This window comes from Platichthys flesus, chromosome 4 (genome assembly GCF_949316205.1).
Source record: "Platichthys flesus chromosome 4, fPlaFle2.1, whole genome shotgun sequence".
Lineage (NCBI taxonomy): Eukaryota > Metazoa > Chordata > Actinopteri > Pleuronectiformes > Pleuronectidae > Platichthys > Platichthys flesus.
Genome location: NC_084948.1, coordinates 17,018,506 through 17,089,725, shown reverse-complemented (window position 1 = coordinate 17,089,725; position 71,220 = coordinate 17,018,506). Strand labels below are relative to the sequence as shown.

General features: G+C 42.9%; 4 protein-coding genes across 7 annotated transcripts; all 4 read left to right on the top strand.

Moving 5' to 3' along the window:
* Window positions 1–23,728: 23,728 nt before the first annotated feature.
* LOC133951972 (uncharacterized) lies at window positions 23,729–26,516 on the top strand. The gene is made up of 10 exons (XM_062386233.1): window positions 23,729–23,845; window positions 23,970–24,275; window positions 24,406–24,459; window positions 24,539–24,574; window positions 24,705–24,821; window positions 24,920–24,944; window positions 25,049–25,089; window positions 25,178–25,228; window positions 25,335–25,447; window positions 26,358–26,516. The coding sequence occupies exons 1-10, from the start codon at window positions 23,797–23,799 to the stop codon at window positions 26,487–26,489; spliced, it is 924 nt and encodes a 307-aa protein (XP_062242217.1). The 5' UTR covers window positions 23,729–23,796; the 3' UTR covers window positions 26,490–26,516.
* A 492-nt stretch (window positions 26,517–27,008) lies between these two features.
* Window positions 27,009–37,069, top strand: spa17 (sperm autoantigenic protein 17). The gene is made up of 6 exons (XM_062386290.1): window positions 27,009–27,287; window positions 27,684–27,763; window positions 27,891–27,951; window positions 29,119–30,938; window positions 34,097–34,298; window positions 35,766–37,069. The coding sequence occupies exons 1-6, from the start codon at window positions 27,134–27,136 to the stop codon at window positions 35,819–35,821; spliced, it is 2,373 nt and encodes a 790-aa protein (XP_062242274.1). The 5' UTR covers window positions 27,009–27,133; the 3' UTR covers window positions 35,822–37,069.
* Window positions 37,070–39,995: 2,926 nt separating this feature from the next.
* On the top strand, window positions 39,996–47,337 carry hepacama (hepatic and glial cell adhesion molecule a). The gene is made up of 7 exons (XM_062385291.1): window positions 39,996–40,227; window positions 42,434–42,781; window positions 43,377–43,658; window positions 45,076–45,166; window positions 45,429–45,496; window positions 45,637–45,707; window positions 46,503–47,337. Exons 1-7 carry the CDS (start codon window positions 40,134–40,136, stop codon window positions 46,863–46,865), a joined length of 1,317 nt encoding a protein of 438 aa, XP_062241275.1. The 5' UTR covers window positions 39,996–40,133; the 3' UTR covers window positions 46,866–47,337.
* A 3,607-nt stretch (window positions 47,338–50,944) lies between these two features.
* pde9ac (phosphodiesterase 9ac) lies at window positions 50,945–61,832 on the top strand. 4 transcript variants are annotated; one of them, XM_062385170.1, is made up of 20 exons: window positions 50,945–51,081; window positions 51,598–51,773; window positions 53,392–53,462; window positions 54,191–54,268; window positions 54,375–54,418; window positions 54,523–54,577; window positions 54,828–54,898; window positions 55,237–55,324; window positions 55,420–55,501; window positions 55,605–55,679; window positions 55,772–55,858; window positions 56,025–56,129; window positions 56,347–56,429; window positions 57,339–57,495; window positions 57,649–57,762; window positions 58,047–58,151; window positions 58,264–58,392; window positions 58,486–58,581; window positions 59,525–59,601; window positions 61,118–61,832. In XM_062385170.1, the coding sequence occupies exons 2-19, from the start codon at window positions 51,705–51,707 to the stop codon at window positions 59,567–59,569; spliced, it is 1,554 nt and encodes a 517-aa protein (XP_062241154.1). In that variant the 5' UTR covers window positions 50,945–51,081; window positions 51,598–51,704; the 3' UTR covers window positions 59,570–59,601; window positions 61,118–61,832. The 4 variants fall into 4 exon arrangements, with proteins under 4 accessions (XP_062241154.1, XP_062241152.1, XP_062241155.1 ...); XM_062385168.1 differs by having other exon boundaries at window positions 59,519–59,601; XM_062385171.1 differs by lacking the exon at window positions 59,525–59,601 and adding an exon at window positions 59,331–59,342.
* The last annotated feature ends 9,388 nt before the right edge of the window (window positions 61,833–71,220 follow it).

Here is a 71,220-nt window from a genome sequence, read left to right as displayed (position 1 = left end):
GAGAGTTGAAACTGACCAAAAGAGAGAACACGGTCCTATTTAAACCACATATCTCCTGTGTTTTATATTATTCTTAAATCTGAAAACAGGTGTTTTTAAAAATGCCACATTGAGTATGTTGGTATTGCTAATGGCATGCACTTATCATTAACTTTAATTAAATGTAAACTTCACAGTATATTCATTTCTTTACAGTATTTTGACTGAAATCTGCAATGTCATTCATATGTTAAGATGCACTACAGTACAACCTTCTATAAGTTGTACACAAGATCAGTTTGTCGGTATATTTTGACCAGATGTTTGAAAACCGGCAAGACTGTGTAGAAAGGTTAAAGAGAAGTGATGAAATGGAAACCCTAGAGTGAATAAACCTGAGCTGATCCCGGATCATGCGTACTGTACCTGGCTGACGTCCAGACATTGAGCCCAGTGGACAGAACCACCCTGGGGTGCACAGGAGGTCAGCAGAGATCTGAGCCCAGGAGGGGCAGAAGGAACCAGGGTAACAAGCTTCACAGTCAGCTTCTGACTCAGCTGCAGACTTCCCCAAGAAAGTGCCTGTGTGAAGAAGACAATTATCAAGGGAGTTAAAATAGCTTCCTCTCTATTACTTTATGTGCCCCCCCCCCCCCCCACCCACACACCCACACAGACTCACACCCACACACTGAGAGAGAAAAGGATATAACATGGCTTGACAGTTTCATGCGTGTCTCGCTTTAATTCACTTAGTTAAGCAGCTGCCTGACCATTATGACTATTATGTTTTATTGGACCTGCATTAGGTTTTACAACCTCCTCTAAAGTTTGGGGTTTTTATGGCACTGTACACAACCTTTGGCAGCTTAAGTAATAAAAAGGCAAGCGGTCAGACACAGATCTTCTGGAGAAATGAAAGTGGACTTTCACGTGCGCTTCTCTTTAGCAACAAATTCATGATTCATGCCAACAGGAATGATTAGCATCCCAGGGTTTTTCTTTTTACCTGGAGGACAGGGGCTTGGCTTTGAACTCCCTCGAGGACAATAGTGGCCCGCAGGACACACATCGCCATGGAACGGACCCAGGTTTGTATTGCCAGGATGTGGGGATGTGAAATCTCCTGCAACTGAGACAATGGACCTTTATTGAATGCCATTCCTAGTTTGGTTGGCAAGTGAAATAAAAGGCCCAGAGCCATTTCCTGCAGTGCAAGGATGAAAAATACTACTAAGGGCGACTGGTAAATGTTTTGCCAAGATGTCTGGAGCATTGTGGAGTCAAAGTCCATGAAAATGTTATATACAAACAGTAGTACAATCAGAAAAATGTGCACAGTGCTGTATTAGAAGCTCTTGTCATATTACATATTACAAATAAAATGTCAATAGGAAGCAGTTGTGTATGCTGCCACGCATGTATTAAAGGCATGGTTGATAAGTTAAATCGTATTGTTGAAATCATCTTCATATCTCGATTATCAGCAATCAATAAATAAAGTCGTATGGAAAACAAGGGAGAAAAAGTATGTTGCCTCTTTGCCCTCTAACTCTACATGATGGGCAAGAAGGGAAGGTTTGTTACCTGTGACATTACCCCAAGGTGTGGCTGTCGTGGATCCTCCTGTGCAGTAGAAGCCGGGGTCGCAGGGCCCAGACGGGGAGGAGAGGCCCACCTCTGCACAGTGATAACCATGTAAACAGGGCTGACACGCTTCTTTGGATACTGCCCCTGATAAATCAAGAACACAACTCAAATCTGATCGATAACATGGTTTAATTACGTGAAACATTTCCGCTTCACTTGGTTTAAGGAAAATCTTACAATCATCACAATCTATAACTTCTGCTAAATAAATATATTATGTTCAAATGACACGAACGGTGTATCTGTGTAATTGTTCAGTGTCACATATCACCGTCTATGGAGCTGAAGGTGCCTGCTGGGCAGGGAACCATATAGGTGGCACCCTGGGGGCAGTAGGACCCTGCAGAGCAGCGGCCTCCAGTTGGGCCCTCCTCTGGCTGAGCAGAAACAGAACCACTGACACAGAGGTACCTAGGAGCCGAGGGACGAGGAGGACAGGGGGGTGTGGGATGCAGCAGGTGATGAGAGACAGAGCATAAGAGGTGTAATTATAGAGACTGAATTAAAGACAAACAGGATGTCATACATTTCATGGTCCTGTCAATGAACATGATGAAGTATGTGTGTTCATTGTGTTTACCCAGGAGAGCAAACCCCGGTGGGATCAGCCAGTCCGGAGGAGCCGCAGTATCTGCCTGGTGGACAGAGCTCGCAGCCCGACTTATTGGGCAATCCCATCTGCCTGCTGAAGGCACCAGCTGGGCATGGAAATGCTAAACCAGACTGCGCTCCTGTGGATTAATAGCATCCAATTCTACAGATGGTTGTCGAATAATCATAACAGAACATCACAGAGCATATTAGCAGATAAGGATGCTGGTCTCCACCTTGATTTAAAAAAAAACAGAAAGCCATTACCTGTTGGAGCCGCTTGTTTCATGAGTTCACACGAAACCAGAGGGATATTATAGAACATTTTGCATGCAGGGCATCACAGCATTAGTTAATGGATCAATCTCACTGACCCTGCAGCATCACATTTGTCATGTTAGAATTGCCGCACTGTTGTATCCTACCTGCTGGGCAGTAGTGTCCTTCAGGACACAGCACGGGAGTCCGAGTCCCAGATACATGCCCAGTGCCAGCCTCCACTGAGCCAGGACAATAAAATCCTGCTGGACATTCAACACACTCTGCCTGTGGAGGAGTAAATCACACACATTGTTTTAATGAATACACTGCACGAACACAAAATGATGACTACAGATGCTGAAGGATATTAACAGACAAGGAAAGTTTAGATGCTTGTGTTTGAGATGATAAAAGCTCAGATATAAACCGTTTACAGCACACACAGATGTTGGAAGAGATTGGGCGGCTGGAACATTTTTGAAGTAGCCCCCAGAATGAAGATAACACAGCGTGACCGTAGATGAAGAACTTATCTTTTATGGGTCATATCCATTTGGTCAAAAGCACCATTTTAGATCTTGATACTTCTAAAAATTATGTTTCAGTCCAGTATATCAACCCATATACTGTTAGTTATTTTTAGTCAGCTACTAGTGTTATTATTTTTGTTTAATAGGTGCACCACATTTGAAACTGCAGGACATATTAGGACATCCCTTGTCTTCCTCACCTGTCCTGGTGAACCCTGGTAGGTCCCTGGTGAACAGGACACCTGCCTGTCAGTTCCAGGTGGGCACATGTTTCCAGGTGAACAGGGTATAGAGGCCGGCCGGCTGCTGTTGTCTCTACCCGGACAGTACGAGCCAGCAGGACAGATTTGAGAAGGGAAAGAGAGCCCTCTGGTGACACACAGGAGGCCTGTAAAACAAAGGCAGCCCTGTCAAGCAGTCACAGCCTTTGAACGAGGGGATTAACCCTCGATAAATAAAGTTATGTAATGGGATCTTAAACTCCTGAGTGATAAAAGGCCGATACTTAAACACGGTTGTATACAACATGTGGTGAATTAGTGTCAACCTGGAGGACAAGGCAGGCAGCTGGAGAGATGAATGTTCCTGCTCTCGTTGCTGTAATATCCTACAGGACAGGGCAGCGGAGCCGAGGAGCCCTGGGGACAGTAATGACCTTCAGGACATCTGTCACCCGTCGTCCCTCTATCCTCTGGTGTGGGTGACGAGGCCCCAGAGAAGCAGTAGTAACCAGCACCACACTGGCCGGATGCAACACCCTTCCCAGGGGACGCACAGAAGGAGCCTGGTTTGAGAGGATTGAGAAAATGTGAGAGAAATTGGGTGAAATGGAAAACTACTCCCCACTGTATGAATTCCTGTTGAGATATAGTTTACATCTATTTAAATTGCTGCTCTCTTAAGTGAACTTATTTTGGTAATGAAGTGATTCATTTACGGTCAAGGTCGCTCTACTGTCAACTGCTTAATCTTAAAAGAAGCTAAACACTTATTAGCAGGAAATCGGGTGTGACCTGGAGGGCAGGGCGAGCAGTCCTGGGGTGTAGCCATCCGAGTGTGAGGGTTGATGGATCCAGGTGGACACGGATACTGGTGCTTGGACCAGGTCCCAGACGGGCAGTAATGACCCACTGGACATTCATTACTCCCTGACGAGGAGCCATTACTGCCGACAGGACAATAAAAACTACCAAGACAAACACAAGAGAGGACTTATTTTGTTCTGGGCTACTAGTGGCAGCAATCTTTTTCTCTCTGTGTATATAAGTGTGCAAACTGCGAAGAAAAATATCACATACGCGTGTGTAAGCATGCAAAACATGTACTGTATCTATATTTACAGTTGCTGCATAATCCTTCATGTGTGCATGTGTACGGTGCAGGGTGACTGTGGGTGGCCAATAAGCGAGTTTACCCCTGGGGACAGACGCTGCAGCTGGCTCGGCCGTCCTCTGCACTGATGGTTCCCAGGGGGCATTGCTGAGGAGTCACCGAGCCCTCGGAGCAGTAATAACCTGGTTGTGTGAAGACAAGAGTCATGGAGGGGATGCACACTCGAGCGCTCACACACTCACAGAGAGATACACACACACACCACAGGGGACAGAGTTTGATTTCTAGTGTCAACACAACAGCTGCTTATGTTCGGCTCTATTAACTTGAAAGAGTGTTTCTTTTGTCTGTTCACCGAGTTGGCTCCTGGCTCATGTACATTTTTTGATTTAGCTGTGTGCTTCACAATTGGCATTTTAATTTGCATCTCCTCCAATGACTCACAGAGTGGACATTTTTATGCATTTCCTGTTTTAGCAATAGGTATCTGATTAAATCAGCCTTGTGTTTATTTTTTCTATTAACTATCTTGCAATGCATTTTAATTTGACCATCATCTTTGAGGTATTGGAAATATAAATTGAAGCTATCTAAATTCGGAGGGATGCGATAACCTTTTGGGCACGGTCCACCACGACTGTCGCTCAGAGGAGGGTCGGGCCGATCTGCACCCCCCCGACAAAAGAAACCTTCCCAGCATTCTCCTGAAGGCGCTGAGAGCCCCACGGTATCGCAGTAGTAACCAGGGAGACATGGCTGGCAATCCTCCTGAGGGGGGAAATGAGAGAGATAGCGAGAGACAAAGACAGAGAGGCTGTCGAACAAAGGAACAGGAAAGGAGTTGGCCTCATTGCAACATGGATTTTGGTTTAGCTATTGATTGGTTGAGGCAATAAAGAAAGATAAACAGTTGAGGCATTGGTAAGCTTAGCATGGCCACAGCTTATTTAAAAAACTCATAACCAGAGGATTTTTTCTAACTTATTTGAAGAGCATGTGATAAAAAATATTGTAAGGCCTAGAAATAACACAGAAAAGAATTGAAAACAGTGTCAACCGTTTTAAGATGCCGGAGGGATAGTGTTGCAAGGTTTCTCCACACAAACTAGTTTCCAAAGTAAAGGATGATTGATCAATAATCTATGTGATGCTAGATTTTTAATATTAAACAATAACAACATGATAAAATATAAATAAATAAACCGTGACGTGAATATCTTTACAAGAAACAGCACAATATTCGATATTTACTTCAAGTGCCTGTTTCTACTGTCAGAACAGCCAGGACAGAACCAGTTGTGTTTTTGACGGTTACTTCATATTTAAAAGGGACCCAAAAATAACTAATGACTCCATTCAACTTGCATGGTGGAGTAAATCTGAGCAGATAGATGTCTCGTTCGATCCTTTTCAAGGATATATGTGAGTAGAATAGTGAGTCAAAGCCACCTGGGAGATTAATTTGGTGAGGTTAGAGAATGATCCACGTGGACAGGGCAGAGGATGGATGGAGGCCCGGGGGCAGTAATGACCGGCAGGACATGGCCCTCCCTCTCCTGGTGAGAGACAAACAGAACAGAGCTGCCATTTGTCAACCATCCCCAAAACACGAGTACTAGGTCACCCCAAGACCTGATTGCATCGGCCCATTCTGTGCTGTATCTCCTGGAATTGTGAACATGCAGCAGCTGTCAGGTGAGTAATGTATGTGTTTACCTGCAGCCTGTGAGACAGGTCGTGGAGAGGAGTTTCCACGTGAGCAGTAATGTCCTTCCTGACACGGTCCAGTGACAGCCGTGCCATTTCTGGAGGAGCAGTAATGGCCGCCGTCACACTGCCTGCACTGAGAGATGGACCAATAGCCCGGGTCAGGACCGTAAGTTCCCTCTGGACAGCCTCTCAAGTCAAATCCAGTTCTCTCCGGGCAGTAAAAACCTACAAGTCACAAACCATTCACCAGGAAATGATTAAAAATGAAGGGTAACATTATTGTGCAGCCACTTTTAAACTGATCATTATTGTTTCGCTTGATAATTTAATAAAGACAGCATGAAAATAAAAATACTAAGTATATATCAAATATTTTAACAGAAAACTACAGAGCCCCTGAATTCCCAAAAGATGATATGTATATTTTGGTAAAGAGGAGGTTTGTCTTCATCATTCATAAGCTTACAGCCAACAGATGTGGACCATTGATGGAGATAACTGTGTCCCACATTGAAATTCTTTATGCTCTTCCCCAGAGACTCAGGATTGTCAGGAATCATTTCCTGAGCATACTAAAGGACAACTGGCTCAATTGACTGAAGAACTTTGTCTCAATCTTCCATTGAGAAATTAAGAAAACTATTAAAAGCTTTAAACACAAATTAGTGTTGTTTCCAATGCAGCGGCCATTCGGGTCGTTACTACGCAGATAGTAACTCTGTGTGCACAAATTATTTATCTATAATTTATATAGTTACTTGTTCCCACAAGGCAATAACTTGTGCACACAAGAAAAGAAAACAAAATATTCTGGGACTTCAGGGGCTACGTAGGAAAAACCACAAACCTGCAGGGCACAGGTGCAGAGTGCCGGACACACAGTACCAGCCTGGCTCACAGGGTTCACACTGGGTAGCATGTGTAACAGCCACATACGTCCCTGGATCACACGGCACAGGCTGAACAGTTCCCTCTGGGCAGAAGTAACCCTCAGGACAGGGTCCCCCTGTAATCCCATCTGTAGGTGTGGATGTGACAGCTCCCTCTGCACAGTAATAGCTGCAAGAGAGAAATTCGAAAATAAATATCATGATGGCTGGTTTTGAAACATTTTTAAAAGGTATTAGTCTTCAATAACAATAGAAGTCATGTTCAGTAAATTAAAGTTTAGTGTACCCCGCACTGCAGGGTCCAATGGGTTTAGTGAGGCCAGCAGAGTCACAGTAAAGCCCCCCCGTACACGGCCTGCAGTCCTCCTGGCTGCCCAGGCCGGAGCTGTTTGACCAGCTTCCTTCAGGGCAGGCCCAGGGAGCTGTGGTCCCTGGAGAGATGAAACAAAAACCCCAGTCAAAACAGAGCAGTGCAGAAAAGTGTCGGCACATGACAGGAGCGGTGCAGTAATTGGATGTAGTGATACGACACATAGTGACAATGTTTTACACACTGAGCAGAATCTAAATGCAGCATTAGAGCGAGACACTCTTATGAAGCGCTGCTCAACAAAAGGCAGAGTGTACTCGAGAGCATCCTCTTTAAAGCAGGGGTCAGTGCCCTGAGTGTGAGAGAACAAGCGTAGGAATTAATTTGAAGAAACCGGTATCAAAAGTTACAAGATAAATGCTGTCAGGACTTGTATGCCACCGGATGGTTATTACCATGAATAAAAGATTTAAGCCCTAGAATATAGTAGAGTAGAATGTTAATAACCGCGCACTGAATAAATTTGGGTATATCAACCTATAAAAAAAGGCTGCATCAGCATTGCATTGCAAAAAACATTATTTTGAAAATGTGGACCATCCCCTCTAACTTGATGAAATTCAGTCATCAACAGCATGTAGCAGGATTCAAGCAGCTGTATTTGGCGGCTGCTCGCTCATAAAAGGAGAACAAGCCGGTAACCTGAGGGGCAGTAGTGACCAGGTGGACACAGGGAGCCTGAGAGGTCGTCCAGCGGGTTGGGAAAGGAGGCTCCCTCTCTGCACCAATAACCAGCATGGCAAGGTCCTATGGGTAGACAGATTTTTCAAGACATCGTCAGTTAAACATCTACAGATCACCAATTCCTAGTTTCCCAGTATCAACAAGCTGATTTTATTTGCTTCAAGAGCAAATACTGCAGTTGTATGTCTTTTTTTGACCTAGATTTAGAGATATTCTCTCTGAGATAAATCTCACAACCTTTGCAAATACTAAAAATCCAAAGATATCAGCATTAGAGTTAGATTAGTAACAAAAATGGCGCTCAGTCTAGCACATACTTCCCCAAGGCCCAACAGTCTCCTTAAATTCAATCAAGCTGCACCTGATCTCACACACTCACAGATCTCAGTCCCCTTAATGTGTCGGGTTTTTTCATCTAGATCCTTGAATTATTCCCTGGGAAATAACATTAAATAAAAACGTAAAAACAGCATCACTTGCAATGTTAAAAATCCCCTGTGCCCAACTAAACTGGATAATTTCTTGGCTCATGTCCCACCCTTCTTCCATGTTTTGTAGAAATCTTTCCAGTTGGTTTTGGCTTTTCCTGTTGACAAACCATCCAACCAACAAACAAACAAATGGACAGGGATTAAAGTATAGCTTCCTTGGGGGAGTTAAACGGTTTATTTGAGATCTGGGTTAAATACTAAACGCAGACACGGGGGAACCTCATTCTGAAACATACACAAAAATCCCATTTTGTTTAAATAATAGTAACTGCTGAAAGTAATTGCGAAAAAGTACGAAAAAAGACATGATGGACGAATGAAGTGATGTCTCTTTCTCACCTGCAGGCTCTGGCAGTCCCACAGAAGGACAGTAGTGTCCAGCAGCACATGGCATGCAGCCGGCTGGGCTGTCTGTGCGCTGCCTCGGGTTGAAGGAGCCTACAGGGCAGGGGTGTTGGTTGGGCAGGGCTGTACCTGCAGGGCAGTAGTGTCCTTTAGGGCATGGCCTCGGCAAAGAGGCGTTAGCATCACCCAGTCTCCTCTCACAGTAGGAACCTTGAAAGAGGAGAAACGTGTACTTTGAAATAAGCGAGTGTGGGAATGTACAAAGAGGGTGATGTCAAATGAAACACTGAATACTTTAAACTAACCTGAAAGGTGCAGAATATGATAAACAAACACATGAATATGAAAAATCCATCAAGTTCAGTAGCTTAAGCATTTGCTTGGTAGATTGAGAGCTGTTTTCATTTCCCCCTGTTCAGCAAAACAGAAATATTAACTACATGCTTCTGCTGAGAGGGCAAAAAAGGGTGAGGACGACTCCTACCTGCCTCACAGACAGAGCAGACACTCTGTCTCTCTCTGTCCTGGTAGGTTCCTGGTGGGCAGGGCTCTGGGGCTGCACTATCCTGTGGGCAGAAGTGCCCGGGAGGACATGGCAGAGCTGTAGGCACAGTCTGACCAGGAGGGCACCAGTAGCCTATCGAGTGACAAGAGTGTGAACAGGATGAAACAGAACTTGAAGCTTCCAAGGGATGTAAATAAAGTTCTTAAAAAGATTCATGAAACAGTGTATGTCCCTACCTTGGCTGCAGGGTCCAGTCGGAGCCATGAGACCTGCTCCGCTGCAGTAAAGCCCTGCGATACAGGGCTGACAGCCAGACTCACTGGTTAAACCTGGCACCGGTGAAAAAGTACCAGCTGGACACAACTCGGGCATTCCTGAGCCCTCGACTGCAGAGAGGAAATAGTCGGAGAAGGTTTTCATTCAGTCATCTGTTGGTGGATCATCTTTGCATACCAATGCTTACAAGGCACTGCAGCCTATGCCAGGATGTTATGGTTTATACGAGGTGAGAGATAGGAGGACTGAAATGCAGTCGCAGACGAGAGAAGCCAGGACAGTGCAGTAAATTGATTAGAAGTCATTGTGATAAAGGCAGGCGGCAAATACTGGCAGAAAACAGACGGGCAGCTGTGGCTCAGGAGGTAGAACGGGTCATGCACTAACCAGAACGTTGGTTAGTATGAGACTGAACCCCCAAAGTGCCCCTAATTGCAGTGTGTGTGTGTCAAAGAGCTGCGTTTGACTGTTTTTGTGAATAGGTGACTAAAAGAAAAGCATGAATGGCAAATGACTGGGGGAAGGCTGGCACATACACTATGAATGGGAAACAGGTGAGGTGGGTGTGGCAGTCATGAATGGGTGAGTATAGATGTAAGTGCGAGGACATCTTGTGGGCAGATAGAGAGCGGCAAGAGACGGTGGCAGAAATAAACCAGGCTGAGGCAGGGATCGAACGCAGGCTACAGCGAGCAGAAAGTCAGGAGGGTTCCAGACACAGGTCAACAGTTTGTCAACGGGTCGACACAAATAGATACAGGATGACTCACACTCATACCTGTGGGGAAATTAATGAGTCAAAACCCACCTGAGTCATAGTTAAAGCTATTTGAAATTCTCACTCCAACTAATTTGCATTCCTTTGGTAGGTGGAGAGAAAATCTTCCATTTCTCTCAGCACCCTCCGCCTACTTCTGCTCAAGGTTACAATGTCCTCCACTTCCTATATAGGAACGTATATATATAGATTTTATAGACATGGGTTAACTCTTTGTTTGCTCTGAGGCAACAAAAGCAAGGGATAAATATATCTCTGTCCAATTAAACTCAGTTATAAATGTTAAAAATCACAATTTCTGTATTCTGTGGGGAAAATGTAATGACCACTTCACCGAGCATTTTATTGCACAGGCTCAAAACCGGCGTTGGCAAGTTATTGATCGAACCGTTCCAAGGCAGTAAAGCAGGACTTACCACAGTACGTCCCAGGTGGACAGATGCTGCCCGTTTCTCCATCTGCTGGTTTGGCCTGAGTGGCTCCTCCTGCACAGTAAAACCCAGGAGCGCAGGGACCTGCCGGCAGAGCCAAACCTTTCAAGAAGCACAAGTGCCTTTGTTATTTGTGTTTCATGTCCTCCAGTATGGCAGAGAGAGCAATCCCCTTCTGCAGCATAATGCGTCCCTCTGAGGCCTGAAATGCCATTTACACTTCAATATTTATATCCCACACTCCGTCAGCCTCTCAATAAAAAAGGGATTATACCATGTGTATTTGTCGCATCATATGATCATGTTATCAGAATACTGATAGTGGCCAGAACAAACAAGCAATAGCTGCACTGACCTGAAGGGAAACCAATACATTCACCTCAAAATAAAAAGGATACTTTCATCATCTTCGTCATACGACAGAGTATTGTGATAATATTTGAAATACTACAATATACTGTAAAAAATACTTTTGTCATTGTTCAAAACATTTTACAGTATTTTACACCCTTTACTCTACCAAAAATGTAAATGTGTTTTTATATTCATCTAAATACACTTTTATTACATTGCATGCTATTTTTCTTTGGGGGATTTATAGCGACAGATAAGCAAGTGTCATACACGATACACTGTAAATAAGTTTTGCAGTCAACCAGCAAAACTGTGGTTTAAAACTACTGTGCACGATAGTGTGCTGTTGTGTGTCCGAGCACCTGATATGTTACAGAAGGTTCCCGGTGGACAAGGGAGGGGCTCTGAGCTACCCAAGGGGCAGTAAAAGCCCAGCTGGCAGCGCCCTCCTGTGGACGTAGCTGGACATAGACAGTTGGCGTTTGTGTAATTGTCGAGGTCGAACGGCTGAGAGTTCCATGCTGCAGACACACAGAACCAACCTGAGAGGAAAAACACAAGAACACAGCGAGAGACAGAGTGGGAGACAAAGGCAGTGATGTATTATTGTGTGCTGTCTGTGTCTTCGGTTTATAAAACACTTGCTCCCCACATACTCTGTAGCATCACTGACACTTGACATCTTATGATAACTCCCTCAGCACGGGGGGGGGGAGTGGGAGGCTGAACAGCAGGAAGACAGTGATACAGAGCAAGGTGAGGGAGATGAGTCATCAATGAGAAAACATGTTTATTAATAAAAGGTGGCCACTGCTCTCCTGACTGACACTGAGACTGTGCTTTTTGCGGTTGACATATAAAGTCAGGCTGTTTCACATCTTTAAACTTTTACCAATAATTCAGAATAAGTTATTTAAAAGTTGCTGTCGCTTCTAAATTTGAGTTAAAGTGTATAGAGCTGAGAAGTGAAATAATGAATGATGTGTCTAGGGTGGAATGAGGACGTTTCGTGCTTAACATGCAATTGCTTCCCCCCCTTACCCCGATTCTCACAGCCTGTCTAAGACTTGCTTCCTGGCCCCGGGAGACAAATAGGCTAGCACAGAGGACAAAGTCCTGACACTGAGAAACTAGGCTGTACAGCTGTGGTTGCATCTTTGGTAGAAGTAAACAAAGATGCTATTACTGACCAGCCTTGCATTTTCCAGACACTTTGGTCAGCCTCTCCTTCTCACAGTAGTGTCCTGGAGGACAAGGCAGGCAGCTGTCCAGACTCTGAGTCATGGGCTCTGGGTTGTAGTATCCACGAGGGCAGGGAAACTGGGTGGCATGCCTGGTCCCTACGTATAACCAAAGAAGTAAATTATTACATAGTGGCGCAAGCCCTGTTGGTGATTTTCCACCTTCTTTAACATTGTGGGTATGGGTGTATTTCAACATTAGCATTGATTTATCTAAGAATAATGTGTGGATCTTGATGAAAAACGTGGGTCCAAAAGTATTTAGGGGGCTGGTAGCGATGAGTGTGTACATTTTGAAGCAGATCCAAATGAAATCCGGCTCTAGTGAATATAAATGTGCTTTCATTAGGGGACTGCTGAGCCTTGGCAGAGGTATGTGCTCCACTGAGATCCATTCTTGCAGTGTTTTCAGTTCATCTATGAACACATGCACAACCATGACTAATTGTGCCTTCAGGCAAATCTACCATCAGGGCAGTAGAATCCGGGGGGACAGGGGAACGTGGTGAAGTTGCCAGTCTTTTCTGGACAGTAGTATCCGGCGGGGCAGCGGGAACACAGGGACTGGCCTGTGAGGTGACTGTAGGTTCCAGCTGGACACGGCTCTGGGCTTGCGGTGCCCTCAGGGCAGTAATGAGCGGGTGGGCAAGGACCTCCTTCAGAGCCTGGAGAAGAAGAAAACCAATTAGATGAAGCTAATTAGCGAGATTATGACTGCTAAGCCCTAAATGTGATAGATTCTGATTAATTCAGCGTGCATTCACTCAACTGAACACCCTCACACGTTCCGATTTCATCAAAGCACCTGTTTCTCTCCTATCTGATGCCTATTCATAAGATTTCGAGTCACACTGTCAATATTCATTATCTCCACTATTTTATTTCACTTGAGAAACATATGAAGTACTTAAGAATGATAAATTGAATCATTGTGTTTCAGCAATTTTACCTGTGGCTGTCGTATCTCCCCCGAGACAGTAGAATCGAGCCTCACACAGGCCAGATGGACGAGTGAGACCTACACCACCGCAGAAGTGACCCGGGGGACATGGACTACAGCCAGAGATATCTGTCAGATGAAGACTGCAATCACACGCACACAAGCATATAGTTACACACTGTAACTTAGGGCTGTGTACATTTTGTGTGAGGTTTTGGCCCACCCAACCTGTTGGAGTAGGTCCCTGGTGGACAGGACAGCGGGACACTGGTGCCTTCAGGACAGTATCTCCCCTTTGGACATGCTCCTCCTATTCCTGTGCTGAAGTTGCCATCTGGGATCTGAAAGTTTACACCTTGAGAAGTTTCACATTTTTTAGTTAGAGTCAGTCATCTCATCACTTGAGGCAGCATCAGGTATATTAGTTTGATAACAGGCAATATTTAGCACGTGGTTGGTTTTGTCCACTAGTAAGTCAAAAACTGTGCAGTTATCATGCATGTGTACCTGCCAAGCAGTAATACCCAGCCTGACAGGGTCCAGTGGGTTCAAACAGACCCCAGTCCTCACAGTAGAACCCTGTTTTGAAAGCATGAAAATGGAGAATGTCAATGCAGTGAGAAAAGGGCATTAAAAAAGTGTTTATAACAAAAAAATTCTCCTTCCTGTAAATTAAGTGTGATAAAACATTCACTAAATGCTTTTATTAAAATAAATTGGTTTCAACACATACAGCCAATACATCATAATTTGCTGGATTAAAATCGGTCTCAGCTCACTAAACATATGGAAAACCTCCCAGCATCTTGTAGACAGAGCGATGACAACAAACATGTGGCAACACTTTCACCTGCTGGACAAATGAGGCACTGCTCCACATGTCTGAGACCAAACTGAGGGCTGTAGGTGCCAGGAGGACAAGGCAAGATGCCCTCGACACCACCACCGAGACAGTAGTGTCCTGCTGGACAGCGCTGGACACCTTCTCCTGATAGACAGTAGGTCCCTGAGGGGCATTCATCGCACACCTCTGCTCCTTCATCACAGAAAGAAATAAAAAATATGAATAGCTTCCTGCATTTAATATCTCACTTATTATGCAGGCACCGTCCAATTTGTTTCAGTACCTGTAGTGTTTGAGTGAGTCCCATCAGGGCAGGGTACAGGAAAAGCTGAGCCCATGGGACAGTAGTGTCCAACTGGACAGATATCCCCTGTCAGTCCACCTGAGGGCGTTGGAGACACAGCTCCTCCTGAACAGTAATACCCTATAAATCAGCAGATACAAAATGTACAGATATAAATGAATTGACTGTACGTGATCAGAATCTTTTCTGGTCTTTAATTTTTACTTAATCTTTTGTTCCAGTTTCATTATGGAAGGTAAGAAAGGACAGACATTTCTATCAATCCAAAAAAAGAAGTATTCAAATTAATGTTGATAATAATGTTCTCACTAATGTGATAAATTCTCACCTGCATCACAGATTCCTGTGGGCTGGCTCAGCCCAGTGCTGTTGCAGTAGAGTCTTGGCGGACAAGGCACACAGGAGGACAGGTTTTGGGATCCCAACAAGTTGCTCCAGGTTCCTGTGGGGCAGGGGTGCTGCTGGGGGTCCTTGGTCCCTCGTGGACAAACGTAGCCTGCAGGACACATACCTCCAGAGGCCACTGCCACCTGCGGGATTGAAAGAGTAATCGTCAGAGAGGTTTGATCACTTTGGCTTTCATTTTCTAGTTTGACATTTAGAAATTAAAGCTGTTGGCAGCTTGAGTTAATAGCTGTCATTCATCCCCCCCGCACGGAAGCTTATTCAAAAACAAAAAGCACTTTATTTATTTAACTAATGCAAACTCGGAAACAGGTCTCAAGATTAATATTCATATCAAGTGAGAGAAAACCCTTTGAGTGAGTGGAAAATATGTGGCTGCCTTCAAATTAAATAAACCGCTTTAATTTAGAAAGAAGAAACACTCAACCTCCACCTCTTTAAATGCTTTCCCTTCTCCTTCCCGCTGACTCGTGTGCGGTATGCGTGAAGTGCAGCATTATATTACATTAAATCCCCCAAAAGGGCACAGCAGACAAAATGTCAAAGATTTCCTCATCATCATATATCATTAAAAGATCAGCATGGTAAATATGAAAGCCCTGGTTTTGTGTTACATTGCTGCATTGAAGCATGAGTGAGCAAGATGATGGTGATATTGTAAATAAAGTTGTCATTGATCCCGTCTTACTGGAGAGGCAGTGGAGGCTCCAGAGGTGCAGTAGTGTCCCGGATCGCAGAGGCCCTGAGGTTCAGAGAGACCGGCCCTGCCACAGAACCAACCGGACTCACACGGCCGACAGAGCTGCACAGCATCGGCCCCAGTCTGGTCAGAGTAAGAACCCTGAGTAATCACAGAGTAAATTATTAACAGTGTCACTTTGATTGACGGGTGACAGCAAATATTACATACTAAGAATACACATCATAAGTGCACTAAGAGCAGCTGAATAGACACAATCAGATACTGACTGGAGGACAGGGGCGAGCGACAGAGGAGCCGGGAGGACAGTAGTGTCCTGTGGGACATAGCGGTGCCTGGGACAAGCCTGTCTGGTTGCACAGTTTGCCTCTCTGACACTCTACACAGGACCGGGCACCTCGATGCTGTGGACAAGGGAACAACCTTGACTATGGCATTATCTCATTCTCTAATTTTAACAGCACATTGTCAGAGGGGCGGGGATTCGGTGTGGATGATTTCATACCATCTGAAAAGTGCCTAGAGGACACGGCTGTGCCCTGAATGCCCCCTCCGAGGTAAAATAGCCCGTTTCTGCTTCTTTCTGCACGGGCGAAGCTGAGCCACCAGTACAGTAGAAGCCAGGAAAGCAAGGACCTGAAGGTGAGGTGTTGTTGAGGCCTAAACAATAGAAACTGACAAAGAGAAGAAACACATCAGTACACAAAGACCAGAGGTCTTGGTTTTACATGGTTATCTATACATCAACCGATATCAGTATAATCATATTGCAGAAATTAGCGAATGAGTGAAGGTACCCCGGTGGACAGCTGACACACTCCTCAGGTCCGCTGAGGCCGGTGCTATTGCTGAAGGTGCCGGAGGGACAGGGGAGGGGGCTGACAGAAGCTGGAGGACAGTAACTTCCTGCAGGACACAAACCTCCTGTTGGACCATCAACAGGAGTCTGGACAAATTCCCAGTACAAAATATAAGTAAAGAGGACAAAACATACATTACTGTAGTGAAAAGGCCCATTTGTAAGGTTTCTTAATGGGAGTTTCTTTGTGACACTGAAAAACAGAGATTTTAAACTGGCTTAACGTGATGTGACATGAGCCGGTTATTTAAAAGGTTCCTATAATCTGTATTTTCCTCTTCTTTCTTATCCCTCTTCTTAAATAAAAAAAGCAATCCTATAGAACTGAAGTTATCATTAATTTAACCACATTTACTCGTGATCTACAGGAAGATGAGCAACCACTTTATGTGAGTTAATGCAGATCAAAATGTATAAAGATAAGGATTAAACATTAATGACTCAAAGCTTTATTGAATAATTTATTAAAACTGCTTTGACGTACTGCAGACTTTGCTCCCTCACGACAGTAGAAGCGCTCCTGGCAGCTTCCAGAGGGCTCCTTGAGTCCCACGCCGGTGCAATACTGGCCTGGACCACATGGGGAGCACTCAGACCTGTCACTAAGAGCATACCTGGAGCTGTAGGTTCCTGCGGGACAAGGTTCTGGAGCGGAGGTGACCTCTGGACAGTAAAATCCCTGTGGATGGAGGAAGACAGACACAGAGAAAGAAACAGGCCATTACTTAAATAGATGTCATGGGTGAGAAATTGTGTTGTGGATGTTAAATTGTCTCATTCTTGCATGAAATCATTTATTTTTATATTCTTGATATTAAAAAAGTACCTGAGGACAGACTAAGGGTGTTTGGGTTCCCGATAGGCCACAGTAATACCTGGATGGACATGAAACACACGCCTCCCCACTGTGACCAAGTGTGTTATTCCTGTATCGACCTGCCTGGCAGGGGTAGGTATATGGGTAACCAGTCCCTAGGGGGCAGTAGTGCCCATCCGGACACACCCCTGTCTGAAACATTACAAAATACAGGATATTGTGTCAAATCTTGTAAATTTATGCTGACAAAAATCTACACAAATGACTAATGAAATGTTAAAAACATGCCCTCTACAGTTTGTGTTCTTTAAACATTGTATTTGCATATATTTATCTTACAGGTCTGGTAATCGGCTGCTCTTCGGGCTGCTCAGAGTAACAGTACTTCCCCTCGGGACACTGAACACACTCACTCATGTCACGGAGACCTGGAATCTCACTGTAGGTGCCACTGGGGCAAGGAATGGGATTGGGATCCTGTGAGGTGCATCACATGTTCAGGTGGTTTAAGGGACAGAAAGAGTCTTATCAACTTAACAGCTGTATGAGTTATTCTCTGACTCACAATGCCCCCTCCAGGGCAGAAGAAGCCTCGAGGACAGAGGGTGGCCGAGCGCTGGGGGTCCCTGGCCAAACCCTGAGAGCAGAGGAAGCCCGGGGGGCACACCATGACGCTTAACATGGCTTCCTCGCTAGTGGTCTCATTACTGCAGTAGTGGCCCTGCAGACATGGAGAACACTCCACAGAGCCCTCGTCCTACACACAAGAGAATATGAAGGAAGATGCAGAGGGTAGAAGTTAAGGATATCAAGTAATATGGGGGAGGGACACAGAAAATATGGATTGATAAAGCAAGGGCGAAGAGGAAAACACACAAATAAGCAACTCGCGTTGCAGCCATTTACCAGATGTATTTACATAGAAGGAGATATGCAAGACGATAACACTGTGGGTGGACAATCTAAAAATAGAACAATCAGAATGACTTATAGGAGGACAAGACTATGACAGCTCTGGTTTCCACTGCGTTATCGCTGGGGCCTTACAGAGTAGCTTCCAGTTCCACACACTCTGGGGTTGACAGTGGCTGAGTGGGGACAAAAATAACCAGCAGGGCAGGCAGAGCAGTCCTCCAGCCTCCGACCTCCTTTCAGACGGCGAAATGTGGAGCTGGGGAAAGACGGAACAGACTGGATGTTCCACGGCACTTCATTTTACCCCATTTACCAAATTCTTTCCATACAAACCTCATATTTACATTCACACATAACTGCTGGTAACAGCCCACAATTACTACTTACGTTGGACATGGTGAGGGTTTGGAGGTGCCCTGCTGACAGAATGAGCCTTCAGGACAAATCACACAGTCTTCTCTGTTTCTGTTACCCATCCGCAGGCTATAGGTTCCTGCAGGGCAAGGGAACTGGGTGCCATACGCAGTCCCTGGTGATGCAACATCCAGAGTTATATCAACATGACTCATGGCTATCTATAAACTATGAAATCATATAATGTAAAGCTGTGTTTAGTCTTAGGTTAAAAAAGTAAAACATTTCATTACTTGAAGGATTTTGTGAACAACAAAATTGAACTCATTTTATTAATTCATTCAGTATAAATACTTCCTATACCATGCGCTGCTCATGTGTACCTTCAGGACAGTAGTGTCCCGAACTGCATCGACCTGACGGAGCTCCAGACCCGGCCAAACAGTACCAGCCCTGTGAGCACGGCCGACACTCACTTTCAGCTTCCTGTCCACTGTGACTGTTCCACGTCCCCGCAGGACACTTGTACTGGGTGGGGAACATAGTTCCAGGGGGACAATAATGTCCAGCAAAGCAGGAGAGTGGTGGTCTCTGGATCCCACCAGTTCCTGATAGCAGGTAAAAAATATATCAAGATATCAAGGTTAGAGAGCTATAGATTGTATTGATATAAGGAAGTTGTATGTGCAGCTGGAACTATAAATATCACAACATCTGTTACTAAACACCTCAATGAGGAAATATGTTGACAATATTTGGGAAATTATAAAAATATGTAAACATATTTTTAGTGTTATATATAAAAATATGTTAACATATTTTAACATATTTTAACATATGTTAACATATGTTTAGGGAGTAAATGACTATTGATGCAGACATTTGTTGTTCATTTCAGCTAGAGCAATGAAGTAAGTTCTCATTATGTATAATATAACCCCAAAGCACTCTACAGTGAAGAAAATCACAGCTACATCAATATTTTGATTACAATTGCAAATTATTAGCCAGAGGCATCTGAATTAGTTTCCTGTGGTGCTATGAAATACCAAACAGTGCTCTCAAAGGCCAACTGAACATGTATTTGTGTGAAAGATAAACGGCACCTCGAAGACAGGCGTATCGTGCTGGACACGGCTGACACTGGGAGCGGTCAGTGAGGTCGGTGCGGTTGCTCAGTGTCCCCGGGGGACAAGCGTTGGTTGGGTCATTGGGTTTAGAGGATCCAGGAGGACACACAAACCTATAGGATTCAAGCAAAATCAAAGACTGACATGTCATGTATATTTTACAGATTTCTCAGTACCTATTAAAATGGACAGGATCGAAAACACAACTTTGTAGGATTACTGAAGCAAACTTGACAGAAAATCCTTTTCCTGAACCTGAATAGATTACGTACCCCTGCATGCAGTCTACATCCGGGGCTCTCAGAGCAACCTGTGTGCAGGCCTTCCCTGTGTAGCACTCCCTGCAGTCGGCCAGCTCGTCCTGACCCTCCAGGGGGTTGAAGGAGCCTGGTGGACATGGCATCGGGTCGCTTGCCCCCTCAGGACAGAAAAAGCCGGCAGGACATTTGAGACAATCCTTCACACCTGGAGGAAACAGTTCCACACATGTTGAGGATTTAGTAGACGTTTCTGTGTTGTTCTTCTATTCTAGACCCACTGATCATATACTGTAGCTCATCATCCGATTTCCCTAAGTCACCTTTTCTATATTGGACTAACAGCTTTGCCTTGCCATCAAAAGTGTTTTTACTAAATTACTCACTTCCTCTCTTTGCCCTCTTCACATCCATCTGTTGCAATTTCCCATCTGTACTTTCTGCTTCATCATGGCAGCTAAATAACACTTATATTTTCACATTATCACAGTTCTGCTCAACTGTTTAAGCACCATATTAATTACAGCAGAATCTTTGATGGAGCGGGTCCCAAATAGTAATTTCGACTTGATGATAAATGAACAATAAAGGGACAGTTGATGCCTGTGGTTATGAAATATTACTCGAAGATTGGTGCGAATTAAACAGAAATAATGCAGCATATAAACTGACTTAGTGCCCCTTGATGAGGGGTGAAGGTGCCTTGAGGACATATCACTTCTTCTAAGGTCCCAGCAGGGCAATATCTCCCCCGAGCACAGGGCAAGCCAGGACCTGATGAGCCTGTCACACACATACACACACACACACACACACACAAACAAAAAATGCATTACATCTTGCAATACTCTTCAAGTATGGCGATTGTTACGTTACATAATTGTTTTGTGTTGCTCCATTGAAGTCAGTGTATTCGTGCTAAGACTTACCTGCAGGACAGAAGCGTCCTTCTCTACATCTCTTACACGCTGCCCTACTTGTCTGACCCAGTTGTTCCCCCGCTGTTCCAGCAGGGCAAGGTGACCCATGAGGGGTGGCCGTGCCTTCTTCACAGTAATAACCCTGCGGGCATAGGAACTGGGAGATGGGTCTCCGGGAGCTGCCTTCCAGACAATAAAACCCTTGAGGAAAGTATTTATAGGTAAGGTCACAAGATTGTTTTTCGGGATAGCACGTCTGGTGAAGTCATTCAAAACAAGGGAGAGTTTATAGGTGTAGTGATAGGATACATCTTAGGATGTGAATCAAAGAAAGAAGGGTTGCCACTCTACCTGCAGGACAGATTGTGCAGTCTCTCAGCCTCTGCAGACCTTCTTTAGGCCCATACGTTCCTGCAGGACACGGTTGAGCTACACCTCCCACACAGTAATGACCTGGAGTGAAGAAAACAAGCTCAACTACATATAAGCCGTCTTCCAGCCAGTATGTCGTGAATCACAGCAGGCAGAGATAAAGCGCTAACCTATTGGACAGATCACACATGCCAACTCTTCCCTCGTGTCTTTGTAAGTTCCTGGGCGACAGGTGATGGGTTGACTGGATCTGTGCAGAGGCTGGTTCCCGCGGGGGGGCACAGCTCCCCCACACAGTAAAGACGTGTCATTACAGCTGCGGCAGTGAGTCTGTCCAGGAGCGGAGGACCAACCAGGAGGACAAGGAAGAGGCTGTGACGTCCCATTATCTGGACAGTAACCTCCTATGACAGACAGAGGACCCATGTTTAATGGCTTTAATAATCATTAATAAACAGAGTCATTGGTCTTTTAATACTGCATTACCTGCTGGACACTGCAGACACTGGACAGTGCACACAGTGGAATAGAAGCCAGGGGCACAGTCATTACACACAGCGTGATCCACACTGGGTTCTTTACCAGGCCCACACTGTAAGCCAAATATGAGAGATCAAGCATGGATTCTCAAATAAAAAACACACATGCACAAGTCTGCTACTATGTCACCTTATGAGGGAATCCAGAGGGGCAGACAGAGTCTACGGGGCAGGCCAGACATTGCAGGACCCCCTCAGGAGAATGTTGTCCTAGGGGGCATAGAAAGAGCGTCCCGTTGGCCGGGTCACATGAGAAGCCTGCAGGACACAGCCTGCAGTCCACTTTGTCCTCTGAGCTGATCAGACCTGGGAAACAAGGCTGCAGTACACAGAGTTCAGACGAGTAAAGAGAACAACAGCCCCCACCCCCCACCTGTCATACACCGTTAAACTCAGGATTTTAGATATTTCAGGTAAAAACACACATGTGATGAGAGTAGGTAGTAAAAGGTGAATATAACCTTTTTAACAGCAGACATTCAGACATGTCAAACACAGAAAGCTGGAGTTAATACTGCTGAGTTGGATCGCAGTAAATACAGGAGCCAAAATGTCTGCTTTGAAAAAGGTCGGGAATCTGAATCACCGCTATAAATGACAAGTGAAATATGTTCTTCCTTTGGGTTTCGAAGGGAGGGCACAGCACAACCGGTTTAAGAGGCGTTTATTACCTTGCAGTCACTGATATCGCTTTTTCCTGTGTAGAGGTTGAATGTTCCTGCTGGGCATCTGTGAGGTGCAGATACATTGCCTGGACAACTACACAACAGATGCTTCGTTATAACAACAGATGCTTCGTTATAACTACTTCATGCACACAGTCAATGAGTAAATGATTTTTTAAAGATTGTTGATGACTTACAAATGGCCGGAGGGACACTCTAAACAAAGATGGTGTGAGAAGTAATTTCCTCCTGGGCACATATCGAGGCCCGTCTCTTTGCTGGCGGGGGGGTCTGCACTCCCCTCAAATGATTCTTACACAAATAAATTCACGTAAGGAAGGGTGTAGGAGTCTGTCATTAGTCAACACTATCTTCAGGGTTGATTTACCTCTTTTTTAATTGGCTTTTGTTTATTAAATATATTGAAAACATAACCTTTAACAATCACTGTTCTTACCTGAGGCGAGTCCAGTTCGTGTCAGCAGCAGAAAAACCCATGCGGCTGAAAAACAGAGCAGATGCATCACTCTACATGAGCACATCATCGCTGGATCTTTGATAAAGTCCTCTCTGTTTCAGGTATTTGTGTATTTTCATTCCCATCTGTTTGGTCTGAGCCTACGTGACTGATGTTTAAAGCGATGAAAGTGAGAGGGCCTCGGTCACTGAAGCTGAAACAGGAGCACGCAACGTGATTCCCAGGTGAACGCTGGTGCACAAAGACGCTGTGTAACTGAACCCTCTACTTTCATAATGCATGAGCATGTGCCAAAGCTAACTGCGATATTGGTGCTGTTAGTGGATCTTCAATTATTTATAAAAACCTATGCAATTCATTTAGAGGTTTGAACCCGAGATACATTTCTATAAACATTTAAATTAGGCCATCGTTCAATGCACTTCCACAAAAGACCCAGATTTCCTTTAAAGGCTGAGGATTTAAAAAAATAAAAGTGAATGTCAGACATCCTCTGCAGTGATGAGCTGCGATGGTGCATCTGCAGATACATGTGCAAACCACATTATCAGGTACAGAATCTTTTCTCCAAGCCAGGTGCAAAATGTATTCTTTGCATTATTAATAAATACGCAGATGTTGGTAATTTAAATGTTAGTGTACCAACATTTAGAAGTAAAAGCTTTAGAGCTCAATGCTTTCAACTGAAATGTTATTTTGCAGGAAGTCAAGTGCAATGAGTGGAAACTTATCCTGTCAAATACCACTTCCTGTACCCTTCCCCAAAGTTGGTGCATATGTGTGGGTATTTACAAGCTATACAGGTGCAGGCATCAGCAAACTGAGGAGCACAAGATATTTGAGTGCAGGTTTTTGAAGACATCAGGAACCAGAAATACGATGGGGATCTCAGTCCATTTCACATTGCTGTTGTTCTGGTTGACACAAGGTAAAGTTTATTTGTCATTGCATTGTTTATCTATTGAATAAGGCTCTGAAAAAGCTCTTTGTTTGTTGTAAAATAATAGCTTGTGTAAAGTACATCAAATTATACTCTCTCTCTCTCTCTGCAGATTTTGTGAGCTGTGTTAATATGAAGACTCCCACTGAATTCTTGGCAGTCGTGCTGGGAGACACTCTCACATTAAACTGCACCTACAACTGCTCCACTGGATTTGTTCGAGGCTGCTGGAGCGTAGAATCTGATAATTCCCGCTGTCAGGGGACATTAAGCACGAGCAGGTTTTGCACACTATCACTGCTTCTGTCAAATGTGTCCGCTGAAGACCTCAATAAGAGTTACACTTGCTACACGCAAGACACGGAAGACCCTCAACTTCCACAAAAAACTGAGCGTGTTGTTTTACTGCAACTGGAAGGTAGACTAAATCATTATTTGAAAATATAATGATAAATAAGATAGATTTTCCATATAAAACAGAGGTGAGAAAACTAATCTTATAATAACAAGTAGATTCATTAACATGTCATTTTTTTCCTTTTTTTCAGTTCAAACCAAGGCCCCACACTGGACAGTTACCCCAAAGACAGACAGTAAAAACTGTGAGTTCTTCAGAAATTACAATATTTTTTACATATCAAATATTTACATTACTTTTATACTTTGTTCTATATTTCTCAGTGTCCCTTCCTGCTGAGCCAAACGATTCAAATGGAGGTGAGATAGCACGCGTTCCTTAACATAGATAATGTCTGTCTCTTGAATAATTATGTGCAGAAGTAAAAGCTGTCTTTAAACCAAATACAGCCCAGTTTAACACAGTTTTTCTTCTCTCCCATGTAAACAGGAGAGTTCACAGGGATTAAGGTTTTGGTAACAGTAACTGTGGCTGTTGCCATAATTTTGGCAGCATTGGCCGCCTACCTGTTTGTAAACCAGATCAGACAGAGCTGGAATGATAAAGGTGATTACCAAATTAGATAACACACGGAATGATAAATTCGATTTGAATATGTTATTTCTATCTCTGTGTCATTGTGTTAACAATCTCACACATTGCAGGGGAGCCTGTTGTTTCCAGGGCAGGGTGAGTGCAATTTACACATTTCTGTTTGGGTAAACCTGTATCTTATAACCCTAAAGAAGTCTATGATTCTTCGGTAGTTATTTCGTTATCTATTGCCGTTTCAGCTCAACACTACCACTTCACTCTGTTTCCTCACCAGTGACGGGTAAACAGTTTAAAATATACAATATAAAATGTAAGAATTCCTGCCATCCAATGCAGCCTTGTCATTCTTACCCATCATATTCCCATAGGGTCAATGTCCACACAAAATGAAAGAGTGACTTTGAGAATTCCAACACCAGGTAAATCCCCTCTGGAAGAGCAACAGCACACGTGTAACCTGAGAGACACATCCTCACTGTTTGCAAGTGAGAATCTGTGATTAACTGTATAATATATTTGGCACAGACGATGACAGCGACACTGAAGTTCCATATGCTGACATAATGATCACTGTCCGAGGCGTCAGTACGCCAGAGCTCACTCAGGTTGGCTACTTGACTCCTGGAGATCAGAAAGAGGTGAGGGACAGGACTTCCAGATACACTGGTTTATCACATTCACCTTGATGAATCATGAATTCAAAGGACAGCTTACTGTTCTCCATTCTGATCTGAGCATGTCGTTGAAACCTTACATCACAATTATGAATCTAAAGCTGGTGTGCGTACAGAGGCACGACTGTACTATAAAATGCTTTTAGTGATCATCAGGAATAGAAATGTGCTACATAATTTACCATTTACGTTTAGCCAGATTATATCATCCTAAATGAAAGAGCCATTACTTTACAGCCGAATCGCAGCATAGGTTAACATGGGAGCTATTACACATAGAGCATAAGTGCATTGGGGGTTGCAAAACAAAAGATTAAAAAAATATAAAGTTATCTGTTCATTTTCCCTTAATGTTAACATTTGTTTTGATTGATTTTAATCATAAATGTACATTTTTGTACGATCATATGCATTTCATAATTACAGTTTTGTATAAACAGTCACAAAGACATGTCAATTTATCCAAGTTAAATATATCACATATGTTAAAATAAACTCTCTTCTCAGGGGAACGATCCATTAATATGGCTCTTAAAATAATCCTGTAGTTGAATCACAATGTTTCACAAATGTTAAAATAAAACCTAAGCCTATACTTCATGAAAGCATGATTCCCTGCAGAGGTATCGAATTAGATTGTCCACATTTTAAACAAACAACACTCTACCTACTTGCAGACTGCAAGCTTCAACTGCAAACCAAACCTCAAACACGTTTTGAAAGGAGTGGAATCGTATCTTAACATAAATATGCTCGTGTCACTTGTTAAACACAGGCTACACCCACCACTTTTACTGTCTCTGGTGATGTCATGAGAGAGCACGATGGGAGGACATCTCAGGAGTTCACATTGTTTCTGCTTGTTTTGCACCAGTGGTGGAGAGGGGAACCGGCGCCTCACCTGCAGGCCTCGCGATCAGCTGACCGGCTGCACGTGCTCCTGCCCAGAGAGGTCAGCCGCCAGATGAGCTCCAGCTCCGAGTATGCAGTCATCACATATGCCTGAGCAGAAATACACCTCAATAAACTGATCTTGTTATTATAAAGCGATTTTCTTGTGTCCTTATTACTGTGTGCTGTGTTTAAATGTACCTGCAAAAATAATAATAATAATGATAATAATAATAACTTTATTTGTCTAGCACTTATGTAAACAATGTTTACCAACCGCTTCACAAAATCCATGGCAAGAAAAATTAAGAACTAAAATAAAAAGGTATATAAAAGACAGTTCCCACATTATATCAAATAAACAGTTTGAGTTTTACAATAACGTGTGCCTTGTCGGCCTCCGTAGTTTGAGTCGTTGCCTAGGAACCAGTGTCAACCGAGCGTCCACCGTTGTTATCTTCAGCAGTTCAATGTGAAGGTGGACACGAGTTACAGGTTGTTTCAGGTAACAGTTATAAGTAACTGGTTTTAATGGTTCTGATTTAACATATGTATCGAAGCAGTTTACGTGTTGTGTGGTGACTATAAACACTAGACGTTAAGTTACCGGTATATTCTTTAACCAGCTAACGCCAGCCGCTCCTTCTTCTTCTTCTTCTTCTTCTTCTTCTTCTTCTTCTTCTTCTTCTTCTTCTTCTTCTTCTACGCTGCAAATGGGGAAGAAAGTAAACAAACTTCTCCGGCCCGTTTATCGCTAACATGGCAGTTCCCTTCTCCAACACCCACCTGCGGGTCCCTCGGGGATTCGGTTCGATCCTGGAAGGACTAGTCCGGGAAATCTTACGAGACCAGCCTGAGGACATCTCTCAATATGCTGCTCACTACTTCAAGGCTCTGCTTGAGCAGAGAGAAGGTAACTCCACTTTTGTATGGTAGCCCACTTCTGCCAGGGAAAGACAAAAAAAAAAAAGGATTAATGCTATGTCTAAATTATGAGATTAAAAATAAAATCTAGATTATGAGATGTTAAAGCGTCATTATGAGATGGTAGGTCATAGTTATGAGATTAAAAAGTCAAGAGTCATATATATAAGATAGCAAGTCGCAATTATGAGATAATAAATCATAAATTATGACATACTAAGCCTTTATTTTGAGTTCCTAAGGAGTTATTTTGAGTGGGCAAGTCATTATTTCGAGAAAGTCTTTCACCATGATGATTTAAGGGATTTTATTTTCATAAAAGTGGCAGAATCGTGCTGCAATAAGATGCTGTCAAATATATATTTTCTTCTTTCTTTTCCTGAAGAGAGTGGGATGGACCCGGCTGAGTGGGCTGCTAAACTGGAGGACAGGTTTTACAACAACCACGCGTTCAAGGCTTCTGAGGTATAAGATCAACCTACAGTACATACACTGCATCTGCTTTGCTCACCATACCTCAATAAACTATCCTCTGTTTATTAGTGAGTCTCTCCTTACCAGCACACGTTTCTTGTTATTTTCACCCTGACAGGCAAATCCTGAGAAAGAGCCTCCACCAGAGATCACAAGTCCAAGTGAGTCTCACCTTATTTGCTACCAACAGCCAGGAGGATCAACAGGAGAGGGAGATCATTAGGGAAAGAATAGCGACACGTAGAGATGAATACAACATCTTTAAGTCTATTACTAAAATTATAACAACCGGAGTCATTTGGTATGAGGTTTTTCTGTAGACACAGCTGTCACCTACAGTATAGTAGTATACAAGCCAAGTCGTATAACTGCAGTTATATCCCTGCATGATGACTCCGCAGCAAAACCTGCTCTGAGATTTTTACCTGCATACAACAATTAATGGCCATAAAATACCTGAAATGGTACTTAGTAGAGTGCAAACCTCCCCCAAGGCCTAACATTCCCCTCATGAAACCACATTTATATTCACTAAGTCTGGACCTTGGTTTTGAATTGCTCCGAATTCCGCACATTCATAAATATCAGGCCTCTAAGCATACTGTCAGGATCTATGAATTATTCTCGGAGACATCAATGACAATACGGAAAAAAGCTCCATCTCGCAATAGAAAAACAAATATTTGATCTTCCCTGATCCAGATCAAAAGGGGTGAAAACATATCCTGCTTGGCTGTTAATACAGATACTAGTGTGGTCCAATCGCAGGCTTCAGTGTTTTCATTGCAAAGATTTCTAAAGAGGACTACATTGTGGAATTGAGACCCAGAACTAGCAGCTCAGTATCTGAAGCACTGTAAGGTTTGCAGGCGTGAGAGGAGAGATCAGGACAGCCCGACAGTGACAGGTTCCAGATGAGGATCACAGAGGCAACAGAGATGACAACGCATGGTTTTTTGAAAAGCATTACCTTCACTTATGTCATTGATCAAATTTGTTCCTCTTCTTCTGCAACTTTTTCTCCTTCCTCCGATGTGGCCTATTTTTCTTCCCCTGTATGATCAGGCCATGACTCTACACGCGATCCCTGATGCTCCTCCGTTAGATGCTGTGCACTTGTATCGAAAGTCTCAGTCTCTCCCACCGTCCCTGCTGTGGCTGTATTAGACAGGGCTACTTGTGATGAATGGTTTTCTGCACCATCATCATTAATGTCTTCATCCTCCCTCTCTATATAACCTTCTGTATGCCTGTCCTCTTCATCTCCTACAACTGTGTCTGTCGTCTCCTCTTTTTTAAAATCAGCATCATTTGACTTTCACCTGAAGACTTTTATTTCTTTTTAGATGAGTCCAACACTGCAAATGAACCAAGTCATTCAGCAGAAGCCTCGGATCTGTCTACCACACAACCTAAAGTCTCTGAAGAGGGGGATGTAACTGAAACCACAGAAGAAGAAGAAGAAGAAGAAGAAGAAGAAGAAGAAGAAGAAGAAGAAGAAGAAGAAGAAAAACACTTTGTTGCAGAGAATTACAGTGTTTCAATGAAAAGGGGACTTTCAGAAGGAGAATCAATCAACAGCCCCCCTCCTGCCGTTGTACAGTCAGATGAACAGCGTGGGATGGAGGAGGACAAAGACCCAACAGTACATGCACTTGATAAAGATGGAAGGGCAGCTAATGAAAAAGATATCAGCTCAGCTCCAGACCCAGATGTACCTCAGTCTGCATCCGCTGACATGCTATCATTCAGTGGGCTTTCCAACGTAGATGTATGTGCTCAGGAGTTAGGAGTGACAGAAGATAATGGGGACGATAAACAAGAAGCTGCTGCTGTAGAGAAGGAGATTGAAGACTCGGGAGAAGAGGGAAATACTGGAGGAGAAAAACCAATCGAGATCTCTCCGCATTCTGGACTTGCTGACATGGACATTTGTGCGACAGAGCTTGGAGGAACAGACGAAAGAGCCACTTCTGAAAAGGAAACTCACAGCGATGAAGAGGAAAGCTTTAAACCACCGCCAGAGGAAACTGTTGCACAATCGTCCCTGTCTCGGTTTGAGACCCCTGAGGATAATCAACAAGAAGCAGAAGATCAGGCAGAAAAAACAAAGGAGGAGGTGGAAACAGAGACTAAAGCTTCCTCTTGGGAAACACATGAAAGTTTAGCTAATATCGAGGGTGTTTTAGATGGTGATAGTGTACCAAAGGAGGATTCATTGGTTGAGATTAGCTTTGAAGATGTTCCAGGGGCTCAGCAAATTACTGAGGCTGAGGAGAAACAGCCAGAGGAAGAGGGTTCAGTAGAGGTGTCACAGAATGAGATATTAGAAATGCAACAGGGAGAGGAGCCCAAGGAGGTTACTGCAGTGTCGACAGACCAAAGTATACCTGTTCCACAACACCAAGATGAACCCGAAACAGGGGGAGCCGAAAAAGAACTGAAGTCTGATGGGAAGGAAATGGAAAGTTACTTGAAAGAATCCGATATTATGCAGGAAGAGGTGGCCACAAATGACTCTGACTTCAATTACGGCGATGAAGACAAGGGAGAAGATAAATTAAACAGCAGCCCATCTGATCGGCCCACCACCGAAACAGACGAAAAGAACACAAACAATGAAACTGATGATACAACTGACGATAAGGAGAAAGAAAGAGAAGCGACATTTCTCCAGAGTGAGGTCTCTGAGACAGAGACAGAGTCAAATGATGCTGAATTAAAAAAAGAGGAGACGACAGACACGGTTGTAGGAGATGAAGAGGACAGGCATACAGAAGGTTATATAGAGGGGGAGGATGAAGACATTAATGATGATGGTGCAGAAAACCTTTCATCACAAGTAACCCCGTCTAATGCAGCCACAGCAGGGACGGTGGGAGAGACTGAGACTTTCGAAACAAGTGAACAGCATCTAACGGAGGAGCATCAGGGATCGCGTGTAGATTCCTGGCCTGAGCATACAGGGCAAGAAAAAGAGACCACATCAGAGGAAGGAGAAAAAGTTGCAGAAGAGGAGAAAATGAGTGATGCACAGTGTGAAGAGGAGAGCATCGACATCGCTCATGTTACAGATGTGACAGATGCTGATCAGCAAGGAGATGAAATACCACTCGCGTCTGCAACAGACACACAAGAGACAGAGGAGAAGAAGAGCACTGACAAGGTAAAGTTTGATATATTATTTATATATTCGAATATACTCCACTTTCTTCAGCAGTCAGAGTTTAAAAGTTCCTACAGTCGTCATGCAGAGATGTCTTAGCCCGGTTACAGTCTGTTCTGTTCCCGTTCTTGTCTCCAGTAGCCTATATAAATAAACCCTTCAAGGACAAGTCAACAATGCCCCTCACATTTGTTCTTTCTCCCCTGGGCTCTCAGGGGTAGGTGACTGAAAATATCCCTGAATTAGTACATCCTCTAGATCAACTGCCACACGTCATCTAGAGTCTAGATGACGTGTGGCAGTTGCTCTGACAAACTTTGAACATCGCCCGAACTGAGCTGTGCAGAGTCTGTAGTTTAGGTCTCAAACTTCAGCATTATCTGCATTTCTGCTCACAATGCTCTGTAAGGGCCTTTATTCTGCCGCATGCTCATAAAACTGTAATACATTTGCTTTGTTATTGCCAGATTCACTCCCGTCTTGGGAGCCTGCACGGCCTCCACAGATTGAAACTCAATTCAGCAGCCTGTCTTCATAAAAAACAGACTGAGCGATTTGTCTTGCGAATCAGGCCTTTAACATTTTCTTTCTAACACACTGCTGCCACAGTTAGCTACGTCTGATTTGTCTGGACCAACACACTCCGAACACTCACAGGGAGGGAGTGTAGGCAGGGGTACTGAGAATGTTACCATGGTAACCCCTCACCATCCTGCTCTCTGCTAGTGTCATCGCAGAATTAATGATGCTGATAGTTGCTAGGCACCATCTGTATCAGTCATACCTTTTAATATCATTTCCTAACTGACTCATTAGACAGTAAAAGAGCAGGTTTCTCTATTTCTAAATGCAGTGGACGGATGTGTGCTCTGGCTTAGAATTTATTTCAGCCGGAACACAATGGTGCAGAATATAGGCCAACTACTCTCACAGTGACCTACCTTCAGTTTCTCAGAATCCTCTCTAAGTCTTTTTTATTTCAACTTGTACACCTTTTACTCATAAGTGCAAACTAAATAAATATTGTGTTTTATATGCTAATGATTGGCTAATATGTGCAGACAGCTGCGATTGATTTCAGTAAAACTCAATTTGTTGGAGTTTATCACTCCTACAAATGACCAAAGTGAATTGATTAATAAAGGGTGTCAGCGTAGTGAAATTAGGCCCCAGGATACCTCGGCATATTGTCTGAGTGATTAGCAAACCAGTGGGAGAGCGTTTAATGTCAGAGAAATAACTCAGATAAATACTTTCTGTTCCTCTCCCTCCCCGTCTTGTCTCTGTGGCTGGCAGAGGAGTGTGGGCGGCCACACCAGCTGGGATGGAGAGGGATGGAGAGGGCTGCGCGCTCGCTCTGACTCTAATACATTTATAACACCTCCTAGTGTAAAGCAGTCCAAGATGCTTACACTTTATTTATTTTCACACTAATAGTAGAATTTGATAGTCAGCAATTATTGTTTCGTGACCATCTGGCTTTTGCATAGTATTTCTCTGTTGGTCATCTGTTTATTATTGTAACACTGCAACTTGTGAAGTTTCTACGATGCTCAATCCGTGCGGTTGTCACTTTGCGTTTTCCTTATTGGTATCTAGACTCTTTAATTCTATCCTTTTCACTTGTTTCAAAAGTGTTTTATTGAAACAAGTGATTTAAAACTTTAAATCAGTGAAATAATCACTTTTTCGGCATATTAGTATTTGGTGGTTGCTAGTCTGTAAAAGGCTTGTTACAGTCATGTGAACACAGTAGGTCAGCAACCTAATGAGACTGAAAAGATGGAACCCATGCTGTCATGTTTGTAGGAGGTCTCTCTCTCTCCTTTCCTCCCTCCCTCTTTCTCCCATCCTCTCGCTCTCGCTATCTCTCTCTCCTTTCCTCCCTCCCTCTCTCTCTCTCTCTCTCTCTCTCTCTCTCTCTCTCTCCCCGTGTGCGTGAGCGGGTGTTCCTGAACATACAGTGATTGTTAGTAAAAAGCCAGTGAGGCATCTGTATTATACTGGAGACTCGTTCAAACACAGCTTTGCTGGGTCCGCGTAGAAATTGAAGCGCACAAGTCGTACTAGGTCAGCTCACCTGAAGACTGAAGTCATCTCTGACAAACATGGACTGTCATAATGTGAGTAAAAGTTTCATATTAACTTTCTTAAAGACGTTTTCTCTTTCATTTCCATTCACGTTTTAGGTACTAATGCTTTAGTGTTCGGTTGTCCCTCAGACTGTCGCTTCACGAGAGTTAATGTTGACAATTGATGTGTTTATGAATGACAAGGGGTTTATTTCTTTACAGAGAAGTGAGAATGTAAAACCACATTTTCTAAAGGCTTTTAAGCTTTTTTCACATGGTTAATATTACCTGAGATTTTTATCCGAATATTTTATATCAATTCACGTAAGAGGACCCTGAGGCAATAAAACCAACAAGCCCCCTGAGATGCAGTGTAGCTGGTAGAATCCTGCATCTCTGCTGCAGCCGGATTGTGGCTGCTCAGGGAGCAGTCAGACACAGAGGCTAATGAACACTGGCTGAACAGGTGGGTGGTCATACTCCTACACTGGAGGGGTTTCACTGGAGACATGCAGCACTGGTAGTGGGATGGTGGTGGGCTTGTTTTGAGAGCTGCCTTTGTGTGAAATGCCAATCTGTTTCTATAAGCAAAAGCCCGGGGTGTAGCCGATCCTTTTTTTGCCACACAATCGAGAACTGGTGTTTACATAACTCGTCGACAGCCTCGCCACTATTTCCACTGCCACTTTATGACAAGCCAGGATTTCTCCCCGCGCCCACCCTCTCCACGTTTCCTGTGGGACAGCGGATGCTGTACTTTCAGTCTCTGGATGAGCTGCTGCTGTTGACTGCAGTCGTATTTTTACTGGTTCATCATTTTTCAACAGTGAATTACAGTCCATGGTAATTAATCACAAAACAGTCCGTCCCAGACATGTTTCCTCCAGCAGTGTATTTATAGATTTTTATGACAACAAGAGAAAGGGAGAGCATTTAAATTATTCCTGTTAAATGTCAGTTACTGGCCTCGAGAGAGCATCCACTGGAGTCATGTTATACACATGACAACAACCACATTCATTGCTTTACAAAAGAAGTTCACAATCTGTTAAGGATGAGAACACTGTTTGATATGCTGTCCTACAGGAGGAGTGCAGTCGGCCCCAGGAGGAGGAGGACATCATGGACATCCCACTGGATGACCCAGAGGCCAACAGGGCTGCCGCCAAGATCCAGGCCGGCTTCCGGGGCCACATGACCCGCAAGAAGATGAAGCCCGAGGACAAAGCGGAAGGGGAGGAGGTGAGCAGCACCGGGGATGTGCTCAACGGAAGCCGGGGGGACACAGGTCAGTGGTGTAGGACGAGGGATAAGACTAGGTCACATAATGCCATTGTGACGATGGCATTATGGGTAGTGACTTTAAGGATGGTAGGAGCTGCTCCCATCAGGAGGTGTAGCTACAGTAGGTGACATACAGTAAGTGATCGAGAGCATAAGTTGCGCAGTTCTGCTGTTTAGTAGGATGTTGTAAGGAAATTCTCCATGTTGCGCCAGAGCATGTGTCTTCTTTGATTTTACCAATGTTCCATTTTTAGACGAGAGTGGGGCCAATCCTTTCTCTGTTTTCGAACACTTGAGCAGGATGCAGGAAAACAACCTTTAAACACAGGAAAGAAGCCCATTTAAAAGCCATAGACAATTAAATACACCGATTAGAGCCCATTATGGTTAATACCACATGTGATTAATGCCACACAAAAACGAGTGACTCATTTAATTGCCCCATGAGGACTCAAGCAACAGATGATTGAATCTTTCAATTAAATCTTCCGTTAAAGTGGTTTTAAATGAATCTTCTTCTCGATGTGGTGTCGAATCATCAGAGAGAAAACATGTACACGAGCGGTTGGTTAAGATTAATAAAAGGTCAAGTTACATTGCCAAAACATTAGGATGTTTTAGGACATACTGAGTGGTTTGAGGATTCAATCAGTCCTAAGATGTTTTTTCTGGTGTCTCCTTGTAATGTTGATGATTACAAAACGAGCAAACGGTTGCACTTAGATATGTTTTCACGCTGATACAAACCAAAATCTTTCCAGGACATATCTGGAGACAAAAACAACACAAAATAAAAACTATTAAAGCTCATAACCTCACATTTACACCCGATATATTTATTCTTTAACTTGAACCACCAAGAACATGTAAACTGGAGTAGGCATTAAGAGACCCATCCCTCGAAATGTCTCACTTCCCTGTAAGACAGCCGCTTTTTCTTTGGGGATGTGGCTGAGACAAGGAATCTGTGTCAATGATTCTCCCTAACCCATTTGCCAGTCGCCTCGCATGCTTTTGTAGAAGTATTTATAGCTCCAGGTGCTTTAGGTACGGTATACTTACGCGTCTGAGGGCCGAGCAGAATTAATGGGCCTGTCGAAGTGGATTCGAGGGTCCACAGTACCTCCCATTGGGGTAGACCCCCTTTTCACATTAAGGAGTGTATGTTTTTTTTTAAGCTCATCGGTTATGTTAGCCGCCACCCTGAAAGTTTGAACTCCGTACTTTAAATCTTAGAGTCAATTCCACTTCAATATAACCGTATTCTAGAAAGATTCCTTGAAAATGACTCATCCGTAAGTAGCAGCTCAATATTGAGTTTTGATCAAGGGTTCTGTCTTTTTTTTTACAAAAGATCCGCCCACATGTCAGTTTTCTGATTGTATCACACTGTTCAACCTAGACAAGCGCACACAGGAACTGTTGTTTTCCAGGCTCTGCGGTCACGCCTCGCCTGTTTCTCTCGTTTTAGCGACAGGAGGATCGGGGGCAGTAGAGAGCGACGACACATCTGTGCCAGAGCAGTGACACCCCTGCCCTGACCTGGATGAAGAGAAAAGAGGGGGAGGGGAGCAAGGCAGCGGGAGATGGCTGGCGATGGCGTCAGCTGACTGGTCTGGCTTTCAGACACACCTTTTTTGTCCCAGGAGTCGTGTTTTGTTTTTTTTTTTCAACGCAAATTATCAGTAGAATAAAATGAACAGTTTCGAGGGTGTCCTCAGTGAATTTTCGTGAACTTCAACACTCCTCCTCGGCTCCTCCAGCAGCCTCATCAGTGCGGATGTCTTTGACCCAGAATTTGCAACTCACTGCATGTACTTGTGAAACTTCTGGTAGTGTGCTAGTTTTTAGATGATGATCTGTGAACGTGAAAATGAGTGTCCTCTCAATGCTAAACAGGGATTACTGCGCAAGGATCAGTTCATACCATCTGTGTATAAACCTTGTATGCATCATCAGCATTAGACTGATTGAACTCTGTGGCTTAAGTTATTTCAGATTTTGCGTTTTTTTTCTCGTGTGCTTGGATCTCAAACAAGGTTTATTATTCGACCTGCTCACAAAAATTATTAAAACTTCAAAAATATCAAAACTAGAGAAGCTACTTTTGTTGTATTTATTCTGAGATTGCAATTGCATTTTCATTTTGATCTCATTCTATAAATCTGATCTTCCACAACAGCATGAATTAACTACTCTTTCTTTCCAGATACATTTGGTACAGCTTTACCTTTTTGACACACTGGTTCAATATGCTCTATTGTTGTGTTGCTGGGTTTGAATTGTTTGACCTATGTAAAAAAACATTAATATCCTGTTGTTTGCAAAGCTTTCTTGCTTTAAATCTAACTGCATAGTACTTGCTTATCTTTGCTGTAGAGTCATGGCATCGCACAAATAAATCCACCTTAAATATATGGTGACATGTCTGTTTTAAACTTCATTAATCCGAGTGAAGGGGTTTTGTCAGGGAGGATGTTTGTTTCGTACAGTTTATTTTATGTTGACTGTTTTTTTTTTTTTTGGGGGGGGGGGGGGGGGACGGTAGAACATCAACAAACGGCTCATTTCTTCTTTTTCTCTTGTTCCTGCAATATTGCTGCAGAAAGCCAGTTGCTGATTGGAAAGAGCCGATTTCAATGACGCTGAAACATTCATAACATAAGAACTGTGCACATCTAATATACCCAGATCAGGCAATTTAAATAAATATATTGCTGGTGATGTATTAATCCATCAAATGCTTCCATCCTATAATAAAAACACCACAGAGTATTTCCTATGCACCCGTCAAATGTTTTGCAATACATGTGGTACCTTCACTGCAATAAGGCTGTTTATATCACAAAGGAATAACATTGTGGTTGCTTAATACGCCCAGGCCGTCTTGTTCACTTTATGAGAAACAGGCTAGAGCGTCTTCAGTCTGCCAATGTTCCCACTCAGCCCGCCCACACACATCTGAGCCATACAGCACAGGGCACACACTCAAACTGCACATGGATTTTCACACAGGAAGAACACAGCCCCTGCCATGCAGATCCCACTGCAATCCTTCATTGTCAGACTCGTGTACACACACACACACACACACACAGATTGGTGGTTGTGTCACCAGCTGTGGAGGTACAATCATGGGTCCTGCTCTCAGCGGTTTTGCAGAGCACTTCCTTCTCAGGCTGACGTGCCTCCTCCGCTTCCCTCTCACAAACAGCCTCTATGGGTTTTCACGTGGACTTATTCTCTCTTTTTTTTCTCCTACTCAGTCCCAGAGGTGACATGGCCACATTCTCCTGTCTCTTTAATGACTGCGGATGAGCAATCAATACTCTGCACACCTCCAAACATAGCACAACACCCACTAGGTGGGTCCCGCTGGATTCTGCGAGTGAGGGAAAAGACATATTTTCAGAGAAGCCGAGCCTGATAGTCGTGTTTGTGTCTTTCTCGATCCTCGTGTGAGTCATATGAGGGGAGTTTGTGGAAACACAGGGGCAGCCTGAAAGCTACTAACGAATAACAGCGCTGTCCCTGCCTCTTACAACTTGTTAAGCTCAAGTGGACTATTTCAGGAGTAGATCATATGAAAAATACTGCTTGGCTGGTTTCGTTCTCTTCCTCAGACAGCTTGTCAGTGACAGAAGATGTCTGTAGTCTCCTGGGTGGTAATTAGAGATGAAGGAGCCAGGACAAACAGCAGGGGGCGCAAGCTTCACAGTTCTAATTCCTGCCTTGCCATTCAAGAAGAGATGTTTTAAATGCACTTAGCAATAATGAGAGGATATTCATGTGTGGGCTTCACTCTCATACACAGCACCTGATCTGTATAGAAGTGGAATCCAGGATGTGAGCGTCCTGACGTTTTGTATCTTGTCACATCTGTGTGTCTGCCTCACACAGGATGGCATCAGTCTCACCGAGGCCTAAATGTGACAATGGTTTCTGTCATAACACATGCACACAAACCGACTGGGACACACAGTCACAGCGTCTGTGTCCCGTCTCTCTTCTCTGCTCTTTTGACTGCAAAGTGTCCCCCTTGATTTAGTGAGCGTTCGAAGATGAGAGGAAGAGGGAGGCGCTGCTCTGAGCGAGGGCAGAGGTGGAGGGGAGAGGTTTTTCACTTTGATGGTTGACTACACAGCAGCCCGAGCCCTGGGAGAGAGAGAGTGATGTCGAAGCAGCCTCTTGTTCCCACAGTCCTGACGCTTTCTGTCAGCCGCGCGTCCTCCTCTGCACGGAGCCGCCCTCTGTCGTCAGACAAGATGCTGCAAGAACTCAAGAGAAGGCTGATGTGCTATATGTCAAAAAAGCAAATGACTCATCAGAACATGCAAATCAGAATCAGGATCAGAATCAGAAAGTATTTATTGCCAAGGAATTGGCTCTGGTTATTGGTGCCTACAATGAACATAGAAACATAAATACACAATATATACAACACACATAAGAAAAGCAATAAAAAGAAACAATATATATTAACTCACTATTTACTTCTTATTTACTCACTTTTTCTAATATTTATACAATGTTACATTTATTCAGACATAAACATATCTAAATAAAAATATATAAAAGATATAAGAAATAAAAAGTGAAGTAAAAAGTGAAATGCAAAATGCAAAACAGTGAACAGTGTCAGATTGCAATATGCTAAAACAGGCCTTAATCCTCAATACCGCTACATATAGGCAGCACGTCAGGTTATAAGACATTAGAACTCAATGGTAAATAGGCTTCGGGAGAAGGGTTAATGAGTCTAAAGCCCTAGAATCCATTTTTGTACTATATGAGCTTTTTAATAACTAACTTTCTGTTCTTTTTCAAGAGCACCTTCCTTTAATGTTCTCTTAGATTGATGTGATGCACCCCACTTTTGTTTTTTCACTTTCTCAAATGACAGAGACAGAAAAGACAAGTTTTCTTGTAGGTCACGGTTTTAATGTCAAAACATGACCAGCGCCTTTTTTTTTGTTTCATATTGCTTTTCAGTTCCCTCGTGTAGCTCCTGCACCACCTAGAGGACAAAACAGGTACAAGTTGTTTTTATCTAGTCTTACTTGTTGCCTTTATTGTCAGGCAGCTCTTCAGACCGGCACAATTACATGAATCATGCACCTGACACATACCGCTGGAGCAAAGTGCTTCGAGGCTGTGTGTGTGTATGTGTGTGTGTGTGTGTGTGTGTGTGTGTGTGTGTGTGTGTGTGTGCGTGTGTGTGTGTGTGTGTGTGTGTGTGTGTGTGTGTGTTAGTCAACAGCTGAAGGGGGAGTCCAAGTGACAAATTGTGAATTTATTGTGAAGCTTAAGTCCATAGAGAACATGACAAAAGTGGGCCAGGGAAAAGGGGAAGTGAATTGTTTTTCGAGCTCAGACATTTCGGAGCTTGAAGTGGTCTCCTCTCAAGAGCTGCAGCTGTGGCAGGAGTCCTTCCAAAGAAGCTTAACTCGGGAAAAGAGACAGCACTTTCTTTTGGGAAAGCTCTCAAAAATGACAGATGCCTAAAGCTATGTATCCACCTAAAGAGGCAAACATTACATTTCGTTTAGCTCCACTGTGGAGTGGAAGAGGGGAGCTCATCCACACTATGTCTCTGTCTCACTCCAACACACACACAGTCACACACACACACACACACACACACACACAGTTGGCTGTTGTTGGCTGTGACTGGGGTGCTGTGTGGAGAGTAGGGGCTCAGTGTGACCAGGCAGAGGCCAGTGTTGCAGGCAGGCAGGCAGGCAGTGTGGTGGAGAGAGTGTGTGGAGCCACAGGGACGTGCCCAGGGTGGACAAACCATGCTCACTAACTGGGAGAAAGACTCTGCCCAGGACTCAAGATGAAGGTGGAGAGGAAGACCTCCTCTAGAAGCGACAGTATCACCGACATTCCTGCGCTGCTGTGGCTCTTTGGCCTCCTCCTCCTCGTCACAGGTGAGTCCAAATGTTTCTTTGACCCGTCCAGACATTAGACGACGGAGAATTCGCTGGAGACTTTTTCTGTTACTTTCAGATGACGAGCAAAACAAGTGGAATTTTTCTCAAAAACTGAAATTACAGATATATTAATTTTACTGTTTTACTTCACACTCTTCGGATCACTCGCGTTGTGTCACTTTAAACACCATCGCATCCTTTATCCCTCTTTGAAGTGAAGTTAATCCAGGTTAAGTTAGTCAGAGAGGTTTTTCTTGTCCGTGTGTTTCCAGCTCGATGGATTCTCTCTGATAGACGGTGCCCTCTCTATTGGGCCCCAGTAAGATGCTTGAAGGATCCTGAAGTGTCTATTGTAAATGTGTAAGAAGGGGATGTGTAGGTTAAGTGTTGAATAGGGCAGGGCCTGCATATTGTGTGTGTGTGTATAAGGCAAATTCATTTAATTATGTGAAAAAAGTGATGTCACAAGTTTTAACCACGTGCTGATTTTTCTTTTCAAAATGTTTCATTTGATTTCACGGCCGTGACAAGGCTCCAGTTGACCAAACCAAGTCAGAGTTTAGTAGAATCACTGGATCCTGTGTCTATCTCCAACTTCGCCGGTGACAAAGAGTTTCTCTTTCTCTCTCTCTCTCTCTCTCTCTCTCTCTCTCTCTCTCTCTCTCTCTCTCTCTCTCTCTCTAACCCGCTTGCACTCTTTTCAGTGGAGGAAACTAGTTCCAACAATCATGCCCTTTGTCTTATCGCCTTGGCAACCCCTGTCAGGCGGACCAAGTGGTTGCCACAGCAATGAGGCGATGCCCTGCTAACTGCCTCACTGCGAAGAATAGCTAACAGTGCAGGGTCTCTCTCTCTCTCTCTCTCTCTCTCTCTCTCTCTCTCTCTCTCTCTCTCTCTCTCTCTCTCTCCCTCTCTCTTCTCTCTCCTCTCTCTCCTCTCTCGTTTAAAGCCGAACAGTGGGATGCCCCTCGAAGGCCCGAAGCCAATGTTTAGACCTCCATGTGTCTAGCTACAGCTGAGTTATAGGAGCCTCCACTGTGAACATAATAGCCTCGCTGCATTTGGTTTCCAAGACAGGCCTCGTCTATAAAGGATGAAATGTGGCTCCTCACTGTAACACCTCATCCCCATGTCCCTGCGGGAGCTGGAGGATAATTGAGGAGCACAAATCAAAATTAGTTATTACTTGTTCACGGCGAGGGGTCAAGGGGAATTCCTGTGGCGGGGGGTTTCTGAGATTCGTGATCAAGACATAACTAGACATTTAGAAGTAGAAGCAAAGTGACATGTGTGCATGTTTTTGAGTACATTTATTTCTATTCATTAACTCTGTAAATGAGTAACGTCAGATAATGGTCCAAAGAACAAAGGTCCTTTCTAAAAGTGTCATGATATATTAACAAAAAAAAAATTCAGGCTTCTTAGTAATTAGAAGGAGTTTGAATTGTATTAAAACTTGTATGGCTTACTTACATCTCAACGCAGCAGTTAGAGATATAAAAATATAATGTTTAACCAAATCATTAGATTTCAGTGAGATATAATATATAGTTCTTTACAACGCAAATGGTGTGCAAAAAAGCAATAAAACATATATTTTCAGCAGTGGTGATGAAAAGCAAATAAACATCAGCAAGTCCAATGTTCTCAAACACGATTCATTTTTTTCAGGCTTAGTTGTGAATAAGTAAACTATGACCACAAACAGGAATACAAAAATTCAATCGGCGTACATTAAAAGTATTCGTATATTTACACTGTACGCTGACTTGTTTACTGAATAAAGAAATACTACAATTGATTTGACAAATTTGTCAAGTTTGTTAAATAGCTCAAATCTGCCCACTTAAATTTGAAAAAAACTTAATTTGTTACCCATTTAAGTGTTCAGCATTTAATAAATTGTTCCAACACTTTTCTTTTATCAGTGTATAGCTACATAAAGGTCTCTTGTTACTTTCTAACTCTGGTGTATCAGCATCCCGGCCATCCACTGCCCTGATTTTCCATTTCAGTTTGTAATAGTAGTAATTAGTGTCGCAGTAATTAGTGTGTCTTTGCATGAATTCTCTGTTGTTTGAGTGTGGCAGAGCATCACAGACAGCATGGTGACTGTCCCCCGAAACTGCCCTATCCGTGTCCTCCTCTCTGTGCACTCCCAGAGTTTGAAACTAAAGCCCTGTTTCTTTGTGTTTTTATCCAGGTGAGGTGTCGGGGGTGAACGTGACCAGTCAAAGCCAGGTGGTGAGGGGCACGGTGGGCAAAGAGGCCCTGCTGTCAGTCAGCTACTCCAGCAGCAGCTCCGACAAGCCCGTGATAAAGTGGCAGCTGAAGAGGAGCAAAGAGAAACCCATCACCGTGGTGCAGTCCATAGGGACGGACGTCATCGGGAACCTGAGGCCCGAGTACCGCAACCGTGTCCAGGTGTTTGAGAATGGGTCGCTGCTGCTCCACAACCTGCAGCTCTCGGACGAAGGGGCGTACGAGGTGGAGATCTCCATCACAGACGACAGCTTCACCGGGGAGCAGCACACCGAGCTCACTGTGGATGGTGTGTAGAGTTACCATCCTCTTCATTTCTCTGTACTTCAAACCACCGGACACAAACTGAGGAGCAGTTCTGAGCTGAGGCAAAATCAATAGTTGTTAAAAATACATTCTGTTGCGCAAGTCATTATCATGAAGTTTAACTTTCTCAGTGCACGATCCAGTGATTCACCGTGTTGGTGGTTTTTCGTTTTGATTTCCACCTCTGAGTTGTTGCAGTGAAAAAGATACCTATACATATACTTCATTTGTTAACATACAAATTAATTAAGTTTGTTCAACTTAAAACTAACAAATTAGATTAACACAATTATGTTATTAATCACCTTTAATATGCAAAAACTGATTTAAGTTGTGTGTTACCAACTGCGATTATTATTGATCACATCTCTTCTCTTTGGCCTTCCTTTCGACTTGAGAATGTTTTGATCCCAGCAGATTTTATTTTATTTTATTTTTTATTAGTAGTATTTTGATATTTTATATAGTGCTGTTTTCTTGTTGTACGGTTTACTGACAACTTTCTATTTTCAGTGTTAATAGTGAACTTCCCTGTCACAGTTTGACTTCACCTGTGTCTTCTGCCCTGTCCTCCTCAGTTCCAGTGTCCAAACCTTACGTCCAGATGATAGCCTCCTCCGTCCTGGAGTACAGCGAGCAATTCCACCTGCACTGCTCCCACGACAATGGCACAAAGCCCATCTACAGTTGGCTGAAGGGAGGCAAGGTGATGGCCAATGACTCGCGCCTGCTGCTGTCCCTTGACCAGAAGGTGCTGACCATCGCCCGAGTCGGGATGTCAGACGACGACATCTACGCCTGCACAGTGGAGAACCCCATCAGCAGCGTGAGGAGCACACCTGTCAAGCTCACTGTCTACAGTAGGTGGCATGTTACACGGGTAGGATGTCAAGTCATACAAGCTTATGTCAAGATGGAGGAGATGATGCTGTGATCATGTTCCATATCACATCAAAAATACTCAAATTGTAAAAAGCAATCATTATGTAGAAAAATCTTTTATATTTCTATGTTGTGTGATAAGCTAAATACTATTAAATGGGTTATATTATTAATTAAGTATCAATTATTATTATTGTACAATCATCTGCAAGGACAAGTTTACATTTGGGGTTAGTTGAGGTGGAGTCTGTGTAAACCGATATACAAGCTGCTGCATAGTTGTATCTTTAAAAATGTTTCATATGAGATTATTATATTTTTTACAGATAAAAATCGAATCTACAAATTATATTGCAACTATGTATATAACTATAGCTCATATAAATGTAGGAGACTGTTTCCACCCAATGTGTTTGTTGGTTTGTCTGTTTGTAAAATAGATTTTGCAAAAACAACTGAACAGATGATACTTGAAAAGGATGGGACATGGGTCAGGAAAGAACTCATAAAATATTAGCATGGAATCCGCATCAGGGAACGGATCCAAGAAAATAGTTTGTTCCCTATTGTGCTGCTTATGAAAACTGTAGTACTGTGTTATCTCATTGTTCAACAACCATCCATTTACAGCTCGCAGAAGCAATTATCTTCTCATGCTGACCTACACACAGGCCTGCATGCCTGCCTCTCTAACAATGCTGTTTACAACAAAGTGCAAATCCAAGTGCGGCAGAGTTGGCTCCGAACGGCTGTTACTGGGCGCCAGCATAGAACTACATGTCAGACTGAGCGCGAGGCCGAGGCACTCTAATCCAATGAATGGACAGTTATTTATGAGGAGGGAGCTGAGGAAAAGGAGGCAGGTGGGGGTGGGAGGGGGGGGGGGGGGGGGGACGCTTTGCCTCAGTGGACCTCAGTAATCCTGACTTCATTATTGCTGTACTGTGATGTGCTGCATGAGGAGGCAGCTTCAGGTCCTCAAACCGCTTTCTGTTCCCTCTGCATGGGCAGGGGGGCAGCTCAAAGTCTCAGAGCGATGACCCTCATGTGCTACTTCACTGCCAGAGCACTCAGAAGAGTTAGTAAGCAGCGGGGGAAAGAATTGAACGTCCCTCCTGCTCCATATCCTGGTCATGCATTGTAAGCCTAGAGGTCAAAAAGAAGAAAATAACAATCTATTGCCTCAAAGACCATCTCTTTGCAATCTTCATTTTCCCAGTGTCAAGACAAATAGTGAAAAAGCAAACGTGAGGCAAAGCTACAAGTTAGTGAGAGGGAATTGCTGTGCTGCTATCATGCTGTTACTGACAAAGGCTTTCTCTCTTTTTTTCTTTCTTTCTTCTGTTCTTTCTTCTCTTGTCCTCATATACCTCTCTCTGTTTCACTCTGGTTCAGGACGGAGCTCGCTATACATCATCCTGTCCACCGGGGGCATATTCCTCCTAATCACCCTGGTTACAGTGTGTGCCTGTTGGAAACCTTCCAAGTGAGAGTTACTCTTTCTTCTTTTACCTCCTCTCTCTCTCTCTCTCTCTCTCTCTCTCTCTCTCTCTCTCTCTCCCTCTCTCTCTCTCACTCTCTCTCTCTCACTGGCTTTGATATTGCTCTTACGGATGTGACTAGAGTCTAAAGTGGCTCCACAGTGTCAACTCCATCGCTCTGAACATGTAGTGGAAAATTGGAGAGCACATCGACCTGCAGCTCGACAGTTGGATGTGTTTTCAGGAGTTCTTTTCTTCTTGTTGTAGAAAGAAGCATCGACCTGTCCCCCAAAGAGCTCCTGTTTATTTAGAACAGAGTGAAAATGGCCACGACGGTGAGCAGCAGCTGCACTTGTTCCGAGATACTTCAACACAAATGCAAAACTTAACCTTTGCCCCATGTCACACAGAATTATTTCACACTTTAATCACGCAGAATGTGACCCATTTCTAAACTGAATATATGTGTTTGCAGTGGATGTTGTACCGAAACCAACTACACTCGGTCGAAGGAGTCCAATGCCTCTTTATGTTCTCAATGAAGATGTAAGTTATTCTTTTTCCTCCTCCTTCCTAATAATAATAATAACAATAATAATAATAATACACTTTTCAAAAGTTTCCGTAAACTAAAATGTTTCAAGGTGCTGTACAAGTTTGAAACAGGATAATTGTTAAATGAAAACAAGTAAGTACTAAAAAGACCTGATGCAATAACACAGTGTGCTATTGGTTTTAATTAACTACTTGTTCTCCCCTCGGTGGCGCTAGAGGAGAGATCAGGGGACCACTTAAGTCATCAGGCTGTATCCCCCTGAGGACAATGTCGGCCTGGGGTTAAAAACTGCTCTTCCACCCAACACTATTCCAAAAAAACATTACTCATTACTCATTCATCCCTCAGTCATTCATTCTCTAGGGATCCTGAATGTGTGGAGAAGAGCTCATAGCAAACAATCATGAAGAGATATTTCACTGCCACCCATAGAACCATGCTCCGAAAAATGTCAAACTTTTGGTACAAATTACAGCTTCATTAAAGCGTCAGTGTGTAGCATTTACTGACATCTAGTGGTGAAGTTGCATTTTGCAGCTGAATACCCCTCACCTCACCATTTGGGGCTAATGTAAAAAACATGGCGGCCTCTGTAGAAAGGACACACTCCCGATGTAAATATAAAGTTTAGATGAAACACAGAAGTAACACATCACTATGATTATTTAATATTCATATTCTGCCAATAGATCCCTTTCAGCTAAATCTGACATACTGACCCTTTAGAATTAGAATCATAAATAAACACCACTGATGATTAGAACTTGTGCATTTTGTTGTTTCAGGAGACTCTGGAGCGTTTGGAAGAATGTTCTGGCAATGCTCTCAGCCAATCCGAAATGAGTATCCCTGCTACCTACGTTCCCGTCCTCCCCCCCTCCTCCAACAGAACTGATCGGCCCATCTGGTCGGCCCCTCGAAGGTACCCCCGCAGCCCCTCTCCCCTAGCACTACCCCTCCCACAGCACCCTCTCGGTCCTGCACTGCTGCCCGTCCACTCACCTGCTCACTCCCCCGGGTCGTCTCCACGCAGCTTCAGCCCCATAAGAAAGGTCCGCCCCCCCGTGGGCATCCCAACCAGCCACCTGCCCGTGGAGGCAGAGTGTCCAGATCCCAGTGATCCCACTCACTGTCCACCCCAACAATGATGACCGCACGTTTCTCAACCACCCTGGGAAGTATGCTTTCATTCTGTGATATGTAAAGTTTATGTATAGTTTGTTGTTCTTCTGAGGAAAAGGAGGATTTGGGATTGGATGCACTAGGATCAGAGATGAGTTCCCTTTCAGCTAACTCTTTATATTCCATTATTTATCATCAAGTTCTCTGTGGTTTTCCTCAATGTTTGTAGTTTTTTGTTGATGATATCCTCTCATAGGAAAAAATATATTTTACAGGTAGTTTATCCTGAAAATGATGCTGAGACAGAACAGACTTACCAGCTCTGATATATTGTACTTTTTGTTTCATTGTGAATTTGAATGGGAACGTTTGATAAGTGCCTGTACATATGTAAGTAAATTAATGTTGAGGGGTTGGCTGTTTTCTTTTCTTTTAAAAAACTTTACACCACAAATTGGATTATTATTCTATATTAGGTCATTGTATAATCTAAGGTAATAAAGCAATTTAAATAGTTTGTACCTTGTTATTATTTTGGTTGCAATCACCAACAGTTTTATCATTTGACTGTTCTCTTCTTGAGCTTGTGTGTAATTCCTGTCTTGTCCATCAGATGTCACCCACACATTTCCTAAAAATACTGTATTTCATCATGTACACATGATGGAGAAAAGTTCTGAAGAGACAGATTAACTTTAAACTTGATATTTACTCTTTTTTTTGTCCATTTATTTATTTTTAATTTTATATTTTTGGAAGTTTATGTGTGGTGCTTTGGAAGCTTCATCCCTTTTACTTTATCTAAAGCAGACAAATGGTTAAACGTTGACTCCGTGCCTCTGACACATGGAAAAAGAAGCCTCTCGCTGCCGAAACTGCTTCCTGTCTGAGCAGAGCCCTCGCTCTTCACTTACTCGACCTCAGAAGGTCCACGAGGATTTTACAACCTAATCATAACAAAAACAATTCTAAATATAGAAAAAGAAATAGGTCAAATTAATGTCAGGAGGAGGCTGTTCTGTGCACTCCAAGAGTTAATCTACAGGGAGTTCTGTATAATGCAGGCCACTCACTTCAATCATGGAGCCTCTTAATACTAAATGCTCTGTATTTATATTAAGCTTTTCTTTCTCTTGAAACAGACACATTTGTACAGTGAATCCATGAGCAGCACTTTTTTCTCAGATGAGAACGGCATGGCATGTGGAAGGGGAAGACTGGGATCGTACCAGCACCATTCTGGTTAGAGGAACCCACTCTACCCCCTGAACCACAGCCACCCCAATGATTTATTTGAATAGGATTTTTCCATACAAGTAGGAATATGAATACTGGAAAACCATACCTGGAAATATGACATTTGTGTCTATGTATAACAGTCATATATCTAATATGGGTTTTATTACATTTTTACTAAATCGCATGTTTGTTTGGTGTACACAGAAACCATGTTAGGCATCGTGAAATGAAAAGATAAAAGATTAAAGGATGTGCTGGGTTATATTCAGCTGTGAGGTGAACTAATACACGTACACACTGACACACACACACACACACAAACACACACACACACGCACACAATGAGAAGCCTGGTCCATCCCTATTATCAGTAAAATGTGTCCCCTTCACACAACCAGCCGGACGTCCTTTGTCATGAAGATCTGCCTGGTTGGCTGCTTTTATCCTTGAGCTGCGTCTTCCGTTGCTGAAGGTGTGATGAGTCCTGGTTGCATAAGCAGATGAGGTCCCCATGTTTTTGATCTGGGCTTTGTGGTCTTCCACTCCTGTTTGCACAGACTCATGAATACACATGCAGCAGGCCCGGGTACACAGCACGAGCAAGCGCACTCACAAACATGTGCATAATCACCTGTGGCTTCATTTCCTCAGAAGACGAGATTGGATCACTCATATTCAGCTTGGACGTGGCTTCTTTTTTTTTGGTCTCCAACGTTTTGAGTGTTGGTCACACGTTCTATCACGTGACGTACCACCTCTCCTCCAGCGTGGCAGCGGCGGTAATCAGACTCTGGGGAGCAGCATCACATCTGCCCACATAAAGTACTTGCGTCTGTGTTTCCGCACGTGAGTAGGTGTCCCATGAGTTGAACAGAGGGGATGCTCACCGTCTCTAATTAATGACCTCCTCTTGCTGCCCGGATTAGCCTCCTCACTAATGTCCTCATTCACACCGGCCTGTTGATGTGAAAATCCCAGAGGACGAGGGTGGCTTTATTGTTGAAGGCTCTTATTCTGGCTTCTTGTGTCTGTAGGTCAGGATCGGTCAGAGTCAGACAGGGTAGTGCACAAGAAGAAGAAGAAGAAGAAGAAGAAGAAGAAGGTTTCTTATCTGATGCAGTCTCCAACTAATTAACAATATTAACTTAATGTATTTCATATTATGTACCATATTAAGTGAATATGTTTCATCTCTACCTCTGCATATTGTGCACATGCATTATATCGCTGTCCTTATATTTCCATTCTCAATAGTTGTATTATTCTACTATTTTAAAGGAGGCTAACACTGGACATTTTACTCAACTATATTCATTTAATCTATATAGTTGCAGGTTGCGTTTCAGTTTAAATCTTTAATTTAAAAAATGTATCTTATATTATATGAACCATCGATTCATATAACATTATTACTGAAGATTCAAATTTGTTTTCCACTTTTGTGGATTTGTAGCAAGTCTTGCCGGCAAAGATATACCTACCCCCTAAATGTCTCAGATGATAGATTTAAATAAATGTTCAAGGCCCAAGTAAGTTGTGTATGTTGATGTTTAAATATAATTTAAAACAGAAATCTGTTTCTCTGATTTTCTTTCCTCCCTCTTGGATTATTATTTCACAGACGCTCATATTTATCTTGTGACTCCTTGGAGGAGCCCAGCTCCTCAAAATGTCCATCCAGTTAAAGCTACCTCCAACCAAACAGCTGTGGAATTAAACACGCTTGTTATACATTCATACATCAGTACTAATAATCTAATATTGTGACATATTATTATATCTCAGTAACCGGGGCCATTATTCCACAGAATGAGAATTTTGTATATAAATTTTCCTATAATGCCCATTTATTTAATAAGAATGTTTACTGGACTTTCAGTAACAATAGAATTATACTTTTCATTTATTAAAGTAACTAAGTATTTCCTCTGAGGGTCCAACGATGGAGGATGTTACAAAAGCCTTGATGCACATTAACACACTGTAGAAGAGACATGGATTTGAGATTTTGGACAAAACATAAGGAATTGATTCGACCCAAAATGAGCCCAGACATAGATGCTTTAACAATTTCTGAGATGCTATTAGAAAATGCAGGTTTTGAGGTTTTGAAAGTATATTTATTTAACTGTCCAGGCTTAATCATAAATGGATTGCTAAAAAATGAAATGCCCTGAAATCTCTTGGAGTGCTTTGCAAAGGTCATCTGACCAAACCATCTGCTAGACCTTCTCTGAACAATGGAGTGGATGAGTGGCCCGAACACACACACAAACACGCATGCATGCGAACACCCACCCACACACACACACACACACAAACACACACACACACACAGATAGAAAATACAAATCTAAACTCTATACGTACAAATGCAGAGCTCATGCAGATCAGACAGAAAAAGAACAGGACCACCCCCCCCCCCTTTCTCAGCAGCAGAGTCCGCTGATAAGATATAATTTCCCAGGTACTGTTGAGTGCTCTAATCAGTTCGGTTTGAGCACTGTTTGCCTCTGAGGCCAAAATTGCTTGCTGTTTTACAATAGAGCACACATATAATATAATTCTCTGGTCAGGTTTCAATCAGATAGCTGTTCAAAACAAGTCACATTGTGTTTTTTTATCGTGATTTTCTTTTAAATACATTAAGTCTGTGTTTGCAGATGACCAGTGCAGGTACACCACCACCACCACTACCACCACCACTACCAGCACCACTTCCGATGATGGGGTTGTTTTTTCTCCCACAGTAACAGTCACCAGGCAACCGATATGAGTGCCAGTTAAATTCGTAGTACTCCATCCCCTTCCCCAGCCTCTGTTTAACCCACAGCCTCTCTCTCTCTCTCTCTCTTTCGCTCTCTCTCGCTCTCCTCCCCATCACTTCCACCTTTGCTTGTGTGGGTTTGTGTGTGTGCGGGCGTCTGCATGTGAGTCAGCTGCATCCCCAGCACCTGGGACATTACCTCCAGTCTCCACAGGGGAAACTGCATCGCTGACTCTGTGAGTTTAACATATATACGCTGCTGCTTTTCACTAATTCATTTGACTGTGATCTTTTTAAATGCAGTATATGTATATTTCGATTTTTTATTTTATTGAAACTGAATGACTTAATCTTTGATTGTCTTATGGAAAATAATACATACGTAAATGAATAGTTTCTTCATCATGGTTTATAATTACGTTTTCCTGGGGATGGTTTTGCATTTGTTCTCATGTAATGTGTATTTATTTACTTCCTAGCTGCAGATTTTTCATTTCATTGTATTTCATAGTATTATCTGTTATCTCTATAATGTGTATACTGAATAATTCCTGATATTAAATGAATTGCTTTTTTACTTAATACTACTTTTACTGATGTCTATCTTATCATATCTCATCTTATCTTATCCTATTTTATCTTATCTTGTGTTATTTTATGATATCTTATGTTATCATATCTTATCTTATCTTATTCAATATTATCTTATTGTATCATATCTTATCATATCCCCTTATCCCCTATCACCTTAGTGTCGGTTACTCCAGGATAAGACCCTGTTTGGTAGCTGTCCAGGTTGGTTGGTCAGGGATCCGAGCCAAATATCTGTGGGTGTGTAAGAGAGGAGAGGGAGGTTGACATGGGCTCCAGCCCCTCCTCCTATTCCCCCAAAACCATTTACCTGGATGTGGATGGAAAGGTGCAAAAGGTAGGTCCCATCCACTGGGAAATGTGTTAAATGGTGGGTCTCTAATAGTGTTTACATTTCTAAAACCATGTTAATAACTCACAGTTTTGTTGTGAGAGATGTACTTGAGATGTGTGAAATTAGCTCATTTGACCAAAACATTGACCAGTTTCATGAACACGTAAAACAATTTTGTTTATAAAATTGGCAGTAAAATATTAGTTAATTAACAACTATAACACACAAATTTAAAGATTTAATTTGTAAAACGTGTAAAATAGGGACAGCAAAGACTTTTAAAACTCTTAAACTACTTGTTCTATGAATCAGAACATATGTTTGCATGTGGATTATGTGGCAACCTATAGATAAAATAGATAAAATCATATTTAGGATGTTGAAATCTTTAAATAAATAATACGAGTTTAATCGGATTCATTACATATCAATTATTGTTGCTACTTCATTAAATTGAGGTTAATTAAAGAAAGCAAACTTGTATAACTTTAACTATCTCAATTAAAAAATTCACTTTATAATTCACCTCCTTGACTAACGTAAGAAGTGTTCCCCCCGGACTGAGTCTCCTGAGGAGGAGCTCAAATTAGACGGTTGTGCGTTTGCCTTACAGGTGTGACTGACAGAAACTAACACCCGTTATTAGCAGCTCACACACCCTCTCTGCTGCCTTGCAGCTCTGACAGAAATTATAGATTGGGTTTTATTTCTTACCTCGAGTCAGGGTTGCAGAGGCAGCATCTAAACAACTAATCAAAAACACAGTAATGTAGAATATGGAATGTAACACAACAAACGGCAATCAACTACTTCAGCTTTTCAATCGTGCATCGACAGAGCAGCGTTTTTAAGGATCGTTAACACAGACGTGACAAATGCTTTCAGGCTCGGGTTTCGTGTCGGATCGTTCCGAACACACTGAGATAAAAACAAATGAGACACCTGCTGCTCTGGCCGATGTAGAGTGCTTCAAGTAGAGAGCTGGCGATGACACATGTCTGTTCAAGAGCGCCAAGGCCACGGCCTGCGGCTGAATGTTTGTCTGCTACACCTGCTCACTCTAAGATGTAAGATCGTACTTTTTTCTCAGGGTCCATGCACACACCACACAGATATATACACACAATGCAGCGTGATTTATTTCAGCATCACAGATAAAGGGGATCTTGGCGAGTTTCATGCGTTCTCACCGCTTCTCTCTCCCTCATTGGTTTCTCCGCCGACTTCGCGTCATTCAGCCATGAAGCAAACCAACCCTTTCTTCACGCTCCCATGTGACCCGGTGGTCTAAACAACATGAAATTTGATAACCCCCCCCCCAACCCTGTCAGAACACTGAGGCCTTATGTCAAAACCACAGCAGCTGTTTGTGTGCAGCTGTGCGCAGGTGTGCCTTTAGAAACACAGACTGCACTGTGTTGGAGTCATGACCCGCAGAGGAGGTTTCCTAAAAAACGTGACGGTAAAGCCATTAATGCCACAACAATGGGATATTATTGATTCTACATGAGTCTGCAACCTTCTGCCATCTTTGTCCTGTAAAACACGTTTTTTAAATGAATAAAACAAAAGAGGTTAGTTTATCTCTGAACTGAGAAGTTGCTGTGTGTGTGTCCCACAGGTGGTGTTCAGTCGGCACTGCAGTCCGTGTGACATCAAGGAGCTTCTGTGTTCCTCGTCCAACATTCCCAGGTTTGTCAGCGAGGATTCTCAGTCTCTCAGGTCATCATGAGTCACGCTGCTCTGGAGACGTTTCCCCCTCTGATACAAGAGGTTTTTTCTCTCCAGGGATACGAAACACTGAGATTGACATTGAGAAGCTCCAGACGGCAGAGCAGAGACAGAGAGGGATCGCATGCATGTATTAGTCAAAGAAATACTCCCTTAGCTATGCACATCAGAGCAGACGATGATTAATGACATAGGAAAGATCTGGTCGTCATCTGCTTTGACTGGGGAGGATAAACCTGTCAAGCACTGCTCTGTCTGTTGACTGGTTCTCTGTGAAGAAGGTCGCAAATGTTTTATCTCCAATATATGATGTGCCTTATTTCTACTGAGAATAAATTCTTGGCACTTTGCACATTATCTTGCTGTGTGTGCAACAATAAAATAAAATACAATTTTTTTTTTTTCACTTAGAGGCTTTTCCTCGGTTGTAATTTCCTTTGGACATAACCATTTGGACAAATGCAGCTGTGAAAGAAGTAGATGTAAATGCTGTGTGTTGTATAGCAACATATCTTGAAATGTTATTTCTAACTTTCAGAGCATTACAGAGCTCAAGTGTCTTGATGAAGTGGAAATAAAGTCAAATTGTTTCAAAAAGCTCCACTCTTGGTGAAATGGGGCAAAACATGAACAAAGGGCAGTGGTTAGAGATCAGATGATTCACTTAGCCTCTCGTCCTGTCATGACAGGAACACTGCCATCATGATGGTCGATCCAGGAGGTGCCATGGTCTCCATGGACCCCACCATGCCCACCAACACTCCAAGGTGACTACACAAATTATTCTACATCCATGGAAATACAAAATCACAACAAAGACCTTTTTAAGTTCATATATGAATAATAACGATTGCACGTCTGATTTCCTCTCAGCTCCCTGTACAAAGTTGTCCCTCTGTCTACTGGTCAACTCGGAGGTAAACTAGTTGTGTTTGTCCGTCACTCGACTAACACACACTTCAACAACACTGTTGATCTCTGCTCACAATGACTGATCATGATTGTGTTTGTGTATCTGCAGACAAGGAGGACATGTTTCAGAACGTCTTGTCCCAGGTGGCCGAGCAGTTCAGCAGGTAATCCTCTCTGTTGTTTATGTTATGGCTGAAGCCTCAGCTTCCCCACCCCAACGCATAACTCCCACATACCAGGCGCTTTAACTCACCCTGACACCCACAGAGCCGAGTTCAATTAGAAAAAACAACCTCCTTCCCCTTGGTCTTTTATAGTCTAGGTCACTTTCCAGATTTATTTTGTGATCCTAACAAATTAACCATGTCGTTTTCTTATCGTCATCGATCCTCGTGATTTGCTTTTCTCTCACAGAGCCTTTCGCATCAACGAGTTGAAGACTGAGGTCACCAACAGGCTCGCCATGCTGGAGAAGAGAGTGGAACGTGAGTGGGACATTTTTGACGGTGTATCTGAAGCGATCTCAGAGGAAAGCCAATTTTGAATGACCATAGTACAAAACTACTGCAATAGCATTCAGTTGCGATCATACCTCAGTCCACATATGAAACTAGATTTAAATTCAGCATATTCCGATTTGTACTTGGGTCTGTAGGAAATCGCAATGGGTTCCTACTTGAACAGTACCACATCCTTCCACCAAGTTTCATGGAGATCCGACCAGTATAGTTTTGTGTAATCTCTCTAAATGATAAACAGACCTCCCTGGTAGAGGTAATCATATCACTCAACTGGAATCATCTTACCTGTGATTGTTTTGCAGTGGAAGGCTTGAAAGTGGTGGAGATTGAGAAGTGTAAAAACGACCTGAGGAGGCTACGAGATGAGATGACCTCGAGAGGTGCCGGCAGGTGAGATGAACGCACTCCAAACTTCTGCTCATCCGTAAAATACCTGATATCAAATGTAGTATCGCATCTTTCTGTTATCGTACTTGCCATCTCAGAGTGAGCTGTCAGTGCAAATACAACTTCTCCGACGACGGGAAGAAGGTCACTCCTCGACGAGATGTCCCCAATTACCCAAAGGTGCGTCCACTGTGGTAGATCCTCTCTTCACTCCTAGACAACGCTGACTTCTGACGGTCTACAGCTGATGTTCTGATGACCGTTTTTATTTTCGCATTTACAGTACACACTGTCTCAGGAGACCATAGAAGCCCTGAAGAAGCCAACTTTCGACGTGTGGCACTGGGAACACAACGAGGTTCGTCGACAGCGCCACTCGACTGAAATCAGCCGCTTCCACTCGAGGTCAACAAAGTGACGGATTTCTTTGCTCTTTCTTTGCTGAGGCAGATGCTGAGCTGTCTGGAGTACATGTACCATGACTTGGGGCTGGTGAAGGAATTCAACATGAACCCTATCACACTCAAACGCTGGCTGGTAAAGATAGAGCAATAGAGGGCGCACTGCCTTATATCCCTGCGATGCAAATTGTCCAGAAGCTTTTTAACTCAAAACATTATATTTAATGGTTTTAATCCTAGCGACACTTTTGATTTAAGATTCTGCAGAAAGCACATTGAGCGAATAACTGTGTTTCTTCTAGCTGGGGATTCAGGAGAACTACCGTAACAACCCCTTCCACAACTTCCGTCACTGCTTCTGTGTGAGCCAGATGATGTACGGCATGATTCACCTCTGCAACCTGCAGGTAAACGGCTAAATTTGTCAGAGCAGTGTATGTTCGTGCATGTCAAATAATCGTCGAGCATTTAACAAGCACATTTACAAAATATTTGACAGGTCAGGACAGATCATAATTTTTTACAAGCAAACCACCCTCTTTCTTTGAAATACCAATTAATAAACGTGCAGATTTGATATATTTACTTTTATCTCACAACACCGTTCCTCTTCCCTGTCTCCAGGAGAAGCTGACTCTCACAGATATGGGCATTTTAATGACAGCTGCAGTGTGCCATGACCTGGACCACCCCGGCTACAACAACACGTAAGACTCACCTTTCTGTCTGCAGAGGTGTTTACAGATAGGAGCAGTGCAAATGCCCGTTGACCCCCAGCGTGTTTTGACATCCCCACCACAACATTGTTGTCGATGAGCTGTGAAAGTAGTTCAGCATGGATAGGGTGCTGGTATGAAAACACACTGATCCAGATTATCATGTTGTTTTCCTGCCGTGGTTTCGGGAACACGAGGGGCCTCTCTTATGAGGGAGACATGATGTGGAAACACTAACGATATATAATTTATATGCATTTCCAATTTGCTTTTAATCCCACTGGCACCTTGTGCTCATCTTGATGAACCAAATCAATCTAACCCTTACCCTATTTTTGAATAATGGTGGATGGAAACATGCATACATTTGAATTTTCAGTGTAAGGGTTAGGCAGTGTTAAGCTATCTTGATAACTGCTTATTCTCGTCCATCGACTGGACAGTTGAAAGGTTTAGGGTTAGGAATACAAATCGTCACATTGACAATCCCCAAGCAGATTGATGTGGTTTGGAGGGAAGCGACAAAGGCAAGGCACGTGCCGGCGCATATCACTCAGAGTTCCCAATGCTTTGTGCATTCCTGCCACAGAAATAAGAATGATTGGGGTGAAAGGAGGAGTTAGAGTTGGGTTCCAATAATTTGTTCTTTACATGTTTATGCCTCAGAGATGAAGGTAAAAAGGTCGAGATGGACGTTGTTGGATTTGGAAAGTGTCAAAAGGCTGGACAGATGGAGTTGGGTTATGTCGAGGTTAGGGCTGGGCAAAGAACATTTAATTGGTTTAGTGTTAGGGTCAGCCCTAACCATCTCATTGTATGTAAATATGTATCCCTTATTCATCACCCATAACCCCCTAATCCATAACATCATAATACTTTCAATCATCCGTTATCCATCAGGTATCAGATCAATGCCCGCACAGAGCTGGCAGTGCGCTACAATGACATATCTCCGCTGGAGAACCACCACTGTGCTGTGGCCTTCCAGATCATTTCCCTTCCTGAGTGCAACATCTTTGCGAATGTGGATCCTGAGGCTTACAAACAGATCCGACAGGTGAATTGTGCTATTAAAACAGTGTAGCCCTGTCGTAACCCCTAACCCTAACTCCTTTTCATGACAGGTTTCATTGAAGATCAATGTGATTTTATGACTTAAAAAGTAAATGTCTTCCCCTCCCCCTTTTTATTTTGTCTGTTACATTTTCAGGCGATTATCACCCTCATCCTGGCCACTGACATGGCCAGACATGGAGAGATACTAGACTCCTTTAAGCAAAAAGTGGACAACTTTGATTTCACCAATGAAGAGCATGTGACATGTGTACGTATGTTTCACCGGATCACATTGCATCTCCACCTGACACCAGCTGTTTGCCTGACTTTATATTCAGACAAGAGGGCCTTTATCCAACATCTGTGCAGTAATTAGCAGAAGCCAACTGGATTGTAAAAGTGTAATTGTGAGGGCGGCCAAAGGAAAACAGTTGACGCTGTAAGACAGACTTGTGTGTATGTGTGTGTGTGTGTATGTGTGTGTCAGTGTAATAATGAAAAGGCTCCTTTGTCCTCAGCTCGTGTTGTTAATGTCCACGATTGTGTTTTCAGCTGAAGATGGTTTTGATCAAGTGCTGTGATATTTCCAACGAAGTGAGGCCGACTGAGGTGGCTGAGCCATGGGTGGACTGTCTACTGCAGGAGTACTTCATGCAGGTGAACCCTAAACTACAGCCTTCAAATTTACCCCTAAATCCAGGATGTAATCAGCAGGAGGAAGAGAGCGCACTGGGCGAAATAACCACAAGTCCTCCTCTGTCCTCTCCAGAGTGACAGGGAGAAGTCTGAAGGTCTGCCCGTGGCTCCCTTCATGGACAGAGACAAAGTCACCAAACCCACTGCTCAAATCGGATTCATCAAGTTTGTCCTCATTCCGATGTTCGAGACGGTCATGAAGGTAGAGCCTTGCCCTTGTGGGCGTGTGTCTGTTTCATCACGCTCTCCTCGGTTGACAGGTCACGTTCATACCGCAGCTTTTTTTTACCCACAGCTGTTCCCTCAGATCGAGGAGATCATGGTTCAGCCTCTGAGAGACTCTCGCGATCACTACGAGGAGCTGAAACAGATCGATGATGCCATGACAGAGGTAAAACCAATTCTATTCATCCAGTTGTCTGTAAAGTGACATGGTGAACTATATATGCAATGTGCACATGGAGCACCGAAGCTGCTGCTCCTCTCGGCCTCCTGTGTAGACATGGTGTAAGGCCACAGCCAGTGATCCCAGCTTGGCATTAAGACTGCAAAGAGTGGGACACAGCTAGTTTGTCTCTGTCAAACAGTAACATAAGCCAAAACATCTGCCCTCCAGCCCCTCAGCAACTCACCCAAAAAAACAGAAGGGGGATTTATTGGCTCTGACTTGTTGCAGGCAAGTCAATTCAGTTTTGTTTACAGCACTTTTTATCCTCAGACCCCTGAAGCAACCAGGAGAGACTCCAGGATCTTACTGGTCCCAGTCAATAAATAGTCCTGTATGTAACCCCCTATTAAAAAGTTTTTAAAAATAACATTTTACTATTCAGCAATTACATTTCATTCATATTTATAATCAACAAAAAACATCATTATTTCAAGTGAAATAATCACAATACGAGAATATTGTTGTTTTTAATGTTTTTTTTTCACATTCAAGTTTCATATTGTGACCTGGGGGGTGGGGAGGGGGGGTGCGGAACAAGCCAGGGAATAAGACTGGTCTGAGCCTGCACACACACGCAGCAAACAAAGCTTTATGGTCGAAAAACAAGCTTGTGTGGACATGTGGAACTGGGGGCGGGGTATTTACATGGAAGTGTGAAAACGTTAACACAATAATACCTGTGCTTCCTGCAGTGATCAAAACAGGTAAACAAAATCCAAGTCGACTTACACACCTCAGCTTGTCACCGAAGCTTTTTTTTTTTTTTTCACCTGGAGCAACAAAACACTACCAATTATCAGTTATGTAATTTGTTTTCACTCGGGTGGGGTCACCAACACTACAACTGGCTAACACAAAGGTATGTCTTTTGTTCAATGAGGCTCAGAAGAAAAAAACTGAAAATATGTCATTAGGCGGGAAGAAGAAGTAAGCTCTGCAGTGAGTGAGTGCAGTGGTATCTGTGTAAGTAAAAGTAACTGACTCCTTGGTTGTGCTTTGGTGTCTAGTGATAGTGTCACGAGTGCTCTCTGTCTCTGCCTCACTCTGGCCTCTCCACAGCAGCTCTCCTCTTTATCTCTGTAGGACTGGGCAGCACTCTCATCACTTTGGATTCTCGTCACTTTGCAAAACGGGGGCCGAACCCGTTTGGTCGGCCCGAGCTAAATTGGTTCCACAAGTGCTGGCCACTGCTTTCAGACATGCACTGAAGTCCGGGTACTTGCTCGTAATTTGTCCGAAGGCGCTGAATGTGAGAAAGCATATGTTTGAGTCAGTTCCTGCCACAGCACCCCAATAAAAAAAAGGTCCATATGGGAATGCAGCAGGAAAATTTACAGAAAATTTACAGTGAGCAAGAAGAAGATGCAGATGAAGGTGTCACATTGGAAAGAAAATAAGACCAGAGAGTTTTTGGTGATAAGTAATGACACAAGGCCAGGGGGGGATCCAGGGGTGGGACCAGGGGGTCCTGACCCCTACTGAACTCGAATTGGACCTGAAGTAACCCTGAAGTCTGTCGTCTTTATTTTTGGAAGACATTCAATTCATGTTGTGGCTCAAAGCTATAGTAGCTGACAGAGATCATGGAATTACTTAAATGTGCACCTTACTGAATCAGGGATTGTGCATGGCTGCTGGACGTGGAATTGGCCCCCCTTTGTTGTGGCCCCTTTAGGGCCCTGCATTCAGCTAAATCTATTGGTCATGCTCTACCCTGACGCCACTCTTCATCTGAATGCTCCGTAAATGTTCCTGTTGTTTTTAACACCCTTGATCTGGACAATCTCCTGCTGCATTCTTCATATGTGAAAGGCAAAAGAAAAATATCCAGAAAATCGGGTCTTGACGGAGTTCATGTCTGAAAACAATCTAAAGAAGATCAATGGTCTGCAAAGAAAAGACAATGTGGGACACAAAAATGAAAGAAATCCCACAAAAATTACTGAAGTAACAATAAAAAATCACATAATTAAACAATAACAGTACAATTACACAAGAAAACACAAATAAATTTCAAGTACAAATTTGTGTGTTTTTTGATGTTTTAACTGCTTCTAACACCAATATAGAAATCTTATTTTACTGTTAAAGTGACTGAGATGCTGAAAACAAAGTGGTGAGAATGTTGCTCTGTAACAAGTAAAAAACTAAACCGTGTGCTAGTGAACTGAAAATTAAAACCTCTTTTTTCATGCCGTTTTACACTAAGCTCTTTCACAGAAATAGAAAATGAAGAAAACCATTTGAGTCTGAGTAAGTTTTGACTTTTCACAGAGAGAAGTCAACACCCACTCACGGCTCTGTGGCGACTTCATACAAATCCTTTCTTGTTTTCAATGAACACTGAGGTGGATGATTCTCGATGGTTTGTGCTGCTCTAGGCACAGCTCTCTCGTGTTCTTTTAAAACTACTTTAAGTTTCCGTTTCCCTCCCAGGGCCGTGTCTCTCCAACTAATCCAGGCTCACGTTCTGTTACAGGGCTCCACTTTTGTGTTCCCGTTCAGGAAAGACTTTAACAAAACATGAGCGAGGCCTTGATGAAGACATTCTGGGCTCAAGCTGAAGATGACACACTGAGCAGGAGGAAGAGGCAGACTGCTCAGCCACACACTGAACTATACTTAGGCATCAAGGTGGCACATCTTGAACTTTGACTTAGACTTTTTTGCACTGGATGTAAAAGAGAGGGACCTACTGACCTCTCTGCATATTTATGGTGTTTTATGTTGTGCTCTCTTCCTATAGCGCCCTCAAGAGTTTGAAGGATCAGTTTCTCTAAAAACAAATCCTAATTCCAGATTGATTTAATGTGCATTTGAGCAAAAAAACAAGTATCCACAAAAGCTGCAGAATTGGCCTCATGGACCAAAGTTTCAGGATAATTCTACCAGCAACAACGACAACATTTTAATTTCCTTCAGTTTCTATCCAGTAGAAATATAAAAATGCACCAAAGTGGGATGTATTCACCTCACTGTACTAATACATTTTCTCACTGACATGGTGCACTGAGTGTTTTTCCAAGAAAAATGCAGCTTTTCCTTTTTTTGTTCACACGCAGCGGGTTAAACATCACAATACTAGGACTATTCTCTTACTTTCAACAGTTTTTAAAGAAATAAAGCCACGTAGGGATGTATGTCGTTCAAGATGTTACACAATGTGTCCAATAAAACGTTTTGATGTCTCACAATACTTGTCAAACTGTGCTTTGTATGTCTGTTCCTCTGAGGGAGTACTTATACAGGACAACGCACATTTCACTATCAGGTTTCTTGACTGTGTCCAAGTTGTAGGCAAAATTACTTCATGTGATAAAATCAGATTAAAGAACAACAAATCTTGACTAAGCTTTGTTGGCGAACAGTTAAAAGTGTGTGGATCAGGGGGTAGAGAGGGTTGCCACTAGAGGGTTGGTGGTTCGATCCCTGGCTCCTACAGTCTGCTTTCCAAAGTGTCCTGGGGCAAGATACTGAAGCCTAAACTGCCCCTTTGTGTGATAGTTGATGTCTGAATGTTTGCATGAATGGTTGAATGAATGGTTAAGTGCTTTGATATACTTATGATATGCTTTGCCATATGCATACACTCCATTTTCCATAAGCTTCATACAGTGGCTCAGGGTTATCTTGAGCTGGAGATCAAACAGTGACTGATCTGTATAAATATAGCGATTACAGTACAAAGGATATTAGTGTAAACGTCATGTGACGATATTACTGTGGACAATCATGAACACAAATAGTAGTTTGATAATCCTAACCAGCTTTTACTGTATTACACAGTCTACATCAGCAGATTGAGTTTCCCTGGCTGAAGTGGAGATGGATCTGTCGTCATAAAAGCTCAGAGGCTCCTGCATCACCAGCACTTTTCATCCATTTTAAAATGCTCACAACAGATAATGAGACACATGCATCTCCATCACAACTAAGTGGATTCTGCCAACACCATAACACATCTCAGCGAGTGAAAACGTATGAATCATCTGTTCACACTAAATCAACTGAGTAACCTGACAGGTGTTGTTTGGTTTTCATTTCTTACTAATTGCAGAATTATCACATTCTCCTACTGATGAACATTTGAATGTTACACGCAAACACTAGAACGGCACTCAGTAAAGCACAAACCTGCAGGGAGGTCCAACAGCCTTCGGTCAAGCTGCATCAAATTTCAAATAGTTAAATATGGTAGTTCCCTAATTATGCCAGAATTATTTCAAATCAAGATCCACAAAACAACACCGAGGGGAAAAGGTGAAATGATTATGTGTATGCGTTAAGTGTATCACATGCAAACTAACCTATACCAACCAACAAACAAACAAACAAACAAAGGGACATTAGTAAAACCTTAACCTCCTGGGCTGAGGTAAAAATACTTAATTGTAAGAAAGTTGATGCTTCTCATCAATGGAAGACGTCTCCATCTTGGTAAGTTATTACTAACACCACGTCCTGAGTGAAATTTTATTTCTGAACCATAGTCAAACTTAATCTTCCTTCTGACAGCTGATGCTGCATGATGTTTATGAGTTACTGTGCAGCCCCTCCCTCCTCCAGGTGTGAGCAGCTCCTCAGCCCAGCGTCCCGATTGAAACACATTTTATTGCCACCTTTTGGACTTGAGGGCTCGAACACAGTCGACAAGCGTTGAAATACGACTGGTTATTCAATGATGTACCACCCAAAGGTGCTACTTATCTCAGCCTCCACCCCCCACCCCCAACCAGCTTCCCTTTGAGCCCTGTCAGATGTGGCTGGTTTTCCTCCAGCTACACCTCACTGCTTTTATTACAGTTTTTTTTTGGCAACTAGCTACTCTAGAGCAGTTATTGCCTCACCTGCTTATCTTATCTCACACTTCGAATACCACCCACATGGTACTGTAAAAATCATATTAGGACACAGTCCTGACAGTATGATTCACCAAAGACATTCATTTTACTACCCATTTTATCAGGTCTGTTTTTGAATTGAGAAATCCAAAATGGGAGGTAGTGAACGTCAGTTTCACTCCTTTGGTTTGAGGTATCATAGGATATAGGGTAGAGTAACAATCTGTTCCACGTCTGGCCATTCTTTTCTTATTGTTAGTTTGCAGGGTAACTTAAAAACTACTTAACGGATTAACAAGAAACTAGCCGATTCCTCCTTCTCAGCCATTTTTGTGCAGGTAGCTGAAGAAGTCGCTCCTCCTCCATGTTTATTTCTATACTGAGTTCACGTTTAATCACATTACTTTTCCACACTGCTGTTCAGAAGGTGGCGGTAATTCACCTAAAAGTTGCCTGTCAATTGTCATAAGAAGAAGAAACACACGAGTTTCTGCAGGATCTCAAGTCTCTCACCACTGTGAAATCCTTTCCTACAAAAGGCAAGTGTGTGGTCTTATGTTCAGGCCAAATCGTCTAGTGTGGGCTCTGAAAAGTATAATGTAAAAAATTGGTTTCTGTCACTCTGTGTGTGGTCACTCACATTTTTAGAATCGGTTAAGAGTTACAAAGCCTCATACGTGCACAAGGCCTTAGTGTTTTGCTTGTTTATGAGACCTGAACACAGAAGGTTTGTTATTAGGTTTCATTTTGTTTATCTTCCCTTTCACTGACATGGTTCATGATGCAGATCTTCTTTCCAGTTCAAACATCAACAGGAATGGCTCAAACTGAAACTCTTTCCAGTCTTTCTTGTCTCTAGGTCGACAGTTAGATGTTTTCATGAGTCCGACTCTAATTAAAACAACTGTTATTTTAAACCATTGAGTCATCTTGCCTTGAGGCTGGGCGTCACTATACTTCCATGGGTCGGTGTGTTGATGTGAAAGTGAATACTGTATTCATTAGAAAGGCACCTAGTGTGGGTTTAATGAGCAGTTGTTCCATTTCTTTTTATGATATCAGACCTTTGCATGCTACTGAAGGTGTGGCAGTTTTGCAGAGACATTAGATCAAGCTGATTTACAGTCAGTTCTATATACTTATTAAGCTGAGTGTTTGCACAAGATACACTGCTCATCTATGACAATATTGTCTTGTATAATAAACCCCAGCCAAAGTGTTATTGTAGACAATCCAAATATATGCAAATCTACATATTTGGATTTCTAAACAAACATATTTTATTGAATTGTTTATGATGTCCTTATATCATGCTATTGGACAGGCCAGTTTCGGCTTATGGGAGAAATAAGGGTTTACCTCCACCAGCAGCAGCCCATCTGCTGAGGAAACCCTATGCTCTTTGATGCTCTTTGATGTGATGATCCGCCGGATGCAGGGGTGTTCCAATGATTTACCACCTCATAACACCGAGAGACCCACGAGAACAGATCCATCCAATATCTGTGCCGCTTATCCTTTGAGGGTCGCAGCAAGGAGAGATGGAGCCAATCCCAGCTGACAGCGGGTGGGAAAAGGAGAACTACAAATCCAAATCCAATCAGGGGCCCCGATTCCCTTGAAAAAAATACTCTGTAAAGTTTTTGCAGTTTGACCTCACAGCACATTGGAGTACAGTTAAGCCATTGACTCATTTCATATTGTTTAGCATTATCTAGATCACATGTCTCTCCCACTGCCGGGACAACGTCATCAGGTGCAATTTGGGGTGTGTCATCCCTAAGGAGCCAAATCAAACAACCCACTCTCTGGTTAGTGAACAACCTGAAACTTCTGAGTCACAGTAGCTGCTTCAATTTTCATTATGTGTCATGGTAAATTTCTTTACTGCTGATGTTCCAGAGATCATTTATCCTCAGATTGTTTTCTTTAGGTCCCAGAGTTTGCTTGAAAGTGACAGAATGACGACAGAGTTAAATCTCTTATCGGCTTTTTACTTAATGAACTCGTCACCATGAAATACATTGTTAATCCATGCATCCTCGTTTAAAGGCAGTTAAACGTCATGAGAACTGTCCTCTCCACCCAGCTCCTAATCATGGATCCCAGATCTACACTGGTGGTCTGACAAATGCCAATGCTGCACGAGACCCTAAAGGTAATTTGATCCAGCATATAAGTCATTCTGTCAAATTTGTGAAAAAGACCTAAATAGGAATGTGGATCAAATCTGATAAGCAGCCCAGAGAGGAGAGAAAACACACATCTCGTACTAACTGAAATGTTACTGCCCTGTAAATGTTTGTGCTGAGCTACGAGCCTGTTTTGACTTGACCGCGGTTGCGTTACAGTTGTGGGAATAGAGCTGCTGCTCAGAGCCCTAATGAAAACCGTCATGTAGGAAACAGCTCTCTCAGCTTCCTGTGTGTTCTGGAAATCTCTCATTAAAAGATATAGATTTACAGGTGATGTTAAGACTTTGGTGCATAACTCAGAAAAAATGTCCTTCTCTGTTTCTTCCTTTCCTCAACAGTTTTTCTCCTTCTCTTACTCACTGCCGTCTCCGGCCAGAACGCAGTGTGGAGAATTCCTCCCAGCGTGTGCTCTTCCAGGGGTTGAGGTAAAAGGGCAGTGTGTGTGTGTGTGTTTGTGCGTGTGTGTCTTTGTGTAGCGTGTGTGCGCTCGCTGTCAGCAGGCTCTCCAAAGTTGAAGCCTTGCAGCAGGAAGTCCTGGATGAGCCATGGCCTAGTTTCATGGGAAACTGGGTAAAATGCAAAACACATGTCGTGGAATAAATTCCAACTGTAGCCCTACCTGGCTTTTTTATGACCACACCGTCCATTAATCTGTTAGTCATTATGAACTTCCAGCTCGTCCAGCAGTTGATGTTTTTTTTACACTTGTCTGAATGAACTCAATGTGGAAGCTGTTGGATTCTCGGCACATTTTGCATTTATCTTCTGTCGAAACCACCGATCTGACTGTGGCATCGCTCAGCAGGATGAGTCAGCTGCAGTCTTTTCTCTGCTGACCAGACAACTCCACGGTCCAGACCTATTTAGTGTGAGCAAACACATCACACAGACGCCTGCTTGTGGAAGGAGACAGTTAAATCTTCATGCATGTCCCCCTTCCCCTGACTCCCGCATTCACAAGAATCCCCGCTTCCTTGTTTGACCACTGGGCCTCGAGGACACAAGCAGGATTTACTTAGGACAGTTACATCCCTGACAAGAATGGCAAGAAGTCAGAGGTCAGAGGAGAGAGTAAACCCTAAATTCTGCTCCTGCATTTTTGTGTCAGCAGCCGAAGACTCTGTGGACACAGAGGACACAAAGAGCAGTGACAGATGGACTTAATCTGGGCACCAAAACAAAATAGTTTCTCCTTTCTTTCACTTGCACAACTGCAAATCAGTGTCTCTTCAATTTAGCTTTGTGCTCTCTCCTCCTTTCAAATCTACTTGTTGATGTCTAAGTTCGAGTTAACAGAATAGCCCGACCAAAAGCTACTCCCTTTTTTTTTTACAAGGTAGAAAGACCTCACACGCTCCACAACGAGACTCTGAGGCACCTGCACTGCGTCCTGACAAACAGGAGGTTAAACTTCATGTTTCTGTAAAGTGCTGTCACCACACAATAATTCATTTTAGCGAGAAATGGAAGGCTTGCTACCTTTTCAGAAATTTATAAAATCAATGCATTGCTATAATATTATTCAGTAATTTTAGTATTTTCTTTGAATGACAGAACTGGTGGAAGCTTATAAAAGAAGTTTAATTGAAAGAACAATGGTGTAACAATCACCATTTAACACCTGTAAACAGTGCATATGTAGGTAAACCAATATTCTAAAACTTGTACTGCCATGTTTATGTGTTAGAAAGGTGATACTCATCAAAACTCTGCCCTATGGAAAAAATACATATATATGAGAATTAATAAGACATTACTTTGCACAATTTATTTTGCATCTCTCTCCATATTGTGTTATGACACGTCTCCAACGATCACTGCCATCTTGAGTCAATGACATCATCTGGAGCCAGAGGCTGTGCAGTAGCGATCAGGAGATGGAGTCACTTATACATGAACTCGACCAATCATGAGCCGGTGTCAGCTTTCGATCATGAAGTTTCACCCTGTTTAATTTACTTTAACATCAACAATAGAAACCGAAATACCTGAACATCAAGCAATTGGATAAACTTCATTGTGATGGATAAAATAATACAAAAAATGATGCGACATATACTGTAGCCAGCCACCAGGAGGCGATCAAGATGATTTGGCTTCACTTTAAGTGCGCTGTCAAATCATCCTTCTTTATATACAATCTATGCTCATGACCAGTTTCTTCAATGACCTCATCACTATAATAACATCGCTTATTCCTCCTCCTCGTCCTCTTGTAGGTCACAGCTGTTTAACCGTCAAAAGGCTACACTGGCCCTAAGTAGGAATTGAAAGATCTGATATCTGAAGAGTTGTGCTCAAGGACGCTATCTCAGCTCAAGTGTCCATTTCCTGCATACCAGCATCTTTTAGATAATACTGTTGCTTTTCCAGCTGCCTCATAAAGGCCAGGCCCCTGCATCAACCTGACAAGAACTTCAGCTCTGTTGTTCTACGTGTTACCTCTATAGAGATTTTCAACTTTTTGCAAAGGTCATTCGTGCTCTATCCCTAACTAACAAAATACATGTTAGTTGTGTTTGTCAGATTCAAATTTAGAGAGGCATCTGTAAATGACTGTTATTATTCGCAGGCGTTTCTATGCTTGTTCCATTGCCTCTTCATGGTTTGTTTCACTTGAACTCTGAGCAGGAAACTCTGTAAAATCCTGCAGTGCCTCTGGTTATTCTTTCATATTTAAACATTGTGTACGCATTAAAACAGGAGCAATTACATTATATTGACTACTTACAGTGTTGTGCTTCTTTACTTTAAATAAAAACTCTGCACACATGAAACCGAAGTCGGGGAGTCATTAAACACAACCTTAACGTTACCCCCTCAATTTACAATTTACAGCCATCCAAAAACAGACATCTCACGGTTTTACTGCTCTTCTCGGAGAAGCACTTATATTAACAGTTCCCCCAGTAAAACCGAGCACCAGGGAACCAGTAATGAATGACGTGGACTCAGGACAGGCATATACAGCATATACGGTTCTATACTAATAGAGATAAATACAAATACAATGATCAGCTGATGGACGGCTGATTGGCCTGGATATGTGTTGTGGATGAATCATAACTTCTCAGTACCGGGGGGCCCAGTCTGGCAGCTGACAGTTCGAAATGCTAATCCCAGCAGAAGAAGAGAGGCCCTGACAGTTTGTTTACAGCGTGATAATCTGGAGCGGGCATCTTGATTGTGTGTTGGCAGTGCGTCAGCAGCCGTGCCATGATTGCGTTGCCGCACGGCAATTACACAGGCCTCTTATCCGTATGACTAGCAACCCTGTTAGTGGAGTAAAGCGTGCCTAATGACAGATGGACATATGGAGAATACACAAAAACATAAAGTAGAGCATTTTAAATTCTTCCCTCTATAATCTCAGTCGGGGGTAATGGCATGAGGCTGGAGTGGAATTGGGTTAAAGTGAACAGAGAAATGTTGATACTTACCACTATTAACATAATGATATTCTGAGTTTTTCATTTTCATAATGGCAGCCCCAGAATATCCTCTGGTCTTCAGCATGACTGTATCGGTGGTTGTTCCTTGCGGCATCAACACAAACCAGGAACACAAACTTTACTTAAACTTGCAATAAACATGTTTTTTTGCAACAGTAACAGGCTTTAAAGTAAAGCAGACAAATTGAGAACTGTGATATTGGTAAATATGGTTGACTGACAGATACAGAGCGACATTGGTGTTAATTTGAAACTACATACCTCCAATATTAACTCTCCTTTTGGTCCGGGCCAACCCCTGAAGTGAATTTCTAAACTGATTTAGCTGCTGTATGATGGACTTTGTCAGCCAGTCGCTATCTTTCTGGCAATCATTTGGTGCTGAGCTGGTAGTTTACATTTTTCACTGAGTAAACAGCTGCTTGTTGAGGATAAATACTGAACTGTGGGTGTTGAAAATGATCAAAAACATAAAAAATTTACCTAAAATGCAACATAGAGCTGTATAGATGCGCTCAATTAGAAATAAAGCTCAGTGGCTCACACAGTCAGAATTCAGTCACTCATAAGGCTTTAACAGACTCAAAGTCACTCAGAGCCAATGGTGAATCTCAACTCATTTGTATTAGTTCGCAGTGCATGGTTCAAACTAATACAAATATGAACCTATCGTATCCTGCGAGGTTTTCTGCCAACCCTGTTATTATTTTGGCGGAAAAGGCCTTGAGCAAGTAAGTGATACAAACTCGGTACATGGGCATATTTGTGTTGGCTGTCACGCTTCATTTCTGGAAAAAAGTGGGATCACTTAAGGCGGAAGACCAGCACTGTTATTAGTGTGCAAGCTTTATGAACCATTGTGAATATGACTTGAGCTGCTGACTGGGACAGTATCTTGAATGTCTTTTCAATCAGTGGACAGAATATATATGAAAAACACTGTATATATGGTGAAATTGGGTCACATGCACTGAAAACAGCTATGGGACCATCTGAAAAATACAGTGAGTGCAAACCACAGCTTTACTCACAGGAAATACTGCGATTTGTGATTCACCCCTCTGTGACTCCCAGCAACCTTATTAAAAGCCTGCCCCCCCCCCCCCCCCCCCTCTCCCCTCTGGTGAATTAGCAGTGATTTCTACTCTAAACCCAGCAGGCAAAGAGTTGGATTAAATAAATGTACTGGGGAGATGTTCCGTGAATCTTGAACAGATGTTTTGTGAGTCATGTTCTCCCTCAGAACCGAGAATTAAATCATCGCCATCCGATGCAGGGATGGATGCTGGAGGATCTTGGGCCGAGCAGCATATACCTTGAAGCTTCACGTGTCAGCGCCAACGACATGAACACTTTAATTTTCACTTAGAGCTCTGGAAAATGGATGTATCTATGTTTGCAAAAGGGTTTGGTGGAGGTTTACCTGATGTGTACACACAGGTAGTACGGGGCGTACTTCTTCTCCTCTGTAATTACCCGCAGTGTTATACAGTAGATGTTACAGGTATTTGTATTTGTACTGTCTCCAAAGAAAGAGGGAGGTGACTCTACCTCAGCTATTAGGTTATTACAGCTTTGACTTTAATGGAGGAAAGATAAATGATATATTCCTACGACTGTGTTTAAAGTGGGATTGTCTTTCATCTCCTGCTGGGACGCTGCCAGGAAACCTTCTCACTGTGGGGTTTAATGCTCTGAGCTATGAGCCCAAACATGTTTATTTATTTTCACAATTCACAAGAGCCCCCCCCCCCCCCCCCCCCCCCCGTTCTGCATGTCTCCCACTCTTTCTTCCATTCCCCTGATCTCTCTGTCATTAACTTTATGGGAATTTCCATGGAACTTTTTTGTCATGCAGGTTACTGGGTGACGTGTAGAATCTGTTGTGGGGGTGTGAGGTTTTTTCCTGGAAAGACAGAGGTTTAAGCAATCACTTTGTTCGCCTCCTTCTAAATAATGTTGAATCATTAAACCTTATTCAAACCTTTCTAAATAAAATGATAAGGTCTGCCCTAAGGCAAACTAAGACCTGTTCTCTGAGTTTTTTGGATTTTATTCTATCATATGCTTGAAAAGGAGAACCTGAGGAATGTC

Coding starts and splice junctions, on each gene's coding strand:
- LOC133951972 (XM_062386233.1), top strand. CDS start 23,797: ATGGGGATCTCAGTCCATTTCACATTGCTGTTGTTCTGGTTGACACAA. Junction 24,575..24,704: donor GCCAAACGATTCAAATGGAG/GTGAGATAGCAC, acceptor CCATGTAAACAG/GAGAGTTCACAGGGATTAAG. Junction 24,945..25,048: donor CCTGTTGTTTCCAGGGCAGG/GTGAGTGCAATT, acceptor TTGCCGTTTCAG/CTCAACACTACCACTTCACT.
- spa17 (XM_062386290.1), top strand. CDS start 27,134: ATGGCAGTTCCCTTCTCCAACACCCACCTGCGGGTCCCTCGGGGATTC. Junction 27,288..27,683: donor TCTGCTTGAGCAGAGAGAAG/GTAACTCCACTT, acceptor CTTTTCCTGAAG/AGAGTGGGATGGACCCGGCT. Junction 27,764..27,890: donor ACGCGTTCAAGGCTTCTGAG/GTATAAGATCAA, acceptor TCACCCTGACAG/GCAAATCCTGAGAAAGAGCC.
- hepacama (XM_062385291.1), top strand. CDS start 40,134: ATGAAGGTGGAGAGGAAGACCTCCTCTAGAAGCGACAGTATCACCGAC. Junction 42,782..43,376: donor CACCGAGCTCACTGTGGATG/GTGTGTAGAGTT, acceptor TGTCCTCCTCAG/TTCCAGTGTCCAAACCTTAC. Junction 45,497..45,636: donor GAGTGAAAATGGCCACGACG/GTGAGCAGCAGC, acceptor ATGTGTTTGCAG/TGGATGTTGTACCGAAACCA.
- pde9ac (XM_062385168.1), top strand. CDS start 51,705: ATGGGCTCCAGCCCCTCCTCCTATTCCCCCAAAACCATTTACCTGGAT. Junction 54,899..55,236: donor GCTGGAGAAGAGAGTGGAAC/GTGAGTGGGACA, acceptor ATTGTTTTGCAG/TGGAAGGCTTGAAAGTGGTG. Junction 58,393..58,485: donor TGTTCGAGACGGTCATGAAG/GTAGAGCCTTGC, acceptor TTTTACCCACAG/CTGTTCCCTCAGATCGAGGA.